General features: G+C 44.6%; 1 protein-coding gene across 1 annotated transcript; it reads right to left on the reverse strand.

The window, feature by feature from the left end:
- Positions 1-2,948: 2,948 nt before the first annotated feature.
- On the reverse strand, positions 2,949-40,201 carry LOC136653007 (vomeronasal type-2 receptor 26-like). Its single transcript, XM_066629933.1, has 9 exons — positions 40,122-40,201; positions 38,304-38,306; positions 22,415-22,703; positions 21,936-21,991; positions 9,232-9,520; positions 7,744-8,550; positions 6,192-6,404; positions 4,878-5,004; positions 2,949-3,859 (listed from the first exon to the last, which is right to left on the reverse strand). The coding sequence occupies exons 1-9, from the start codon at positions 40,199-40,201 to the stop codon at positions 2,949-2,951; spliced, it is 2,775 nt and encodes a 924-aa protein (XP_066486030.1).
- Between the last annotated feature and the right edge of the window lie 31,888 nt (positions 40,202-72,089).

Below are 72,089 nucleotides of genomic sequence, written 5' to 3' on the forward strand. Positions count from 1 at the left end.
TTCCTCTTTGAAAGTAAGGAGGAGGAGGAGATAAAAGGAAGAAATAGAAAATATCAGGGAAACTTCTGCCTTTGAAGGCTAACTAAAACAGATAACAATGAGCAGATGGGCGTTATTTGGCAGAAGAATACCCATCTTAGCAAAGACAGTCTACCTGTGTCCACTTACAGTTTTAAAATTGTTATTCTTTCATGCTTATTAGAGCAAAGGACAGTGTCATTGTCTTAGCTAGAAGCCTTACAATAAAACACTGGAGGAATTACTTTAGAAGCTGTTTGCTATTTTCACAGAAGTCTCACAAAAGTATCTGAAATGTAACTCAGATAAGCACAGTTTTGGGCAAGCAACCTTGGCAGACGCAGATGTCTTGGCAAAAGCATTCGCTAAGCCTGTATCTCTGTAGCTTGTATCTCAAAGATATACTGTATAAAACTCCTTCTTGGCAGAAGTATACAGCCAGCCAAGATATTACAAGCTGGGAATACACACATATATGCAACACTGTAGTAAGAAAAGTTTTAGTATTATCAGTTGGCAGGCTGAAATAGCGTTTAGCTAGCTGGACACAGACACCTGCAGAGACGAGTTTAGAAAAAGAATACATTTAATTAGATAAGCAAGAATATTCTTGAGAAAGCCTTTGTTTGAGTTGCAACTGAAATGAAGAAATGAATGTTAAAGGGGGCTGGTACAGGGAAAAAGCAGTTTGCCTGACATGTAATGTGTTTGAAGGTAAATGGGAGAAGGATTTCTTAAAAAGAAATCCTATATGCAGTGAAAGTTTTGGCTTTTTATGTTAAAATATATGAAAAATCACAAGAAGCTGGCTGAAGCCTTAGCTCAAGGTGCTAGGCAACCACTAAAGGAAAAAGGTCACTTCTGGCAAATATATTCACCACTATACCCCTTAATAGGTAACTGGTCATAATAGTCAACTAGAATTAAGGCAAAGAGTAAAACTGTTCAAAGGACCTTGCTTAACAGAGGTTGGCAGAGAGCCCCACAGTGTTTTGCTGAAAACAGGAGGAGAAATGCAGGAGAGATAAGACAGGTGGTTCAAGCAAGGACATCCTAATCAGGATGGGAGATGTATGTCAAGAAATAGGTCTGAAGTTCAGCCAAATGGTCAATGTCAGGTCAATTCTGAATAAAATAAGGTTATAGTGCACTCTACTGGTTCTTGAAAACTTTGTATTAAATATGTTTAATGGTTTAATTTTACCTTATTTGGAAACCTGTAACTTGAAGCTCACCTATCAAGTGTCTCTAAGGCGATCTACAGCCTATTAAGAGTTAGCCCCATCTATGATGTCAAACTACAGCCAATGGGAAGTTCAAATCTTCAAAGGACCCGAAATGTTATAAAGCATCTGGTTAAGACACAGAAACGAACACACAGGGCGCAATCCTTACCTCGCATTGGGCTGGCGCAACTCCCTTGCACCAGCTTAGGAGAGTCGCAAAGGTGCCTTAAAGCACCTTTGCGACTCCTTGGGAGGAATCAGCGCCAGCACACAGACATGCGCTGGAGTACGGAGGGTCATCCAGCCTCCGAGGCGGCTTGGGGAGCGAGCCTTGTGTTGAACAGGCTCACTGACGCAAGACTCTGGGGTGAGCAGGGAGGAGACGGGGAGGCGGCAGGAGGGAGGCATTCCGGAGTTGGGGGGCTGGAGAGGGGAGTACCAGGAGCAGGCAGGCAGGGAGCAGGAGGTGGTACTGGGATGCAGCTATTATACTACATCCCAACCCACATTCCCGGGCTGCTGGGATTTGTGCCATTTTGTCAGGTGACGCAGATCCAGGTAGCCCCATTGGGAATGCAATGGCTGACCCTGGGGTAAGGGAAAACACTTCCCCTCACCCCTCACTGAGCCTCTGACTGCCTGAAACTTGCACTGTATACAGTGCAGGCATGCCGGCCTGTCTGTTTCCAGCGCAAGTTAGAATTACTCTCTCTGAAGCACAGAATGGATGGGAGAAGGAATTTGGTGCTACGGCACCTCTATTTTTCTTCTCCCAGATGTGCTGAAGGGGGGAAGGATGCGGTTGCTACTACTCTCCATTTCTGGCTTGCTGTCTGAAACTTGGAAGGGGATCAGAGCACCGAGTGGAGTAGCAGGCTAGAGGAGGCAATGGGAAGTTGGACTGAAGTCTTGTCTTTTCACCACTCCTCCGAGGGTGCTACTTCATGCAACTATTCCATGTTACGCCATGCAAAGCCCTCTCTGTATGGAACAGCATCTTGTTTCTCATCTTTTTGGTCTGCTAGCAAACTCAGGACCCGTATCAGGTCACCATAACCAACCCTGATTTGCTGACACAGGTCAACGTGGACTTGCACCAGCGACTTAGCTGGTAGAAGTCCAAATAGACGCATTGTGCAAGCTGGGACTTTCCCCAAGACAAGGGGACAAATATCCCCTTCCCACAAGCAGATTTTCCACCTTCCAAATTCCCCAACAGGATACAGCAGAAGCCACGCTGGCTCCACTGTATTGGCACATGGAAACTTATTTAGGGCTGATTGTGTGTGTGTGTGTTTTGTTGTCGTTGCTGCTCTGAATGGTTTATGAAAAATATATACCACTTTTATGAATGTGTTAAAACAGTGTACTTAAAAAAGTTCTAAATAAACGTAACACGCGGCAATATCAAGCAATTGAGCAAATTTAAAATAAAACTAAACCAATAAGAATCCCATTCAGCATGAGAATTCCTGTCTCTGAGCCCAATCATGAACATTGCCAGCCCCGGCATGGAGCCCTCGCAGCAACCCTGGGTGCCATCAATGTGCCGTAAAGCACATTGATGGCAGCCAGCGAGCAAGGAGCCCTGGAGCCGGGCCCAGTACCAGCCAGAAGAGGACCCGCTGCTGCCAGAAGTAAGTGAGGCTACCGGGCAGTGGAGCAGCATCTGGGGGCAGGGGGGAACGAGGATGGGGAAGGGAATCAGCGTTCATAATTTCTTTTCTCTATGACAAGCTTCTTGGTGTTGAGATCAGGTCTTAGAACAATAATGTAACACTTGGGGAAAAAGTTGCAAGCCAACAGCCCAGTGTTGGAGGCCAAGATGGCAAACACTTCCACTGTGACAACTGTTTTCCCCTTCATGCCCAAATAAGCTGGGAGAAAGGAGATCCAAACACTGCAAAAGACCAGCATGCTGAAGGTGATGAGCTTGGTCTCATTGAAAGCATCTGGTAGTTTTCTGGCTAGGAAAGCCACAGTGAAGCTGATGGTGGCCAGAAAACCCATGTAGCCGAGGACACAGTAGAACATGAAGGAAGACCCTTCATTACATTCCAGTATAATTTTCCCAACCTCTGAGTGCTTGTCAGCATCTGGGAAGGGCGGAGAGGATGACAACCATGCAATACAGATGGCCACTTGAATGAAGGAGCAGGACAGAACAATGGAGTTGGCCACTTTCTGGCCTAGAAATGCCCTCATCTTGCTTCCTGGCTTGGAGGCCATGAAGACAAGGACCACCATGACTGTTTTTGCCAAGACAGAGGAAACTGCCACAGAGAACATGATGCCAAAAGCTGGTTGCTGCAGAAGGCAGGTCATCTTTCTGGGTTTCCCAATGAATAGCAGGGAAGAGAGATAACAAAACAGGATGGAGCAGAGAAGAACACAGGTGAGGTTCCGGTTGTTGGCTTTGACAATGGGCGTGTTCCAGTTCTTGAGAAATATTTTAATCACAATACTTGTTATCACTGAAAACAAAACAGCAGTTGAAACCAAAGTCATTGCCAAAGGTTCTTTGTAGGAAAGGAAAGTTATGACCTTAGGGATACATCGATCGTGATTCTTGTTTGGATACTGGTCTTTGGGGCATTTAAGACAGTGGTCTGCATCTGAGAGGGACAAAAACAGTTTCAGCATCTCATTAGTTTAATCCTGTTTGTATTCTGTAGAAATGATTAATTTTCATAAGCAATTGTTAATTTAGAAAGCATGACTCTCTCTCTTTCTCTCTCTCTCCCCCCCCTCTCTCTCAATGTGTGACTTGCAATGGTTGTTTTAAGTGATTGTTCACAATTTTTTAGCTTGTGAAGACTTATTGACTCAAAAGTATTCAAAAAAGCTTGTGCCTTTTGGGAGAGATCAAGGGGTCACAGAGGTGAAATGCCAAGCGCCCAAAGCTTGAGACTTCAAGGAGGCCTGTGTCTGTCTCTGTTTTGCTCACAAGCATCACTACAGTGATGTTGGCTCTTTTTAGCCTCTCCCCGATCAAATAGCCACTAGTACTGATGCTGTATAAGAACCAGTCACATGTACATTGACCTTCTTTACATATGGAGTATTAAGTGCACCCAGATACTGGTTGGAGTGCATCGTATTGATGGAGCAGAAGAACTACATATGCCCTATGTTTTCAGTAACATTGCAATACATTAAATGTAAAACTAGTAATGAAATGTAATAAAATAAATATACCAATAACGGAGCATTCAAACATAGACTTGAGTCAACACAGACCTCCTGTGCCAACAACAACAACAACTGTATTTATATACCACTTTTCAACAAAAAGTTCACAAAGCGGTTTACAGAGACAATCAAATATCTAATATCTAGGAGCTGTGCCAGCTCCTGAAGGCCGTGAATGTGCCGTAAAATATGTTTCCAGTAACTGGGAGGCTTGCACCACTCGCATAGTCTTGATCCAGCCCCAGACAGAGGGGAGGGTCATTTTAGAATGGGGGAGGCAGGAGGTGGACCCGACCAGGGATAGTGTGGTGTCATCCACAGCTACATCGGAGTTTGGGGGGGGGGGGGATAGGATGTAACTCCAAGTGAAATGGAGCTCTGTCCTGGCTGCAAACACGTATTTGAAACTATTCCTGTGCAAATCTGAGCATCGCAACTTGCCTGTCTGGTTAGCAGTCATGTCTTCTGGGCATGGAGTGCAGTCATAGCAGCAGACAGGCCTTCCCTCTTGAATGATCCTGCTGTGTCCAACACGGCAGCTTTTGACACATGTGGAACTGGGGACCACCTAATCATAAATAATGGAAAGGATGCAGCACAGATCTCTCCATAACTATTAGTGCTGGAAAAGTTGACATTGTTGGTTAACTAGTTCCCAATGAGCCCCAGCACAGTTGAGTCAGCGGGGGGGGGAGGAAGGAGGTGGGCAAAATGGGGCATGGAGGAGGAGCAGAAAGATGCAGGGAGAGGAATGGGGAGGTGACCGGGCAAAAAGGAGGGTGGTTCAGGACTGGGATGGGAGATTGTATTTGCTAGCAGTGCCACCCCCCCCCACCCAAAGTGTGCCCTCTGGCCTCATTACTGGGCTTCTTCTAGATGCTTGCCTAAAAGCCACCAAGCTGATTCCACAGCTGAAACAAATGAATATTTCAATTGTGCTTTAAAACAAATACAGGGAAGAAAATTTTGTAACAGTCGTCTTTTATTCTCCAAATGTGGACATTTCATCATCAGCCCCAGAGTTTGTTGTTGATGTAGGAGGATAATTGGGGGAGGCAGTGGAGATATAACAAAGGTGATACTTAGAACTGTTATTTAAAATTGATTGAATGAGGAGAGGTGACAGATTGGACCTCATACTTTTCCTATCCCCCTTCCTGGCCTCAATCAGCATTCCTGGGACCATTGTACCATTTGCATAGCTGGCACAGGTCCAAGTAGAGCCAGCAGAGCAGCTGGGTTACTCCCTAACCTCAAGGAGGTCATTGTGACTTGAAACTTTGATTAGGTTAGGAGCTGGGCTAGGAGCTAGATAGTGTTGGACTGACTGATAGCTACATAGGATAGGAGCTAGATAGTGTTGGACTGACTTGAAACTTTGATTAGGTTAGGAGCTGGGCTAGGAGCTAGATAGTGTTGGACTGACTGATAGCTACATAGGATAGGAGTTAGATAGTGTTGGACTGACTTGAAACTTTGATTAGGTTAGGAGCTGGACTAAGAGCTAGATAGTGTTGGACTGGCTAGGAGCTAGGTGAGGTTGGGCTGACCATCAATGCTATATTCTTATGGCTTCAAAAATAAATGTGTTATTTGAGGAAATTTTGGCAGGGGTCTAGAGCTACCCTACAGTGTGTGCACTGTAAAGTTCACAGAGATACAAGGAGATGGTATCCCTAGCAGCAGTGCAGCAAAACATGCACAACGGCTCCATTTTATTCAGTGGTGACTTTTAGTAAGGCAAGTCCTCCCTACCTGCTTAAATTTATGGTTCCATACAATGGCATCCTCCCTGATGATAAACTCCTCTTTTGGAGAAATCTTTCCAACTCGAACACTAAGGAAGGATTTATTAGGGAAAGTAACCCAGTTGATGATATCATAACCAGCTGACAATTCCCCATTGACAAATAAGATTTCATGACCTGCATTGTTGTTGAAGTGGATGTTCTTCACGAATGACTGGAACTAGGGAAGAAGAGAACATGACACAGGCCTATAAAATTGAGTGTCAGAATAGATTTTCCCAAACTGTTTCAGGCCAGCCCACAGCCTGCACAGTTCTTTTAGAGATTGGAGGAAAGGAGCACACCAAGTTAAGTGCAAGAATTGGTTTATTAAAGTGCAGAAAATAAAATGGACAGACCTACGTTTTAGTAGGATGGCGCAGGGGTATGGAGAAGGTCGAGGGTCGCGAGAGTATTGGGCTAGAATAGGGAGGTTATATTGGGGGTGCTGGGTGCTAATTAGCCAGACGTATCAATTATCTGCCAATGAGGGGTACTCCCAGTAATCAGCTGGGCAGAGAAATGCCTTTCCATGGCAGAGATAGCATGAGATGGGCCTGGCCTTTCCCTTTTGGCTTGGGCCCAAGTTCTCATTGTGAAGGGCAGATACTGGCCTCAGCCTTTACACAAACTTTATGATGGTTTGGTATGAAATTCGGATGCCAATTCCAAAAATGGCATCTGTTTTGCCCTAACGTCTAGTTTTGGAGATATACGTAGTATAGCCTCATTAGTGGATGGTTCAAGCAGCTTCCTCATGAGGAAACAGCTTGAACCATTCATTAAAGAGGCTATGCCATGTCTCCAAAACTAGACGTGATAGGGCAAAACGGATGCCTTTTTTGGAATTGGCACCCCAAATGTACCCGGGATTCGGTATAACGTTTAAGGAAGCAAAATGTGTGTTGGCCTGTATTATCAGCTTTCTAAAATGGAATATACTCAGCTGTGTCAAAAGAGAGTCCTGACCAAGTGCCACTGAAATAAACAGAGATAAATTGGCTGCATCTATTTTAATTCCCATTGATTTTAAGTGTGTTTAGATGGAAAAAAAAATCCTGGTATACAACCCAAAATGTATACAAGCTCAATCTACCATCCAGTCCTACCATGGCATCTTTTTACGGCTGTTTTCCCTGAACTCTCTGTCTACTAACCACTGTGACATGAGGTGACATCTGGATGAATTATCTGTTATTTGATGCAGCATTAGAGCGTATGCGGTGTACTCAGTTCTCTTGAAATGTTCACTCTACTGTTCACTCTATTCCACATATACTTGAATAACATATACTTCAATAATGTAGGAATAGGGCATAGAAAGATCTCTCTTCCTCCTGCCAACTTAATACCATACAGTTGTCCTCATACTGTCCTGATACTCATCAGTGTCCATTATTTTTTGATTCTCTGCTCAAGGTCTCCAATGACTATCCTTGTGACACCTTTGCCAACTTGTCATCCATTGGACATGATTTAACCCTACAAAGAAATTCACCACTTGACAGTGATGACTTTACCTGCCATGGTTGGATGGTCAAATGTTTGCATTTGCTTCTCTCCAACACCATTCTGTGTCTGGACAGGTAAATGCCATGCAGCGCATGAGCCACAGTATAGACAGCATTGTAGATACCATAGCTCTCACCAGATATATCCAGTTCAAACAAAGGTGTGGGTCGATTTACCCGTTTCTCCTTCCCTGTACAGGGTTCACACTGCACAAATGCAACTTGCCAGAACAAACAGAGAAAGTGCATCAATGTCTCCTCCGGCTTGAAGGTCTGAAGAAAGTCCCGGAATTCTGGCACTGCTCTTGTGTGGCTGGAGAAAGACAGAGCCCCATTGAAAATGTTTGTACCAATAAATTCTCCACTGTGTGCAGTAGAGAAGTACCATTTAGATGGCATAATCCATACCTTGCCTATATGGCCCCCGTCGTCAGAGTCAATATTTTCCAAAAATGGGGTTAAAATATAGATTAGGTGAGAGTTCATACCAAGAACAATCACATTGACTTCAGTTAATAAAAGTGTTAATTCAGTCATTGAGAAACCTATAATGGAATTTGGTTTGAAGTTTATTGTCGTACCCCTTAGCAAGAATGCAACACAGATGCTGTTCTGGGCAAGCAAAGGAGTGAGATTCTGCACAAAGCTTTCTCCATCATCATCATCAGAAGCCACAAGTCCAATCCATGTCCATCTGAAATGCAGGAGTAGCTGGACAATCCCAATGTGATGGAGAGATTCCCTTGGTGCAGTCCAGTACATGGAAGGGAAATCAATTCTAACACTGTCCGATCTGTCAGCTGTACCATATGCGAACTAGAGAATGGGAAGATGATCACATTTAGAGTCAGCCCAACAAGTGATATTGTGCACATTTCTTAGATTGTGACCTCCACTTTGGGATAGGTCATTCTCTTGTGAAGCTTTTTCCAAGAAGTTCTCTTCATATTCCTTCTGTGTTAAACCACTTGGAGACTGTCTTATTTTTGGTAAAGCTGTAAGAATTCACAACAATGATAGCAACCGTAACAATCCAGTTTCAAGCGCTCTACATGCAAATGGGATGTTACTACACATGGATAAAAGCCCCCCTCCACCCCACCAATAAAAGAAGTCAACCATTAGGGTATAGGAGCATTAAAAGTACACTGCAGCACCAATCCTATCTGCCATCATATCATAGCAGGTGATTGCATCTGGGAACACCCCCCCCCCCCAAAAAAAATCATTTATTCAACCTCAAAATCTAAACTGCTTTACTTTAGCCACTTTTCAAAAGCATACTGTGGAATTGAAAACACACACTTGATCATGACAATTCCTCTTACCAAACATCATATAGTAAAATATGCAATTATCTTAGGTTTAGCACTTCCATGTTTATAAAAGTCAAACCTTAATTATAATGACTCTAGTCCTGCTCTACAGTGAAGAATGTTTCCTTACAGAACAATGCAACAGAAAATCTACACATGCCCCATCACACCCAAGACATACCTGTGGAATCTTGTAGACATTGAAAATGTGGGCCATTTGGATGGAAGTTTTTTTAGTGAGCCCCCCGATGACAGACAACACATCTCTCCTCTCACACTTGTAATTGGGGTGATTCTTTTGCTGTGGAAACAGTAGGTCCAGGGTGCTCTCATAGGTGCTTCTTGAATTAAACAGGTTGTCATAGATGTGGAAGCCCAAGGTGAGATTAGGCAAGAGCCTGGGATTTTTATTAATTTCATGAATGGCAAATATTAAGGACAGGGCATGTTGGTAATATCTAATCTTTACGCTGCAATGAGATTGATGCCAAGACTTAGAAATTTCTAAGATCATATCTCATGGATTGTTACTAATGGCACAGCTGTAAAACCTGTTGATAGCCTGATGCCCACCAGTAAAGGAGAGCTATAAACAAGGAGTATAACAAGGTTTCACTAGGGGGTGCAGTGGTGTGGATTGCACTGGGTGACACATTCGAGGGGATGACACCAAAATGACTTGCAGTGGCTGCAGTTGTGTGCAGTAGATTATGTTTCCCAGCATGCCCCTCACTGCAGGGAAAAGGTGGTTGGCCTCAAATAGAGGGCTTCCTCAGGGGTTACTCTGTGCATTGAGTACAGCCCGGTGGGTTAGGCAAATGTGTTTTCTCCCTGCCCTGCAGCAATCCACCACAAGCACTGACACAACTGGCTGCACCCTTGGGCAGTCAGAGTTCAATTCACACTGGAGCTTTTGCAAGAGCCAGGTGGCCCTGGAAATGATCTGCATAGCCTGGAAGGAGCGGGGCCAGCCCATGAGGGTTGACATCAACGCTATTGACACCACTGATGTTAAGCTCTGCATGTGTTCAATTGAGCAGGAATATAAGGAAGCTCAAGGATGCGATTGGGTTGAAATAAAATTTTATCCATTTGATTAATTCTCTCTTATGCTCACTCTTTTGTGATATTTTGTTTTGACCATAAGAAAGGTATTCCTGTGATCTGAATTCTCCATAGTTATCCTGGCCTCTGGTATCCATGGGACTTAGTGCTTAGGAGTACTTACACTTTGTCATTTAAAAAATAGTCTACTAAATTGCATCTGTGGAAGAATGGGTGCTGATGACATTAACAATCAATGGGATAAAAACAGAAGAAAATGTAAAAATTAAAAGTAAGATTTATTCTGTAGGACAAAGTGGGGTGTTAACTAGTGTGAAAGAATGCGCTTGTTTCAGTTACAGAATATATTCGTTCTCTGTCAACTTGTAATTAAATCAGTGCTCACTATCCAATCCTATCCTCACTATCCCATGCACATGCTGTGTGCTTTGATGGGGGGGGGGGGGGAGATCAGAGAGGTAAGCCTGGTCCTCCAGCAGCCACTCACAAACCTTCTCCACTCCTCCCTGATCTGCCCCTTCAGGGGTCTAGGAGGCTCTGGTGAGGTGGAGACTGATCAGAGAGGTAAGTAAAAGTATTTTTTACTGACTTCTTGGTAGATTATCTGGTCACCAATATATCTCCTTGGACCTACCCCAGCTATCTCGCTGCCATAAGTCTGAGGAGCCTCAAGGTGATGGTTAAGACTGGGAAAGGGGGATGAAATCATTGCGATTGGGCTGTCTGTCTAATGCTGTGTGGACAGACAGAACATTTTCTTGGGTGCTCCTTGAATCAAATACCAAACCAAGGCCCTTGAATGTATATCAAAATTCAAGTACAGAATCTAAAGAATGACCTTCTCACCTTTCTCTGAATCCTGCCCCACTGATGGTAGGTGCTAGTTTTCTCTAAGAATCAAACTCCATGTCCTGCTTCCAAATTAAACACTTGTATCCTAATTTTCCACTCATTATCAGAAGGCAAAATATCATTAAAATGGCTCAGTTTCTCCCAACGTTCAATACTTCGCTATTTCTAATATTTTCATTTGCAGGAAATATTTCCATTTGAATGCAAATGTAATAATCGCCCCCTCCTCCATTCCCCATTATTAGCTAGTGTGCACAGACCTTGCAAATGCAACCCTTCAAACCCATCCTTACAAACTAGATTTTTTTATCCTTTTTACTGTTTTCCTGGTGATTTGTGCACAGTTACCTAACTAGTGGAAACAGAATGTGGCACAGAAACAAACTGGCTACTGAAGCTGGCTACTAAATTCCTGTTGAAGCTTTTAACTGGTGTCTTCCTGAGGACAGCTGATAGTCTTCTTAGGACAGTCTTTCTCAGGATAGCTGACATCAGGCTCATTTCTAGAGTTGTACAATTCTCAGTTAGTGGGACTTAGTGGTAGAAATTGGACCAATTCATCTGTCCCAGTAATTCAGAGTTGTCATCTCATGATAAACTGCACCTCGGGACCTTCCTCATGCAGCTGTTGTAACACCCTTTTCTCACCAGGCAAAAGGCAAGATGACTCAAAACAATCAAGAAGAACTTACAGGTCAGTCTCATAACTCTGGAATGGAATTTCTGTATAACTGAGAAAATGTGGATAAGGAAATATTAGAGAGAGGATCCCGCCAATGATGGCTTCTCCTGGCTGATAAATGTTGTCTTGTACATTCCTTAATAGGCTGCAAGTTCCTTTTAGGCTCTGACACACAAGAGGAGGGAGCATCAACTGAAAAAATAGCAGCAAGGGGAACCACCTGAGTGCAAACACAGGCCTATCCATAACACAGCTGCACACCTGCCTTCTTCAGCACACTCCTAACTACCATGTAGATCACAGCAGGTGCAAGGGATGAGAAACAGAGTCTTACACCTTTCCTGAATAACATCACCACACAGCTGGGTGACACATGGCAGCTGGCAGAGAAGTGACCTGAGAATTTAACTGCCTATGTTTTTCATGTGGGTTGTTTTTTGAAGCAGAGGGGAAAAAAATACATTCAATTTTTTTTCAAATAATAATTACAGAGTAGATTAATGCCTGCTTGAGACAGAACAGAGAAATATCTCCCTAAAGAAACACAGGTTCATGTTGTACCACTTGGAAAAATACCTTTATTTCGTCTTAGCCAGGCTAGCATGTGACTCTCAGTTAATTGTACCGGAAAAGTTTGTTCCGGTTGCAATACTTGGACTATTCATTGACCAAATGCAGCACTGCCCTTCATATTGTTGCTGGATTCAGCAGGTGCATCATCCCTAGCCAGTGACTGAGAAACATCACCTGCCTGTAACATTTCTCCCCAGCCCATAGTAGTATTGAATGATCCATGGTATAGCATGGGTGCATGGAGCCCTATTTATAAAGCTAGCATGTTTATATCATGTTTATATCAGGGGTGTCTGTGTCCTGCAGCCCCCAGAAGCAATTTCTCCAGCCCCCAACAGCATTGGGCTCTCCCAGCTAGATAATTGGGCCCTCTCTGATCTTGAAAATATGAACAAGATTTGCACATTTTCCCTTCAATTATTGGCAGCTGATGAGTTTCCATGTGAGAACAAATTGCTTCTTTCTGATCATCATCTGCTTAATGATGTCACTTTCTGCTTTCTGATGTCACTTCTGGCCCTCAGCAGGCACCATGACTGCTCAATTTAGCCCCCTGTATGAAATGAGTTTGACGCTCCTGGTTCACTTGGTGCCCCATTTCAGGTGACCACCTTACAATCCTGTTTTCACACAACAATGTTGAGGGCAAGTCACCACTGAAATAGCATGAAATGACACTTGAAGACAAAAGTTTTGTTGGTTAGTTTTGTTTAATGTTTGGGTAATATTGACAAACATCGCATTAGAATAGCAGCCTTAAGACCAGTATCGACAATGAGAGCTAAAATGTTTACTCAGTCGGAAAGCAGAAATCAACTTTTTGGTTGGTTTCTTTCTAATTATTGCAAATTTGGAAACTGTGTGTGTCATTTTGGGAAGACGGTTCCATAGCAGAGGGGCCATCTCTGAGAAGGCCCTGTCTCTATTTGCAACCACATTCAGACTTTTAAAGGATAAGGCAGGCAGAATTTTGTCTGAAAGTAAATTGCAAGCCAGCATAGATGGTGCAAAATAGGACTTATACCATCTCACTTCCTTGCCACTAAATTGGTTCTTGGGTTCCGACATAATTAAAGCATCTGAACAGATTTCAGTGGCAGTCACACATAGAATGCATATGGACAGTTTAACTTGGATAGGTTTACTCCATGGATGAGAGCAGTTAGGTCTGACTTTTCCAGGTGCAGGGCAGGTGAGGAACCAGCTGAAGCTTGTAAGAAATCTCCTGGTGGTGGATTTCACTTAGAAACTAAAGGAATAGAGCAGGATCCAGGAGGACAGTGAAGCTGGGGAGTTGCCCTTTCAAGCAAATCGCAACGCTGTCCTAAGGACAGCATATCCTACCTGACCAGGTTTTACTTGCATTTCAGTTCTGACCCCTTCGTATTCATGCGGGGTGCATGCCAGGAGAACATGACCTTAGGCAGTCCACTGGCATTTAGTTTGGGCTGATGAGAGAGGCATCAGGTCCCTCAACCCTCAAGAAAGCAGCAACTTTGGCCCATTAGAGCAGTCTCCAAAACCAAACCACTTGAATTTAGGACACACATATTGGGTCACAGACCCCTTGTGTCATTTGTTCGTGAATTGGTCCCTGTACTTTGATCTTTGTTTGTTCATTTTACCCACTGGTGCTACATCAAGCACCCCAATGCCATCCCCTCCGCTATGTATAGCTTCTCACTGTGCAAGCTGGCACCGAAGACTGGTATCACTCCGTCATCTTCCTTTCCAATCTTTGCTTCTTTTCCTTCGTTCTTCCAGTAATTCCCCTCTCCCCCCTCCATCCCAAAATGAAGCCCCAGCTCTTCACTCCCATTTATCCCTGGATAATTCTCCAGATTTCATTACACCCAGTTCCCTTTCCTTTCTCCCCTCCTTACTTGTGCAATTACCTTCCTCTTTCACTTGTAAGGATTTCTATTCTAACTTCCCTACTACCTTGAAATCACTTATGCATAAGGCCTTGCAGTGAGAATGATTGAATACAGATATTGAACTGAGTGATGGAATACACTTGTTTTACTATGTAAACTGCTCTCTGAACTACTCCTGTTGAAAAGTGATATATAAATATTCCCCGTCGTCATCAAGGTAAAATCGGCATTGACAAGAAAACAGTAGAAAAACTGCAACGAACTGCACTCCTAGGAACGTATCATAACATTTCCAGTGATATCTCACTAGTTCTTAAACTCTTGCAAAGAATTATAACTAGTGAGCCCTCAAATATTTGTCCAAAATTCTGGTGGGCTTTGACACCAGTGATGATGATGACGATGACGATGAAGACGTAATGCTTTTTCTTTTTTATTCCCTTTCCCCTTGCTACTCCAACAGTAAATATTCTCAATCATTATATTCTTAACCCTTGTCACACTCCTTTATTCATACCGTTCCATTGAGGTGTGTCATTGGTCAGTGCAATCAATCCACCTCTGCACACTTTCCCATGTGAACATTGAATGTGTCTTAAGAACACTTCTGATAAACCAGATAATTTAAACGAGTACAACTTTTGGTTTCTATGTCCTCATTTGGCCTGTCTCTCACATGCTCTTCTCTTAAGTTCTGGTTTTCCTGCTTCCAGCTTACTTACAACATGACAATGTACCGAATATGCCTTGAGCATTTATCATCTGATATATAGAGATACATCTGTCTCCAGAAAGTCTGTCTTGAAGAAGTACTGGGTGATGCTTTATTCAAAAGTTCTTTGTTAAATCGTTGTCTGATAATTTTATCCAGGAAGCACACACACACACACACACACACACACACACACACACACACATACAGAGAAACAAACACACACACAGGGCACAATCCTTACCTCGCATTGGGCTGGCGGAACTCCCTTGCCCCAGCTTAGGAGAGTCGCAAAGGTGCCTTAAAGCACCTTTGCGACTCCTCGGGAGGAATCAGTGCCAGCATACAGACAGGCGTTGGAATACGGAGGCTCATCCAGCCTCCGAGGCAGCTTGGGGAGCAAGCCTTTTGTGGAACAGGCTCAGGTGACGCAAGACTCTGGGGTGGGCAGGGAGGAGACGGGGAGGAGGCAGGAGGGAGGCATTCTGGAGTGGGGGGGTTGGGGGAGGGCAGTACCAGGAGCGGGCAGGTGGGGAGCAGGAGTTGGGGCTGGGATGTGGCTATTATGCTACATCCCAACCCCCTTTCTTGGGCTGCTGGGATTTGCGCCATCTTGTCAGGTGACGCAGATCCGGGTAGCCCCATTGGAATTGCAATGTCTGACCCTGGGGTAAGGAAAAACATTTCCCCTCACCCCTCACTGAGCCTCTGACTGCCTGAAACTTGCACTGTATACAGTGCAGGCACGCCAGCCTGTCTGTTTCCAGCGCAAGTTAGGATTACGCTCTCTGAAGCACAGGATGGATGGGAGAAGGAATTTGGTGCTAAGGCACCTCTGTTTTTCTCCTCCCAGATGTGCTGAAGGGGGGAAGGATGCGGTTGCTACTATTCTCCATTTCTGGCTTGCTGTCTGAAATTTGGAAGGGGATCAGAGCACCGAGTGGAGTAGCAGGCTAGAGGAGGCAATGGGAAGTTGGACTGAGGGCTTGTCTTTTCACCACTCCTCCGAGGGTGCTACTTCATGCAACTATTCCATGTTACGCCATGCAAAGCCCTCTCTGTATGGAACAGCATCCTGTTTCTCATCTTTTTGGTCTGCTAGCAAACTCAGGTCCTGTATCAGGTCACCATAACCAACCCTGATTTGCTGACACAGGTCAACATGGACTTGCACCAGCGACTTAGCTGGTAGAAGTCCAAATAGATGCATTGTGCAAGCTGGGGCTTTCCCCAAGAGAAGGGGACAAATATCCCCTTCCCACAAGAAGATTTTTCACCTTCCAAATTCCCCTATAGATACAGCAGAAGCCATGCTGGCTCCGCTGTATTGGCACATGGAAACTTATTTAGGGCTGATTGTGTGTGTGTTTTGTTGTCGTTGCTGCTCTGAATGGTTTATGAAAAATATATACCACTTTTATGAATGTGTTAAAACAGTGTACTTAAAAAACTTCCAAATAAATGTAACACGTGGCAATATCAAGCAATTGAGCAAATTTAAAATAAAGCTACAACCTAAACCGATAAGAATCCCATTCAGCATGAGAATTCCTGTCTCTGAGCCCAATCATGAACATTGCCAGCCCCGGCATGGAGCCCTCGCAGCAACCCTGGCTGCCATCAATGTGCCGTAAAGCATATTGATGGCAGCCAGCGAGCAAGGAGCCCTGGAGCCGGGTCCAGTACCAGCCAGAAGAGGACCTGCTGCTGCCAGAAGTAAGTGAGGCTACCGGGCAGTGGAGCAGCATCTGGGGGCAGGGGGGAACGAGGATGGGGAAGGGAATCAGCGTTCATAATTTCTTTTCTCTATGACAAGCTTCTTGGTGTTGAGATCAGGTCTTAGAACAATAATGTAACACTTGGGGAAAAAGATGCAAGCCAACAGCCCAGTGTTGGAGGCCAAGATGGCAAACACTTCCACTGTGACAACTGTTTTCCCCTTCATGCCCAAATAAGCTGGGAGAAAGGAGATCCAAACACTGCAAAAGACCAGCATGCTGAAGGTGATGAACTTGGTCTCATTGAAAGCATCTGGTAGTTTTCTGGCTAGGAAAGCCACAGTGAAGCTGATGGTGGCCAGAAAACCCATGTAGCCGAGGACACAGTAGAACATGAAGGAAGACCCTTCATTACATTCCAGTATAATTTTCCCAATCTCTGAGTGCATGTCCGCATCTGGGAAGGGCAGAGAGGATGACAACCATGCAATACAGATGGCCACTTGAATGAAGGAGCAGGACAGAACAATGGAGTTGGCCACTTTCTGGTCTAGAAATGCCCTCATCTTGCTTCCTGGCTTGGAGGCCATGAAGACAAGGACCACCATGACTGTTTTTGCCAAGACAGAGGAAACTGCCACAGAGAACATGATGCCAAAAGCTGGTTGCTGCAGAAGGCAGGTCATCTTTCTGGGTTTCCCAATGAATAGCAGGGAAGAGAGATAACAAAACAGGATGGAGCAGAGAAGAACACAGGTGAGGTTCCGGTTGTTGGCTTTGACAATGGGCGTGTTCCAGTTCTTGAGAAATATTTTAATCACAATACTTGTTATCACTGAAAACAAAACAGCAGTTGAAACCAAAGTCATTGCCAAAGGTTCTTTGTAGGAAAGGAAAGTTATGACCTTAGGGATACATCGATCGTGATTCTTGTTTGGATACTGGTCTTTGGGGCATTTAAGACAGTGGTCTGCATCTGAGAGGGACAAAAACAGTTTCAGCATCTCATTAGTTTAATCCTGTTTGTATTCTGTAGAAATGATTAATTTTCATAAGCAATTGTTAATTTAGAAAGCATGACTCTCTCTCTTTCTCTCTCTCTCTCTCTCCCTCCCCTCTCTCTCTCGCTCAATGTGTGACTTGCAATGGTTGTTTTAAGTGATTGTTCACAATTTTTTAGCTTGTGAAGACTTACTGACTCAAAAGTATTCAAAAAAGCTTGTGCCTTTTGGGAGAGATCAAGGGGTCACAGAGATGAAATGCCAAGCGCCCAAAGCTTGCGACTTCAAGGAGGCCTGTGTCTGTCTCTGTTTCGCTCACAAGCATCACAACAGTGATGTTGGCTCTTTTTAGCCTCTCCCCGATCAAATAGCCACTAGTACTGATGCTGTATAAGAACCAGTCACATGTACATTGAGCTTCTTTACATATGGAGTATTAAGTGCACCCAGATACTGGTTGGAGTGCATCGTATTGATGGAGCAGAAGAACTACATATGCCCTATGTTTTCAGTAACATTGCAATACATTAAATGTAAAACTAGTAATGAAATGTAATAAAATAAACATACCAATAACGGAGCAATCCAAACATAGACTTCAGTCAACGCAGACCTCCTGTGCCAACAACAACAACAGTTTTTATATACCGCTTTTCAACAAAAAGTTCACAAAGCGGTTTACAGAGACAATCAAATATCTAATATCTAGGAGCTGTGCCAGCTCCTGAGCGACGTGAATGTGCCGTAAAATATGTTTGCAGCAACTGGGAGGCTTGCACCACTCGCATAGTCTTGATCCAGCCCCGGACAGAGGGGAGGGTCGTTCTAGAATGGGGGAGGGCAGGAGGTGGACCTGACCAGGGAGAGTGTGGTGTCATCCACAGCTGCATCAGAGTTGGGGGGGGGGATAGGATGTAACTCCAAGTGAAATGGAGCTCTGTCCTGGCTGCAAACACGTATTTGAAACTATTCCTGTGCAAATCTGAGCATCGCAACTTGCCTGTCTGGTTAGCAGTCATGTCTTCTGGGCATGGAGTGCAGTCATAGCAGCAGACAGGCCTTCCCTGTTGAATAATCCTGCTTTGTCCAACTCGGCAGCATTTGACACATGTGGAACTGGGGACCACCTAAATATAAATAAGGGAAAGATACAGCACAGATCTCTCCATAACTATTAGTGCCGGAAAAGTTGACATTGTTGGTTAACTAGTTCCCAATGAGCCCCAGCACAGTTAAGTCAGCGGGGGGGGGGGGAGGAAGGAGGTGGGCAAAATGGGGCATGGAGGGGGAGCAGAAAGATGCAGGGAGAGGAATGGGGAGGTGACCGGGCAGAGAGGAGGGTGGTTCAGGACTGGGATGGGAGATTGTATTTGCTAGCAGTGCCACCCCCCCAAAGTGTGCCCTCTGGCCTCATTACTGGGCTTCTTCTTGATGCTTGCCTAAAAGCTACCAAGCTGATTCCACAGCTGAAACAAATGAATATTTCAATTGTGCTTTAAAACAAATTCCAGGGAAGAAAATGTTGTAAGAGTCGTCTTTTATTCTCCAAATGTGGACATTTCATCATCAGCCCCAGTGTTTGTTGTTGATGTAGGAGGATAATTGGGGGAGGGAGTGGAGATATAACAAAGGTGATACTTAGAACTGTTATTTAAAATTGATTGAATGAGGAGAGGTGACAGATTGGACCTCATACTTTTCCTATCCCCCTTCCTGGCCTCAATCAGCATTCCTGGGACAATTGTACCATCTGCATAGCTGGCACAGGTCCAAGTAGACCCAGCAGAGCAGCTGGGTTACTCCCTAACCTCAAGGAGGTCATTGTGACTTGAAACTTTGATCCGGCTAGGAGCTAGGTGAAGTTGGACTGACCATCAATGCTATATTCTTATGGCTTCAAAAATAAATGTGTTATTTGAGTAAATTTTGGCAGAGGTCTAAAGCTACCCTACAGTGTGGGCACTGTAAAGTTCACAGAGATACAAGGAGAGGGTTTCCCTAGCAGCAGTGCAGCAACACATGCACAACGGCTCCATTTTATTCAGTGGTGACTTTCAGTAAGGCAAGTCCTCCCTACCTGCTTAAATTTATGGTTCCACACAATTGCATCCTCCCTGATGGTAAACTCCTCTTTTGGAGAAATCTTTCCAACTCAACCTCTAAGGAAAGACTTATTAGGGAAAGTGACCCAGTTGATGATATCATAACCAGCTGACAATTCCCCATTGACAAATAAGATTTGATGACCTGCATTGTTGTTGAAGTGGATGTTCTTCACGAACGACTGGAACTAGGGAAGAAGAGAACATGACACAGGCCTATAAAATTGAGTGTAAGAAAATTTTTTCCCAAACTGTTTCAGGCCAGCCCACAGCCTGCACAGTTCTTTTAGAGATTGGAGGAAAGGAGCACACCAAGTTAAGTGCAAGAATTGGTTTATTAAAGTGCAGAAAATAAAATGGACAGACCTATGTTTTAGTAGGATGGCACAGGGGTATGGAGAAGGTCGAGGGTCGTGAGAGTATTGGGCTAGAATAGGGAGGTTATATTGGGGGTGCTGGGTGCTAATTATCCTGGACGTATCAATTATCTGCCAATGAGGGGTACTCCCAGTAATCAGCTGGGCAGAGAGATGCCTTTCCATGGCAGAGATAGCATGAGATGGGCCTGGCCTTTCCCTTTTGGCTTGGGCCCAAGTTCTCATTGTGAAGGGCAGATACTGGCCTCAGCCTTTACACAAACTTTATGATGGTTTGGTATGAATTTGGGATGCCAATTCCAAAAATGGCATCTGTTTTGTCCTAACGTCTAGCTTTGGAGATATAGTATAGCCTCATTAGTGGATGGTTCAAGCAGCTTCCTCATGAGGAAACCATGGTATAGGTTTCCTCATTAGGAAGCTGCTTGAACCATTCGCTAAAGAGGCTATGCCGTGTCTCCAAAATTAGATATGATAGGGCAAAAAGGATGCCATTTTTGGAATTGGCACCCGAAATATACCCAGGATTCAGTGTAACGTTTAAGGAAGCAAAATGTGTGTTGGCCTGTATTATCAACTTTCTAAAATGGAATATACTCAGTTGTGTCAAAAGAGAGTACTGACCAAATTGCCACTGAAATAAACAGAGATAAATAGGCTGCATCTATTTTAATTCCCATTGATTTTAAGTGTGTTTAGACAGAAAAAAAATCCTGGCATACAACCCAAAATGTATACAAGCTCAATCTACCATCCAGTCCTACCATGGCATCTTTTTACAGCTGTTTTCCCTGAACTCTCTATCCACTAACCACTGTGATATGAGGTGTCATCTGGATGAATTATCTGTTATTTGATGCAGCATTAGAGCGTATGCGGTGTACTCAGTTCTCTTGAAATGTTCACTCTACTGTTCACTCTATTCCACATATACTTGAATAACATATACTTCAATAATGTAGGAATAGGGCATAGAAAGATCTCTCTTCCTCCTGCCAACTTAATACCATACAGTTGTCCTCATACTGTCCTGATACTCATCAGTGTCCATTATTTTTTGATTCTCTGCTCAAGGTCTCCAATGACTATCCTTGTGACACCTTTGCCAACTTGTCATCCATTGGACATGATTTAACCCTACAAAGAAATTCACCACTTGACAGTGATGACTTTACCTGCCATGGTTGGACGGTCAAATGTTTGCATTTGCTTCTCTCCAACACCATTCTGTGTCTGGACAGGTAAATGCCATGCAGCGCATGAGCCACAGTATAGACAGCATTGTAGATACCATAGCTCTCACCAGATATATCCAGTTCAAACAAAGGTGTGGGTCGATTTACCCATTTCTCCTTCCCTGTACAGGGTTCACACTGCACAAATGCAACTTGCCAGAACAAACAGAGAAAGTGCATCAATGTCTCCTCCGGCTTGAAGGTCTGAAGAAAGTCCCGGAATTCTGGCACTGCTCTTGTGTGGCTGGAGAAAGACAGAGCCCCATTGAAAATGTTTGTACCAATAAATTCTCCACTGTATGCATTAGAGAAGTACCATTTAGATGGCATAATCCATACCTTGCCTATACGGGCCATGGCGGTAGAGTCAATCATTTCAAAAAATGCGGTTAAAATAGTGATTAGGTGAGAGATCATACCAAGAACAATCACATTGACTTCAGTTAAAAAAAGTGTTAATTCAGTTATTGAGAATCCTATAATGGAATTTGGTTTGAAGTTTGTTGTTGTACCCCTTAGCAAGAATGCAACACAGATGCTGTTCTGGGCAAGCAAAGGAGTGAGATTCTGCAGAAAGCTTTCTCCATCATCATCTTCAGAAACTACAAGTCCAATCCATGTCCATCTGAAATGCAGGAGTAGCTAGACAATCCCAATGTGATGGAGAGATTCCCTTGGTGCAGTCCAGTACATGGAAGGGAAATCAATTCTACCACTGTCCGATCTGTCAGCTGTACCATATGCGAACTAGAGAATGGGAAGATGATCACATTTAGAGTTAGCCCAACAAGAGATACTATGCACATTTCTTAGATTGTGACCTCCACTTTGGGATAGGTCATTCTCTTGTAAAGCTTTTTCCAAGAAGTTCTCTTCATATTCCTTCTGTGTTAAACCACTTGGAGACTGTCTTATTTTTGGTAAAGCTGTAAGTATTCACAACAATGATAGCAACCGTAACAATCCAGTTACCCAGTTTCAAGCGCTCTACATGCAAATGGGATGTTACTACACATGGATAAAAGCCCCCCCCCCACACACACACATCACCAATAAAAGAAGTCAACCATTAGGATATAGGAGCATTAAAAGTACACTGCAGCACCAATCCTATCTTACAGAACAACTCAACAGAAACTCTACACATGCCCCATCACACCCAAGACATACCTGTGGAATCTTGTAGACATTGAAAATGTGGGCCATTTGGATGGAAGTTTTTAGAGTGAGCCCCCCGATGACAGACAACACATCTCTCCTCTCACACTTGTAATTGGGGTGATTCTTTTGCTGTGGAAACAGTAGGTCCAGGGTGCTCTCATAGGTGCTTCTTGAATTAAACAGGTTGTCATAGATGTGGAAGCCCAAGGTGAGATTAGGCAAGAGCCTGGGATTTTTATTAATTTCATGAATGGCAAATATTAAGGACAGGGCATGTTGGTAATATCTAATCTTTACGCTGCAATGAGATTGACGCCAAGACTTAGAAATTTCTAAGATCATATCTCATGGATTGTTACTAATGGCACAGCTGTAAAACCTATTGATAGCCTGATGCCCACCAGTAAAGGAGAGCTATAAACAAGGAGTATAACAAGGTTTCACTAGGGGGTGCAGTGGTGTGGATTGCACTGGGTGACACATTCGAGGGGGTGACACCAAAATGACTTGCAGTGGCTGCAGTTGTGTGCAGTAGATTATGTTTCCCAGTATGCCCCTCACTGCAGGGAAAAGGTGGTTGGCCTCAAATAGAGGGCTTCCTCAGGGGTTACTCTGTGCATTGAGTACAGCCCGGTGGGTCAGGCAAATGTGTTTTCTCCCTGCCCTGCAGCAATCCACCACAAGCACTGACACAACTGGCTGCACCCTTGGGCAGTCAGAGTTCAATTCACACTGGAGCTTTTGCAAGAGCCAGGTGGCCCTGGAAATGATCTGCATAGCCTGGAAGAAGTGGGGCCAGCCCATGAGGGTTGACATCAACGCTATTGACACCACTGATGTTAAGCTCTGCATGTGTTCAATTGAGCAGGAATATAAGGAAGCTCAAGGATGCGATTGGGTTGAAATAAAATTTTATCCATTTGATTAATTCTCTCTTATGCTCACTCTTTTGTGATATTTTGTTTTGACCATAAGAAAGGTATTCCTGTGATCTGAATTCTCCATAGTTATCCTTGCCTCTGGTATCCATGGGACTTAGTGCTTAGGAGTACTTACACTTTGTCATTTAAAAAATAGTCTACTAAATTGCATCTGTGGAAGAATGGGTGCTGATGACATTAACAACCAATGGGATAAAAACAGAAGAAAAATAAAAGTAAGATTTATTCTGTAGGACAGAGTGGGGTGTTAACTAGTGTGAAGGAATGCGCTTGTTTCAGTTACAGAATATATTCGTTCTCTGTCAACTTGTAATTAAATCAGTGCTCACTATCCAATCCTATCCTCACTATCCCATGCACATGCTGTGTGCTTTGATGGGGGGGGGGAGATCAGAGAGGTAAGCCTGGTCCTCCAGCAGCCACTCACAAACCTTCTCCACTCCCCCCTGATCTGCCCCTTCAGGGGTCTAGGAGGCCCTGGTGAGGTGGAGAATGATCAGAGAGGTAAGTAAAAGTATTTTTTACTGACTTCTTGGTAGATTATCTGGTCACCAATATACCTCCTTGGACCTACCCCAGCTATCTCGCTGCCATAAGTCTGAGGAGCCTCAAGGTGATGGTTAAGACTGGGAAAGGGGGATGAAATCATTGCGTTTGGGCTGTCTGTCTAATGCTGTGTGGACAGACAGAACATTTTCTTGGGTGCTCCTTGAATCAAATACCAAACCAAGGCCCTTGAATGTTTATCAAAATTCAAGTACTGATCTAAAGAATGACCTTCTCACCTTTCTCTGAATCCTGCCCCTCTGATGGTAGGTGTGTGAGTTGCTAGTTTTCTCTAAGAATAAATCTCCATGTCCTGCTTCCAAATCAAACACTTTTATCCTAATTTTCCAGTCACTATCAGAAGGCAAAATATCATTAAAATGCCTCAGTTTCTCTCAACATTCAAAACTTAGCCATTTCCAATATTTTCATTTGCAGGAAATATTTCTATTTGAATGCAAATGTAATAATCGCCCCCTCCTCCATTCCCCATTATTAGCTAGTGTGCACAGACCTCGCAAATGCAACCCTTCAAACCCATCCTTACAAACTAGATTTTTTTATCCTTTTTACTGTTTTCCTGGTGATTTGTGCACAGTTACCTAACTAGTGGAAACAGAATGTGGCACAGAAACAAACTGGCTACTGAAGCTGGCTACTAAATTCCTGTTGAAGCTTTTAACTGGTGTCTTCCTGAGGACAGCTGATAGTCTTCTTAGGACAGTCTTTCTCAGGATAGCTGACATCAGGCTCATTTCTAGAGTTGTACAATTCTCAGTTAGTGGGACTTAGTGGTAGAAATTGGACCAATTCATCTGTCCCAGTAATTCAGAGTTGTCATCTCATGATAAACTGCACCTCGGGACCTTCCTCATGCAGCTACTGTAACACCCTGATCTCACCAGGCAAAAGGCAAGATGACTCAAAACAATCAAGAACTTACAGGTCAGTCTTATGACTCTTGTATGGAATTCCTGTATAATTGAGAAAATGTGGAACAGGAAATATTAGGGAGAGGATCCCGCCAATGATGGCTTCTCCTGGCTGATAAAGGTTGTCCTGCACATTCCTAGAAAGGCTGCAAGTTCCTTTTAGGCTCTGACACACAAGAGGAAGGAGCATCAACTGAAAAAATAGCAGCAAGAGGAGCCACCTGAGTGCAAACACAGGCCTATCCATAACACAGCTGCACACCTGCCTTCTTCAGCACACTCCTAACTACCATGTAGATCATAGCAGGTGCAAGGGATGAGAAACAGAGTCTTACACCTTTCCTGAATAGTATCACCACACAGCTGGGTGACACATGGCAGCTGGCAGAGAAGTGACCTGAGAATTTAGCTGCCTATGTTTTTCATGTGGGTTGTTTTTTGAAGCAGAGGGAAAAAAATACATTCAATTTTTTTTCCCCCAAATAATAATTACAGAGTAGATTAATGCCTGCTTGAGACAGAATAGAGAAATATCTCCCTAAAGAAACACAGGTTCATGTTGTACCACTTGGAAAAATACCTTTATTCTGTCTTAGCCAGGTTAGCACTTGACTCTCAGTTAATTGTACCGGAAAAGTTTGTTCCTGTTGCAATACTTGGACTATACATTGACCAAATGCAGCACTGCCCTTCATATTGTTCTGGATTCATCAGGTGCATCATCCCTAGCAAGTGACTGAGAAACTTCATCTGTCACATTTCTGCCTGTAACATTTCTCCTCAGCCCAGTGGTATAGTGTGATGGCATGGAGCCTTCTTTGTAAAACTAGCATAATATAGGAGGTCATGCAAAGTCCTTCCCTGTTTATATAATGCATGATTTCATGGGACCACATTACAATCCTGTTTTCACACAACCATGTTGAGGGCGGGGGCGGAGCTAACTTTCAGCGAAGTTGCAGTGAACTTTGGGGGTTCCCGAAGAGACTGCAAAATAGATATGTTTTCATGTGCCTAAACAACTAAGGCACATGAAACTAAGGCACATGGCTTCCTTCGGTGCCAGGAAGACGGTACAAAGAGCTGAGAGCTTGAACGGGGGGGACCTTAGAAACAGGCAATTTCAAGGATTTCTCTCTGTTTTGCTCTGTGCTGAAGCATATCTATCCCGGGCGACATCTTTGAGAAGCTCGGAGAGCTGAAAACCCGTCCTCCCATGGCCTAGATACAACAACATTGCAGCAAAAAAAGCTATTAAGAGTGAGTGAACTTGGCTCGTTAAAAAGTTTTACTGAGAACTGTAAGTAAGAAATCTGGAGGATGAGGAGATAATTCAAGATTATTCACGCTGGCCGTTAGCCACCCAGGGGGGGAATAGGTGAATTGGTATTTCCCCTGCTGGAGTAAGTACAAGATTATATTTTTTTTTAATGGTATATACCGAAGAGAAATAAATAAGTAATCTTCAACGAAGGAAATAAAGTCTACCTTCATTTTCCCAGCAAAAGCCTTTATTTAAGCCTGGATACTGCTGGTTTCGGTTTCGGTTTCTCAACAAGAGGCTTGAATTTTTTTTTTCTTTTGGTCATTTAAAGGCATACTAACCTAATTTGACTGTGGATTTGATTGACTTTTTTTGGATATAAAAATTTGGAAAGTAGCCCTGGATACAAAATTAGAAAGTAGCCCTGCAGGAAGTGGCTCGAGTTGGTGTTGATAAAAATGGCTTTTGAAAATCTAAAAGATGATCATGAAAGCCAGGCCTTGTTGGTGGACTTTCTGATGGATTATAGAAGAGAAAAGGAGCAACAAGTCTGAGAACTCTCTGAACAAATTGGGCAAATAAGCTCCTCCCTTGTAAACTCGCGGGAACAGATTATAAACAATAGAGAAGAAAAAAGAATGGATCAGATGTCAGGTGAAGTTAAAGAAGTGGAGTATTTTGAAATGGGACACGAGATGGAAGAAGCAATTGTTATAATAACTGGGAATCTTAAGGAAGAAAAAAGACGAAATGTTCAGAGAGCAAGCTGTCTCAAGAAGAGGAAGAATTTATGGATTGAATTCAAGAATAACAGAATGAAAAAGAAGAAAGAAAAACAGAGGGGGGGACCTAAGAAGAAAAAGAAGAAAAAGAAGAAGTGGAAGAACCAATAGGAGGACTAAGAGGGAACACCAATAAGATAGAGTACAAAGTAAACAATAAGAAGAAGGGCGAAATGGTTGAATAAGAAATAGAATTTTTTTTTAAACATATGAAATTAAAATAGATGTAAATGAAAATTTGAAATATAAATATTGTGGAAATTAAGTGGTATTAAGATAAATATTTTATTAATTAGATTAAACTAAAGTGGATGAAAAGGGAATTTGGAATATAAGTATTGTGAAAATTAAAGTGGTAAATATATGAAATAAATTAGATGGAACTGCAATTTTGGAATATAAGTATTGTGTAAAATATAGTGGTATTAAGACAAATAAAAGGGTTATTTTATAAAAAAAGAAGGTAAATAAAATAAATTATAGATGTCAATTTATTTTGGAGAAAATATTAAACCTGTATTTTGGGTTAATAAATATGTGGTGGATAAGCAAAGTATAATATTATTGTAATTGGAGATATTTGTTTTTAGATGTGAAATTAGAAATTAAGAATCAGATAAGAGATTGTATTTTAGAGGTTAGTTTAGTGGTAAGAAGAGTCTATAAGTAAAAATTTGAAGCCTTTTTTGATTGGATAGTTATGGAAAATGATGTATAATATGTTATAAGAGATATTGAAGGAGGTAATACCATGGTAATCGGAGACTTCTTTTTTAGATGTCATATTAGAAATTAAGAATCAGATTAAGAAAGATTTTATTTTAGAGACTAGTTTAGTGGTAAGAAGAGTGTATAAGTAAAAGTTTGAAGTGTTTTTTTAAATGATGGGATAGATATATAACAATGATGGGATATATTTAAATGATGGGATAGATATATAACAATGTTGAGGGCAAGTCAACCCTGAAATAACATGAAATGACACCACTGTAATAACATGGAATGACACAAAAAGACAAAAGTTTTGTTGGCTTTGTTCAGTGTTTGGGTAATATTGACAAACATCACATTAGAATAGTACCATTAAAAACAATATCGACAAGGAGAGCTAGAATGTTTACATAGTTGGGATGTCCTTCAGAAATAACCTTTTTAGTTTCTTTCTAATTATAGCACGTCTGGGAACTGTGTACGTCACTCTGGGAACAAAGTTTCACAGCAGTGGGGCCAACCCTAAGAAGGCCCTGTCTCTATCTGCAGCCACATTGTTAAGAGGTTTAAAGGATAGCAAACTGCCAGTCGACATAGATGGTGCAAAGTAGAACTTATATGCTCTCACTGCTTGGCACAGCCACTAATCTGCTCATGGCTCAATTAAAGCTTCTGAACAGATTTCAGTGGCAGTCACACATAAAATGCATATGGACAGTTTAACTTGGCTAGGTTTACTCCATGGATGAGAGTGGTTAGGTCTGACTTTTCCAGGCGCAGGGCAGGTGAGGAACCAGCTGAAGCTTGTAAGAAATCTCCTGGTGGTGGATTCCACTTAGAAAATAAAGGAATAGAGCAGGATCCCTGAATGACAGTGAAGCTGGGGAGTTGCTCTTTCAAGCAAAGCGCAATGCTGTCCTAAGGACAGCATATCCTACAAACAGCACTGCTTTTTACCTGACCAGGTTTTACTTGCATTTCAGTTCTGACCCCTTCCTATTCATGTGGAGTGCATGCCAGGAGAACATGACCTTAGGCAGTCCACTGGCATTTAGTTTGGGCTGATGAGAGAGGCATCAGGTCCCTCAACCCTCAAGAAAGCAGCAACTTTGGCCCATTAGAGCAGTCTCCAAAACCAAACCACGTGAATTTAGGACACACATATTGGGTCACAGACCCCTTGTGTCATTTGTTCGTGAATTGGTCCCTGTACTTTGATCTTTGTTTGTTCATTTTACCCACTGGTGCTACATCAAGCACCCCAATGCCACCCCCCCCCCCCGCTATGAATAGCTTCTCAATGTGCAAGCTGGCACCGAAGACTGGTATCACTCTGTCATCTTACATAAGAACATAAGAACAGCCCCACTGGATCAGGCCATAGGCCCATCTAGTCCAGCTTCCTGTATCTCACAGCGGCCCACCAAATGCCCCAGGGAGCACACCAGATAACAAGAGACCTCATCCTGGTGCCCTCCCTTGCATCTGGCATTCTGACATAACCCATTTCTAAAATCAGGAGGTTGCGCATACACATCATGGCTTGTACCCCATAATGGATTTTTCCTCCAGAAACTTGTCTAATCCCCTTTTAAAGGCGTCCAGGCTAGACGCCATCACCACATCCTGTGGCAAGGAGTTCCATAGACCAACCACAAACTGAGTAAAGAAATATTTTCTTTTGTCTGTCCTAACCCGCCCAACATTCAATATTACCGTTTTGTTCTCAATACCCTTCCTAATGATCCCAATCATAGAACTGGCCTTCTTCACTGCTGCCGCACATTGGGTCGACACTTTCATCGACCTGTCCACCACCACCCCAAGATCTCTCTCCTGATCTGTCACAGACAGCTCAGAACCCATCAGCCTATATCTAAAGTTTTGATTTTTTGCCCCAATGTGCATGACTTTACACTTACTGACATTGAAGCGCATCTGCCATTTTGCTGCCCATTCTGCCAGTCTGGAGAGATCCTTCTGGAGCTCCTCATAATCACTTCTGGTCTTCACCACTCAGAAAAGTTTGGTGTCGTCCGCAAACTTTGCAACCTCACTGCTCAACCCTGTCTCCAGGTAATTTATGAAGAGGTTGAAAAGCACCGGTCCCAGGACAGATCCTTGGGGCACACCGCTTTTCACCTCTCTCCATTGTGAAAATTGCCCATTGACACCCACTCTCTGTTTCCTGGCCTCCAACCAGTTCTCAGTCCACGAGAGGACCTGTCCTTTAATTTCCTGACTGTGGAGTTTTTTCAGTAGCCTTTGGTGAGGGACCATGTCGAACGCCTTCTGAAAGTCCAGATATACAATGTCTACGGGTTCTCCCGCATCCACATGCCTGTTGACCTGTTCAAAGAATTCTATAAGGTTTGTGAGGCAAGACTTACCCTTACAGAAGCCATGCTGACTCTCCCTCAGCAAGGCCTGTATGTTAACGTGTTTTGAGATCCTATCTTTGATGAGGCATTCCACCATCTTTCCCGGTATGGATGTTAGGCTGACCGGCCTATAGTTTCCCGGGTCCCCCCTCTTTCCCTTTTTAAAGATAGGTGTGACATTTGCTATCCTCCAATCTTCTGGCAGCGTGGCCGTTTTGAGGGACAAGTTGCATACCTTAGTCAAGAGATCTGCAACTTCATTCTTCAATTCCTTAATAACTCTTGGGTGGATGCCATCAGGGCCTGGTGACTTATTGATCTTGAGGTCTTATCAATGAGGTCTGAAACATATTCTCTTTTAACCTCTATCTGACTTAACTCCTCGGTCAGGAGGGGCCGTTCGGGCAGCGGTATCTGCCCGAGGTCTTCTGCCGTGAAGACAGATGCAAAGAACTCATTTAATTTCTCTGCCATCTCTAAGTCTCCTTTTATCTCCCCTTTCCCTCCCTCACCATCCAGAGAGCCAACCGCTTCTCTGGCGGGTTTCCTGCTTCTAACATATTTGAAGAAGCTTTTATTATTCCCCTTAATGTTGCTGGCCATGCGTTCCTCATAGTCTCGCTTGGCCTCCCATATCACCTTCTTACATTTCTTTTGCCACAGTTTATGTTCCTTTTTATTCTTCTCATTAGGGCAAGACTTCCATTTACGGAAGGAAGCTTCCTTGCCCTTCACAGCCTCTCTAACTTGGTTGGTTAGCCATGCGGGCACCCTCCTGGATTTAGTGGAACCCTTCTTTCTTTGCGGTATACACCTCTGCTGGGCCTCTATTACTGTTGTTTTAAGCAGCCTCCATGCACTCTGGAGAGATTGGACTCTTTTTACCCTCCCTTTCAACCTCCTTCTAACCAGCCTCCTCATTTGAGGGAAGTCTGCCCGTCGGAAGTCAAGGGTTTTTGTTAGAGATTTGCCTGGTATTCTTCCCCCAAAGTGCATGTCAAAACGGATCGCAGCATGATCACTGTTCCCCAATGGCTCAGTAACATTTACATCTCTAACCAGGTCCTGTGTACCACACAATATTAAATCCAGAGTCACCTGCCCTCTGGAGGGCTCCGTGACTAGCTGCTCTAAGCCACAGTCATTTAGCACGTCAAGAAATCCGGTCTCCTTATCATGACCAGAACACAAATTGACCCAGTCAGTAGCTATACCTCAGTTCAGTAGACCTTTATTGGCATAAAATACAGAGAAAGAACAAAACAAAACAAAAATATACAAAGACACCACAACATAGACATCAGTCTTTTCCTCACATACTGCCCAGAGTTCCAGAGCTCTGCCTGGCAATTACCCCAGATAAAAAGGCAGCGACCCTATCAAGGGTCTCAGAGTCAGATGTGGAAAGGAGAGACTGAAGCATGATTGAGTCCTCCCAGCCCTGCATCCTAGTTAGCAAAGGGCCTAGATATTTCTTGCGTGAGACGTCATGAAGTGGGCAGTAGAAAAGGGTATGTGTTATGGTCTCAATACAATCCCTACCACACTTGCATTTCCTCTCCGAGTAGGGAATACCACTGAACCTGCCCGATAACACGGCTGATGGAAGAGCATTACATCTTGCAAGTGTGAATGCTCTCCGAGCCTGTGGGCACTCCAGGTGATAAAAGAAGGAGGCCAGTTTCCCAGAACTGATTGGAACATGGAGATAGAGTGGAGAGCATGTGGTTCTGGCGGCACTAAACAGCTCTTGTTGTTCGATGTCAAGAATTCTTTCTTTGACGATTCTGTAAGCAGCATCACACCCAATCATGCCTAGCTCTGCAGTGTCCAGCCCTATTGACTTGAGCTTGGTTAGAAGATCAGTGATCTCTAATGGCAGGACTGAATCCGACAATAATTGGAGCATTAGACCAGAGGAGGTAGGGTTAAATAAAGTCCTAAACCAAAATTTCAGTAATCTAAGCCAAGCAGTCGTCTTTAGCCGAATTAACCCCACCTCAAGACACAGAACCGAGTAGGGAACGCACCTGGGTAAACCCAAAATCTTCCGCAGAAAGGAGGCTTGAATGCGTTCTAATGGTTGGGTAATAGCCTTATACCAGACGGGAGAGCCATAAAGGACCAGGGAAAGAATCTTTCCCTTAAATGCCTCCAGAGCAGCTGGAACATAACCATTGCCGCAGGTAAAAAAGAAACGGGAAATAGCTGAGGACGCCAGTTTGGATGCGTTCTGCACTGCCTTACGATGAAAAGCCCAAGTGAGCCTGTAATGGAAGTTGATTCCCAGGTACTTGAAATGCTTAACCTGCCCCATTTTATTGCCATTACAAGACCACTTAAAAGCCTTCCATCTATTGGCAAATATAATTATCTTAGATTTAGCATAGTTGATTTGCAATTTGTTGGACAGAAGATACTCTTCAGTGCGATTCAGCAGACGTTTTAGGCCAATCCTAGTACGGGATATCAGTACTGCATCATCCGCATACAGAAGTAGCGGCACTTGGCTTGCGCCAAGCTTCGGGCAATGGCTATCTACTTCCTTCAGGGATGGGGCAAGGTCGTTTAGAAACAGATTGAAAAGCATGGGGGCCAAGACACAGCCCTGTTTGACCCCTTTGTTGACCCCTTTGTTCCCTTTGATGGAATGAGTTAGATTCCCACTCCAGGAGCGTCTAACCCTGCATGAAGTATTTAGATGGAGGGACCTAATCAGCAGCAACAATCTTTTATCAATCCCCATGTTTTCCAACTTGGACCAAAGAAGCTCCCTATCCACAGAATCGAAGGCACCTTTCAGATCAAGGAAGGCTACATAAAGGCGAGCCTTGCATATCCTAACCTGCTTATGGGCCAAATGAGATAGGATCAAACAATTGTCCAAAGTTGATTTGCCCCGACAGAAGCCAGATTGCTCGGGGCCTAAGATGCCTTGCGAAGTAACCCAGAGAGTAAGTTTATTGCATAGATATTTAGCATAAATCTTACCTATTACAGAAAGCAAACTAACGGGCCGAAAATTTCCTGGTGTGGTAGGGTCACCCTTTTTATTGATAGGAATAACTGTCGCTGTAAGCCAGACATTGGGCAATAGGCCAGAACTGTCAATCACTGTAAAGACGTGGGCAAGTAACTGGGCCCACCATTCCGGATCGCCTTTTAAAAGCTCAGGTGGTATTTCATCTGGACCTGCAGCCTTCCCTGGCTTCAATTGCATAATTAGTTCTTTAATTTCCTCAGGGGTCACAGGAGGCCAGATAGGCAGATCCACAGAGGTTAAGTCAGGGTAGGCGTCTGGGGATTTGCTCTTATCGTAAAAAATGTCTGTGAAGTGTTGAACCCATGTAGATGATGGAATAATAGCAGGGTCGTATGTTTCTGATCTACACGAACCTGCTACAACTGCCCAAAATTGTTTATTATTTTTTTGTTGAATTGCTTGATGCAGCTTGTTCCACTGAGTTAAAACAAACCTTTTCTTTTTCTCTGTCAATAAAACACTTAGTTGTTTTTTAAGGATAGAGTATTTAACCAAACACTTGGAGTCATTGTACTTTCTAAAATCTAAATAAGAAGCCCTAATACACACCTTAAGATTCCTACATTCACTGTCAAACCAATCCTTTTTGTCAAATGCACCACAGGATTCAACCAACTTAGGCTTCGTACTCAAAACCTTAAAAACGTGACCAATAAAACCTTCAAAGGATTTGATTTGAACAAGGGGATCCGGATCCTGTAGAATGGCTGATAAAAAATCTCTGCTTGCTGGTTCCGTACTTAGACGATGGAAATTAGGGGAAAGGGCACTGTTAGCCACAATTTTATACCTACCCTCTGGATTTGTATCCATCTCAGCTTGTGATGGAACACTCCCAGAATGGAGGTCAAGGACCAAGATTAAAGGTAGATGGTCACTAAGGGTTAGGTCCCCAATGGCAAAATCTTTCACATGATGTTTCATTTTAGTGGAAACTAAAATGTAATCCACAACGCTGGCACCACGAGAGGATACAAAAGTAAATTCATCAGCGTTGGGGAACTCTCTTAGACCATTGAGCCAGATCATGTTAGAGCTGATGGAAAACTTAGCAAGGGCCATACCATTAGCATTATAGTATGCATCTTTGGACCGCCTGCTTAATGCGCAAATGGGGGGGAGGGAGCTGTCATCAACCACATCCCAGGCTCTGCGAAAGATATCTGCTGAATTTCCCACCCTGGCATTTAAATCGCCCAGCAAAAGAATTTCAGCATGGGGGTGGGCCCTCTTAAGGTCATTCATACATGATGATAGATCATTCCAGAGCTGGGTCCTTTGTAAACTATTAAGCAAAGGAGGGATATAAGTGTTGACGCAAAAGATATAAGTGTTGACGCAATGTCTGCAAAAGACACCCTCAGTGCTTGTATCTTGCAACAGCCTGGAATGATGTCTAGAGGGCATCATGTTGTGGCTATCCAACAATTGCCTAGAGACTCAGCCCAGGTCTTGTCATCTTCCCCAAGCTCATCACAGCCTAATATGAACTCCTTATCTAAAGCCCTGGATGGGGTACCATCAGGGGCAACATCTGCTGCTCCCTGCGATGAGGAATTGGAATCAGCTCTTGTGTCCTGTAAAGCTTTGCCAAAGATTCCTGGCTCCCACCTACCCTCCAGGTTCCTTGGGGACATAGAAGTGAATGACCAAAATTCAGGTTCAGCTAACGCAATTACTACTGCCCTCCCAATGCATTTACCTACTGACGACCATTCACTCATTGCAAGGGCGCTCCCAGCCCCCAAAGGCCCCTTGTCAACGGAACAAGGCCCTAGGGCAGATCCTCCTGCATTGGTGGCTAAAGATCTGATAATAGAATTATAGCTGGAGGGGGATGACATTGTGGAGGGTGCCATCAGCGCCTTTAAGGAACTCACAAGACCAGAACAAATAAATATTATCAGATCCCTGGACAGGGTTAAAGCAGAACTTCTCAATTATAATACGGAAACTTCGACCTATGAAATCCATTCTCTGACCCTTCCAGTGCCAGCATCTGCTCATCAATCTGCTTTAGAAGTAGCCACTGAGGCAATTCCCGTCCCTTATTCCAGGGATTTTACACCATCTCCGGTGACCAACTTAGCCCTGAGTAGCTGCATGTCTCATCATCCTTCTGGTGCTGAGTGTCCATCAGGAAGCAAAGATTGACTAATTAATGCTTCTCCAGCCCCTGCTACTTCTTCCCAACTAAAAATTCTTTCCTGGAACATTGCAGGGTGGAAGAATAAGAAAAATGACAGTGGCTTCTTAAGCTATCTTAGAACCTTTGACATTATTCTGTTGCAGGAGACATGGGCTTTGGACCATCTGTATATCCCTGGCTACAAGGCTTTTGTAGTACCTACAACTAAATCCACCTCTAATGGTCGTCCTTTGGTGGGTTTAGCCAGCTTTGTACTGAAGCAGTTTAAGTCATTGACCCAGTCAATATGAGGATAATTGAAGTCCCCCATGATTACAACCCTGTCCCTCCTTGCCACCTCCCTGATCTGTTTCCTCATTTCAAGGTCCCCATCCGATTTCTGGTCTGGAGGACGATAGCACGCCCCCAGTATTACATCGCTGCACAAGCCTGGTAATTTAACCCACAGAGATTCTATGGTGGAGTCTGACCCACCTTCAATCTCTACTTTGCTGGATTCTATCCCTTCCTTAACATAAATGGCCACCCCACCTCCAACACGCCCCTGCCTGTCCCTCCTGTAGAGTTTATAGCCAGGGATTGCGGTATCTCACTGATTCTCCACATTCCACCAGGTTTCCGTTATGCCCACTACGTCAATGTTTTCCCTTGTCACCAGACATTCCAATCTTCCTTTCCAATCTTTGCTTCTTTTCCTTCGTTCTTCCAGTAATTCCCCTCTCCCCCCTCCATCCCAAAATGAAGCCCCAGCTCTTCACTCCCATTTATCCCTGGATAATTCTCCAGATTTCATTATACCCAGTTCCCTTTCCTTTCTCCCCTCCTTACTTGTGCAATTACCTTCCTCTTTCACTTGTAAGGATTTCTGTTCTAACTTCCCTACTACCTTGAAATCACTTATGCATAAGGCCTTGCAGTGAGAATGATTGAATACAGATATTGAACTGAGTGATGGAATACACTTCTTTTACTATGTAAACTACTCTCTGAACGACTCCTGTTGAAAAGTGATATATAAATATTCCCCGTCATCATCAAGGTAAAATCGGCATTGACAAGAAAACAGTAGAAAAACTGCAACGAACTGCACTCCTAGGAACGTATCATAACATTTCCAGTGATATCTCACCAGTTCTTAAACTCTTGCAAAGAATTATAACTAGTGAGCACTCAAAAAATTTGTCCAAAATTCTGGTGGGCTTTGACACCAGTGATGATGATGATGACGATGACAATGATGATGAAGACGTAATGCTTTTTCTTTTTTATTCCCTTTCCCCATTTTTCTATTGCTACTCCAACAATAAATATTCTCAATCATTATATTCTTAACCCTTGTCACACTCCTTTATTCATACCGTTCCATTGAGGTGTGTCATTGGTCAGTGCAATCAATCCACCTCTGCACACTTTCCCATGTGAACATTGAATGTGTCTTAAGAACACTTCTGATAAACCAGATAATTTAAACGAGTACAACTTTTGGTTTCTATGTCCTCATTTGGCCTGTCTCTCACATGCTCTTCTCTTAAGTTCTAGTTTTCCTGCTTCCAGCTTACATACAGCATGACAATGTACTGAATACGCACTGAGCATTTATCATCTGATATATAGAGATACATCTGCCTCCAGTAAGTCTGCCTTGAAGTAGTACTGGGTGATGCTTTAGTCAAAAGTTCTTTGTTAAATCATTGTCTGATAATTTTATCCAGGAAGTACACACACACACACACACACACACACACACACACAGGGTGCAATCCTGACATCGCACTGGGCTGGCGCAACTCCCTTGCCCTAGCTTAGGAGAGTCGCAAAGGTGCCTTAAAGCACCTTTGCGACTCCTCAGGAGGAATCAGTGCCAGCACACAGACATGCGCTGGAGTACTGAGGCTCATCCAGCCTCCGAGGCGGCTTGGGGAGCAAGCCTTGTGTCGAACAGGCTCAGGTGACTCAAGACTCCGGGGTGGGCAGGGAGGAGGCGGGGAGGAGGCAGGAGGGAGGCACTGTGGAGTGGGGGAGGGCTGGGGGAGCACAGTACCAGGAACGGGCGGGCGGAGTGCAGGAGGTGGGGCTGGGATGCGGCTATTATGGTATATCCCAACCCCCATTCCTGGGCTGCTGGGATTTGTGCCATCTCGTCAGGTGACGCAGATCCAGGTAGCCCCATTGTAATTGCAATGTCTGACCCTGGGGTAAGGGAAAACATTTCCCCTCACCCCTCACTGAGCCTCTGACTGCCTGAAACTTGCACTGTATACAGTGCAGGCACGCCGGCCTGTCTGTTTCCAGCGCAAGTTAGGATTACGCTCTCTGAAGCACAGGATGGATGGGGGAAGGAATTTGGTGCTAAGGCACCTCTGTTTTTCTCCTCCCAGATGTGCTGAAGGGGGGAAGGATGCAGTTGCTACTATTCTCCATTTCTGGCTTGCTGTCTGAAACTTGGAAGGGGATCAGAGCGCCGAGTGGAGTAGCAGGCTAGAGGAGGCAATGGGAAGTTGGACTGAGGGCTTGTCTTTTCACCACTCCTCCGAGGGTGCTACTTCATGCAACTATTCCATGTTACGCCATGCAAAGCCCTCTCTGTATGGAACAGCATCTTGTTTCTCATCTTTTTGGTCTGCTAGCAAACTCAGGTCCCGTATCAGGTCACCATAACCAACCCTGATTTGCTGACACAGGTCAACGTGGACTTGCACCAGCGACTTAGCTGGCAGAAGTCCGAATAGTCGCATTGTGCAAGCTGGGGCTTTCCCCAAGAGAAGGGGACAAATATCCCCTTCCCACAAGAAGATTTTTCACCTTCCAAATTCCCCTATAGATACAGCAGAAGCCATGCTGGCTCCACTGTATTGGCACATGGAAACTTATTTAGGGCTGATTGTGTGTGTGTTTTGTTGTCGTTGCTGCTCTGAATGGTTTATGAAAATTATATACCACTTTTATAAATGTGAAGAAATTTTATTATATAACCAATTGGTCACTACAATATAAGAACACCTAAGCACATATGAAACAGGCAATAGCGGTTCAACCCTCCAAGCACATCAAATAAAACTGAGCACATTAAAACCCAATGTAGGATAAAAGCATAAAATGTTAAAATGGTTCCGAAATGCAACAAGCTTCAGTAATTTTCAAGATCTTACCAGCTAATAAGGAGAACAGAAAAATTTAAGATTTAGACAACAGGAAATTAGCATGGATTTTCTTTGCCACAAGGGCAAAGCTAGCCACTTTATAGGTGACATCAGAGTTTGAGTCAGCAAGGAACCAGCAAATCAGGGCTGAGATGGATCTTTCTTGGAACAAGGAAATAATATTGGATAGGTATTTAGATCTGGGAAGGTCGTATAAAGGACATTTTAATAAATAATGAGAAACATCCTCTATATCACCAGAATTACAAATACAAGTCCTGAGATGATAGGGAGTATTTTTATATCTGCCTTCAAGGACTGCAGACTGCACACACTGGAAGCGCGGAGCAGTAAAGTCTTTGCGCAGTGCTGGCACTATTAAATAGGATAAATAATTTTCTGAAACAAAAGATAGCTTGTACAATGGAAGCCAGAATGAAAAAGATGAAGTAGAGATGTCGCACAGGTCACATCTCATATGGTAAAGTCGGATCTTATCTTTTACCAAAGCCTTAGCGTTTTTAGACAAATAGGAAGGCAAAGAGTCTGTGACAATGTCATATTTCTCCAAGATCTGTTTTACCAAAATAGCCCAGGACAGCCAAGCAGAGTTAGAAAGCTGTTCTCTAAAACACATCTTGGGAAGACAGGAATCATCCATTGCTGCTAATTTGTACCAATACAGGGCCAACGTAGTATGACAGTGGGCTTCTATGGAAATTAAACCCACCTCCGCTCTAAGAAGAGGGGATAAAATTTACCTGGGGACATTTAACAGTAAACATATAAAAGCATTTTGGGCAGATTCTAGTGTAGAGGTTTTAGAATAACCCCAGATTTCTGCACCAAAGACCATTTGGGGGATTATTTTCTTAGCAAAAACCTCTACTGCAGGAGTCACCAGATTACCTCCTTTAGTTCTCATAAAGTGTAGTAGGGATTGAGATGTATGAGCAGCTTTAAGCTTGGCCATATTTAAATGGGGGGACCAAGCATTAAAAGTAACCCCTAGATATTTAAATGCTCTAAGTTGTTCAATATAATTATCATCAATTCTCCATATGTGCTTCTTTTTTTGTTTTCCAAAAAGAACCACTTTGGTCTTGTTATGTTTATGGACAATTTTTCCCGAACACAAAAGGAGCTCAATCCGGACATCAGCCTACGTAGCCCAATAGAAGTAATAGAAAAAAGTGCAATGTCATCGGCGTACAAAAGAATCGAAAGTTTGGTATCCCCTATCAGTGGAGGAAAAAACTCCAGTCCTTGAAGAGCATATACAATGTCATTTATATAAAAATTAAAAAGAAAAGGAGCCAATAGGCAACCTTGACGAACTCCCTTATCAGTGGAAATTTTATCAGAAAGCATACCTGATGTCCCAAGTCTAACTCTTAAGTTAGTATCCATGTGAATCCTCTGTACTAAAAAGAAAAGTCTCTTATCAATATTAGTTGCAGACAACTTCTGCCATAGACGCGTTCTATTGATGGAATCAAATGCCGCAGTAAGATCAACAAAAACAACATATAATCGTTTGTGGCCAATCTGAGTATATTTGTGGATCAGGTGATGAATTATAAAGCTATGATCCAACATAGACTTTCCCTTTTGGAAACCGGCCTGCTCTCTAGCAATGATCGAATTATCATTTGCCCACGCCTCCAATTTGCGTAGAAGATACTTGGAATAAAGTTTAGACACTACGCTGAGAAGGCTAATGGGTACTTTTATAAATGTGTTAAAACAGTGTACTTAAAAAAAACTTTCAAATAAACGTAACACGTGGCAATATCAAGCAATTAAGCAAATTTAAAATAAAATTACAACCTAAACCGATAAGAATCCCATTCAGCATGAGAATTCCGGTCTCTGAGCCCAATCATGAACATTGCCAGCCCCGGCATGGAGCCCTCGCAGCAACCCTGGGTGCCATCAATGTGCCGTAAAACACATTGATGGCAGCCAGCGAGCAAGGAGCCCTGGAGCCGGGCCCAGTTCCAGCCAGAAGAGGACCCGCTGCTGCCAGAAGTAAGTGAGGCTAACGGGCAGCGAAGCAGCATCTGGGGACAGGGGGGAACGAGGATGAGGAAGGGAATCAGCGTTCATAATTTCTTTTCTCTATGACAAGCTTCTTGGTGTTGAGATCAGGTCTTAGAACAATAATGTAACGCTTGGGGAAAAAGACGCAAGCCAACAGCCCAGTGTTGGAGGCCAAGATGGCAAATACTTCCACTGTGACAACTGTTTTCCCCTTCATGCCCAAATAAGCTGGGAGAAAGGAGATCCAAACACTGCAAAAGACCAGCATGCTGAAGGTGATGAACTTGGTCTCATTGAAAGCATCTGGTAGTTTTCTGGCTAGGAAAGCCACAGTGAAGCTGATGGTGGCCAGAAAACCCATGTACCCCAAGACACAGTAGAACATGAAGGAAGACCCTTCATTACATTCCAGTATGATTTTCCCAATCTCTGAGTTCATGTCGGCATCTGGGAAGGGCGGAGAGGATGACAACCATGCAATACAGATGGCCACTTGAATGAAGGAGCAGGACAGAACAATGGAGTTGGCCACTTTCTGGCCTAGAAATGCCCTCATCTTGCTTCCTGGCTTGGAGGCCATGAAGACAAGGACCACCATGACTGTTTTTGCCAAGACAGAGGAAACTGCCACAGAGAACATGATGCCAAAAGCTGGTTGCTGCAGAAGGCAGGTCATCTTTCCGGGTTTCCCAATGAATAGCAGGGAAAAGAGATAACAAAACAGGATGGAGTAGAGAAGAACACAGGTGAGGTTCCGGTTGTTGGCTTTGACAATGGGAGTATCCCAGTTCTTGAGAAAGGTTTGCATCACTAGGCCTGTGATCACAGCACAGGAAATGGCAAAGGAAGCTGTCACAACCCCCAAGCGCTCTTGGTAGGAAAGGAAAGATGGCATTTTCAGAATGCACTGATCATGCTTCTCATTTGGATAGTGATCTTCTGCACATGGAACACAACGATCTGCATCTGAAAAGGACACATGCGGTCTGGAGCTGGTTTCATACAGCCTGCTGAAAATTTATCTCTCACTCACTGGAGAAGCCTCACTGAGCAGGCTGGGGCTTTTGTCATGATAAGGTCCTAATGTCTCCTTTCCCCAAGGAGATCTGCAATCTCCTTAGATCTAGCACAGGATCTGGCAGTGGCCATTTGGAGCCACCGCTCTTGTGCTGGATAGGATTGGGCTGTGAAAGAGTAATTGGACAAATCCAGTTTGAATTCTGGATGCCTGTTTTGGTTACAGTTTGGTGCATCGACTTTTCCTTCTGAGTTCTTTTGTTTGAGCATTTGACTGTTCAGCTGTTGTTTTTGCCTTTTCAGAAATAAACTCTGAGGTCAAGAAAAGAAATAGCCAATCTTCTCCAACCACCATGTCCATTTGCCATATGCATTTTAGTTACCAATTGAATATCTTCCTTTCACTTTTGAAGGCTGAAATGGAATGACCCATCGAATATTTTCCCCTTGCCTCTGCAGTAACTTGAAGCTTACTACCAACAATTGACTGAGGTGTTCTGAGAACAGAAACCCACAAGAAGGAGTCTTCCAAAAAGTCAACATCCACCAATTGTACCATTGCAATTACCTGTCTGATTAGAAATGGTGTTTTCTGAGCATGGTGCGCAATCATAGCAACAAATGGGCTTTCCCTCTCGAACTCTCCTGCTGTATCCAAGAAGACAGCTTTCAACACATGTGGAACAGGGCAGCACCTAATCATTAAAACAATTGGATGGTTCTGTTGTTGGCAGAACTGTGCAAAGAAGCTCATTCATGACCAAGCTGAGTTTACACCAAGAGTATTTATATACATTGTCAAACAAAATCAAAAGAAGAAACTGGCCATGGCCATTTAGGCAAGGAGACCTTAAACAAGACTGGAAAATAAACTCATGAGAAGTCTCATCAAAATAGGAGAGAGCAACTCATAAGCCTTTAACTCATGATCACAAATAGGACAATCCATAAACCAGGAACTTAACTTGTAACTGTTCTTCCTACAGGTGAGAATGAACACACACACATATATAGAATTGTGTGGGGACAAATTGGATAGATAAAATGGGAAATCATAATGACTTATAGGAAAAATTCAGATTTGCAATATATTTATACCTGCTTCAATCTGTTGTTCCACACAATGGCACCATTACTGATGGTGAATTCTAGGCTTGGTGAAATCATTCCAATGGGGACTTTAACAAAGGTATGATTGGGGAAAGTGATCCAGTTGATGATGTCATAGCCAGACATGAATTCCCCATTTCTGACCAAGACTTCATGCCCAGCACCATTGTTGAAGTGGTTGTTTTGTAGGAAAGGGTGCAGCTAGAGTGGGACAGAATACCATTAACAGACCAATTCTACCAAAATCTCCACCACCACCCTTCCTCCCGCTGATGTATCTGAACCACCAGAGCCAAGCACCATAATATTGAGGTGGCAATGATGGAGGTCTCCACCAGGTAAGGCAAAGTTCCCTTTACGGGGTAAGCTGCCCAGTGGTTCTAATCTGATCTGCACCAGCGATTTTGCAGGTGGAAGTTCAGGTGAACCCAGGTAGGTGGACAGAGACTGCAAAAGGGGATAGGATATTGGTGGAGCTGCTGCCACTGATAACTGCCTGCTTCCATAGGATCTATCATCCTAATGTCATACCATCTTTTTATCATTGTACCTGAAGTGCATAAGGTTCCGTAAAGAGTGCAGTCAGCTCTCCATCATGCCGTCATTTCTTGGCAGTGTATATTTACTGGACTGTACTTTACTACCATTAGTGAATCTAACAAAGCTGGTAGGAACCTGCAGTGACTACTGACTCTGCTATTCAATATTCAGGTGTGGCTTGGACTGGAAAAAGAGAGTTGTCTCTCTTACCTATCATCTGGGCAACATTCAACATAAATTCATCCATGTCAGCTATTTTTATGTGACTCTGTTCCCAAACTCTTGCAGTAAATTTTCTAGTGAGCAGTTAGCTGTGTGATTTTACAGAGCAGGAAAGATCACACATTATCTCCATATCATAGCTGGGAAGCTGATGCTGAGAGAGGGGGGGCTTGTCTAAGGCCCCCCAGTGAAAATTCCCAGGAGAGGTGTGATCCATTCTGTCCTGAACCACTGCTCACTGTTATATCCACCACGTTGCACCAACTCATGTTTGTTCTGTTGGTGTATTTACCTGCCATGGATGAACACTGAAAGACTCAGACTTGCTTCTATATTGCAGGGGTCTTCCTTTGGTCAAGTGTATGAAGGCATGTAGGGCATGTGCCACAGTATAGACAGCATTGTAGATCCCGTAGCTCTCACCAGACATTCTCATCTCAAAGAAAGACAGAGGTGCTTTCCTCAGTTTTTCTCCTTCACATTTTTGACAGTATATGAATTCAAAGTCCCATAACATACAGAGAAAGTTCCTCAGGGTTTCATCAGGATTTAAGGTTAGAAGAAAGTCTTCAAATGCTGGCACAGCATTTGTGTGGAAAATGAAAGATAATGCCCCATGGAAAATGTTTATACCAAACAATTTCCCATTTTGTGAGGATAAGAAATACCATTTTGGAGGCATGATCCAAACCTTCCCTATATAGGTCCCTAAATAAGATTCCATCATTTCTAGGGAAATGTTTACGAAATAGAGGAAATTTGAGTCTCCACCAACAGTAATAACTTTTACTTCAGATAGTAACATGATTGATTTTATCTCTTTCATTTCAGGAATGTAATTGCTGTCAAGATAATATTTTGCTCCATTCCTTTGCAACCATGCAATGCAAATGCTGTTCTGGGCAAGGAGAGGTGTGAGGCTCTGAACAAAGTGTTCTCCCTCATCATCATCAGAAACCGCAAGGCCAATCCATGTCCATCGGAAATGCAGGAGTAGCCGGACAATCCCAATGTGATAGAGCTTTTCCCTTGGTGCAGCCCAGTACAAAGAAGGGAATTCAATTCTACCACTGATGGGCCTCTCAGCTGTACCATAAGTGAACTAGAGAAAGGGTAGAATATTACTTATATCTTGAAGAAATGACAAGTTTCTTCTAATATGATATCTCAAATAATCCAGCCATATCTCTTTCTCATCTTCCCATTTGTGATTATATCCCACAGGTGTTTATTATTGATGAGAATATTTCCATCTCACTTTAATCAGGTCATACTCAATGTGATTGAGGTCCAAATCCTGTTCAACTTTCCAGCACCGATGCAGCTGCAATGGAGTCTGGAGATAAGGGAACAAATGTTCTCATACCTTGAGGAGGACTCTGTGACTGCCTCTCCATCAAAGGATGAGCATATGCCCCATTGGTACAGCTGCACCAGCCCTGGAAAATTGGATGGGACTGGGCCCTAAATTAATTAATTAATATTTGTATACCACTTTTCAGCAAAAAGCAATTCAGAATGCGGTTTGCGTAGCAAAACAAATTAATAAATGGCTCCCTGTCCCCAACAGGGCTCACAGTGTAAAAGGAAATGGAAAAGAGACACCAGCAATAGCCACTGAAAAAGATGCCATGCTGGGGTGGAGGGGGCAGTTGCTCTCCCGCTGCTAGACACAACTTTAAAAGGTGCTCTTTGCCCAACTAACAAAGGCAAAAAATGACTTCATGGTCAACTGAGTAGAGAATGGTTTTGATCCATCAGTCACTGGGTTATGGGCCCAGCATGCATTTGCTGCACCATTATGACATACGTCAATCCTAATCAAATGATTAAAAAAATTATTACACAAAGGGCGCAGCCCTCACCCACTTTCCAGCACTGACATAAGGGCAATGCAGCTCCGAGGTAAGGGAACAAGCATTCCCTTACTTTGAGGAGGCCTCCGTGAGTGCCCCTCAACTGCAGGATGCAGCACACGTCCCACTGGCACCACTATGCCAGTGCTGGAGAGTTGATTAGGATTTCGGCCAAAGTCAGCTACAGAACAGAACCAAGTCAGGGAAAAGAGAGAATTAACATCCGAACAGGGAAAAATCTGCCTGGCCTTGAACTGAACTGGTGATATTTGGGACCTTGCTCACCATGGGTTTGCCATGGGCTGCTACTTACATGGCTGGACTTCCACTCATTGTTCCTTACCTGTACTCCTTTCCTGTACTTGTTGCCTTTGGTACCAGCATGGGCCACTGGTGCTCCTCCAATAACCAGAACTTTGCTGCTGAGAACATCTAAATGAACAAGCCATGGTGAATGGGAAGTGGCAGGTGAAAGGCCTTTTAAGTGGGAATGGCCTAAGGCACAGCTAGGATGGAATGAAAAGGAGGAATAGGAAGGGTGGGAGGGGCAATTAGAAGAGCTTGCTAACACCCAGAGAGCAGGGCCTCTGAGAGGAATTTTATCAGGGGGTACAAACTTTCTCTTAGGCCTCTCCCAAGGAGGAGGAGAGGGGTGAAACAGAGAGGGCGACGGGGATTGGCAGAACAGGGTCAGGGAGGGGCAAAACAGGATAGGAGAAGGGTAATAACAGCCAATCATCTTTGGAGACTGGTCTACCAGGCTTCCTGATGCAGAACCCAGGTCTACCCTTTCATGCAGCATCGACAGCTAGATACAGTAATATGGAAAATCAAACACGCTCTTAAGTTTCTCTAAAATCTTTTGCGTATAGAAAATCATTGCAGAAAATTAGCATCATCATATTTAGACTCACATGAGAATGGAAAGTGCCCTGTGTACACCAAAACTAACTTCTGCAGGTGCTGTAGTCCGGCCACTGTGTGGCTGAGCTCCTATACACTCCTTCATGATAGGCAGATCCACAAGCCAAATCTACTGTAGCAGGTCCGTTTCCTTCCTGATGTGACACTCTGTTAATGACTGTCATGTATGCATTCCTGGGCATGGTGCATATGGCTTGCTGCAGTAGCCACCAGTGTGCTGCCTGCAGTAGTGCCCCCAGCATCCCACATGGGCAGCAAGTCTAGGTGAGATAGGAAAATGTAATATCCCAGGAAATTTCTGGGCCCCCTCCTTTGGCCCTGGGCCCCCTTTTGAACCCTAGGCCTGGGTACAAATTACCCCCTTTAGCCTCCTTTCCTGGGTCTTGATGGGAAGCTAACTCTGAGTATGGCTCTTGGTCAAGTAGAGATTGAGGGTTGGACTGGCCCACTGAAGCAGTTCTCTCTCCCTGACAGCAGCGGACATTGGTCATTGGAACTCCCTCCCCATGGGACTCTGAGGCCTCCCTGTGGAAAGAGAAATCCAGAGGGCTGGATCTCGACAGCAGCGGGATATGCCGAATTGTACGCTTTCTGCCCCAGCCTGGAGCCATCCCTGAGGCTCCTCAGACAATTGCCAATAAAAGAATTGGCATAGGTCTGAAAAGACCTATGGAGGCCAGGCAACCTAAAGGGTGTTAAGTAAAACATGTCTTGACTTACCTTTCCTGGGCTACCTAGCAGGGCCTCTGAGAGGAATTTCATCGGGGGTACAAAGTGTCTTTTGGGCCCCTTTGAAAAGGGCACTTGACACTGTGTTAAGGAGTGTCATGTATGCATTTCCTCAGCCCAGCATATATGGCTTGCCAGTAGCTGCAGTAGTTGCAGCCACACACTCGTGGTAGTGTCAGCACTACCCGGGCTACCCGTGCAGGCAATAAGTCTGAGTACATAGGAAAATGTAAGATCCCAGGAAACGTCTGGGCCCCCTCCTTTGGCTCCTGGGCCCCCTTTTTGACCCTGGGCCGGGGTACAAATTACCCTCTTTACCCCACTCTCCTAGGCCCTGCTGCCTAGTCACCTGCTGGCTCACAGCATGCAGCTCACAGCATGCTGTGGACAGCCCCGATTTGAATTGGACTGTAAGTTTCACTGAACTCAGTGTGACTTCCTTTTGAGAAGACCTGCATAAGATTGGGCGTTACATTTCCTTGATTTAAAACTACTCTTTTTGTTTGTTTGTCTGTATGTTTTCATCCAACCAGTGAAAGGTATACTGCAGCCCCCCCCATGTTACAGTATGTAGCCATGTCAATGGAGCATGCTGCATGCAATGGTGGGTGGGGGGAGATCAGACAGTCTACAGGAGGTGAGTATATTTTTACTTGCCTCCTGATAGGCTGTCCGATTATCTATGGGTCTCCTCTGTCCTGCGTGAGCCATTTGGCTGGTGGAAGTCCAAGGAGAGCCAGGGGATATGTCAGGTTGCAAAATGAAGGATAGGAACCTGTGAAAGTTACTGACATTGGATCTGCCTCCTCCTTCCTTCCACACGCCCTGGTTTCTCCCTCTCCCTGCCCATGAACCACCCTCCACACCAGTCTGCCTGCCCTGAAGCGGTCTGGGTGTCCACAGCAGAAGGGATCCACATGCTACAGCTGCCTTGCATTCAAAAAGAAATGTGTGAGGAACAAAATGTCCATGCTTATAAATAACAGTCAAACCTTAAGAGAGCCTCTTCCATTGCTGTACAATTGAACGGCATTCCGAGTGCCCCATTACACTAAAGACATGTACACATACCTGTGGAATCTTGTAGACATTGAACATATTGGCCATTTGGAGGGAGTTTTCTTGAGTGAATCCCCCAATGATAGACAACACATTTTTCCGATCACACTTGTAATTGAGATCACGTTGCGGCCGAGTGAAGAGGAGGTCCAGGATGCTCTGATAGGTGGCACTTGAATCAAATAAGTTGTCATAGATATGGAATCCCAAAGTGGTGTTGGGCAAGAGTTCAGAATTTTGATTGATCTCATGAATGGCAAATATCAAGGACAGGGCATGCTGGTAATTCGTAATCCCGATTCTGAAATGAGATTAACACTGAGGCTCAGAAAATTGTATCAATGGTAATAGATCATGAATTGTCACTAGCACCACAGCCAGAAAGGCTGCTGTTTAACTTATCTGTACCACAACAAGAAAGGTATAAATGAAGTATATTGGCTCCTGCATTCCCTCCGCAACCAAGACGGAGAATAAGGAGGGCCACGGAGATGCTTGGGTTGAAATAATGTCCCTTTGATACTCTGTTGCTCACTATTTGATGATATATTGGTTGATCTTAACAATGGTATTACCTTACTTACACTTTTCCATATTTCCTCCTGTGTTTAGTATCCATGGGAAATTAATATGCTTCTGGCAGAAGGTCCTTTATTGTGGTGCGAAAGTTGGGTGAGTGTCCCTTGTTTCCAGGATATTGCCACATGTGGGTGTGCTCAGCAGAGGCTCCAGAAGCTTATGGTAAGTTGGCAGTGGGGTTGTTATGGGTGGGGACGTTTTGGGGAAGATCAGGGGGAGGGCAAGGGCAGTTAATTTTACATAAATGCCTTTATAGCCTTTTCTAGATCATCTCCTTCAGCTGGTTGAAGCAGAATTTGTGGGCTCCTTCAGGGATGAAATTCATGGGCCCATCCTATCTCCTGCTAGTCTGCAAGGTGCAGACAAGCCAATGGAGCATACATTGCATGGTATGGGGAGGGAGAGGGCAACTGGATGTCCAGAAAGTCATAAGCAAAAATATTTTTTACTTACTCCCCCGTAGGCCACCCTATTGCCTATGAGTCTCCTTAGCCTATGTCAGCTATATTGGCAAGGAGAGGAAGTGGGTGTCAGAGATTGAAAGAGGGAATGGAATCCCAGTGCAAGTCATTGTCATCAGGATCTACATCCTTCATCCCCTGAACTACCTTTGCCCTCCCCCTCCTGAGCCTCTTCATCCCTGCCCATGAAACACAAGATAATAATAATAATAATAATAATAATAATAATAATAATAATAAACTTTATTTATATCCCGCCCTTCTCCCTAAAGGGACCCAGGGCGGCTAACAACATGTAAAAAACACATTTAAAAACATAAAAAGATTCACCCTTGCAACCACCTTACCCACTTAAATGCAGCCTTGGTGGGCATGAATCACCTCTGGCCATTCAGGCTGGCAACTCCAGAGCATCTGTTGCCAGTGAGCCTTTTGCACCATTGTAACTCTATAACAATCAGATTAGTTTTAATCGATTTAAAAAAAACCAAAACATTTTCTGACAATTTTGCAAACTGTCACCAAACTCGTAGAAATCTTGTGCTGACAATAGAAAGAAGTGACTCTTTCAGACACTGAAACACCTCTGTTGCTCTGCAGTTCCACAGGGATATGTCATTGCCTTTGGCTTATTGTAATATTTTATTTTAATATTTCTAATGATGAATGAAGTCAGTGAGAGAAACACTTTAGTTTTTTTGAAATACAATTCACCTTCCTGGTAAATACATGCACAGTTATAAACAAAGTTCAGTTTTCTGATAAGTACATGCCTAGCACAACAAAGAATGAAATAGACTGCAATAGAAAAAATTACACAAATATATCATTTATAAACTAACAACCAAGGTGTTATTATATATATATATATATATATATATATATATATATATATATATATATATATATATAGAGAGAGAGAGAGAGAGAGAGAGAGAGAGAGAGAGAGAATGATATATTATTATTTATTTAAAACATCTGACTGTTCCTTAGGATCGCTTTGATCAGGCTCATTTCTAATGCAGCTAACTAATTACTGGAAAATCCTGTTCCTTTAATACAGGGGTGCCCAAACCCTGGCCTGGGAGCCATTCATGGCCCTCAGGGACCCCTAATCCGGCCTGCGGGAAGCCCCCAGGTATCCAATGAAAATCTGGCCCTCTGGGGACTTGGTGGAACCCATACTGGCCCGACACAACTGCTCTCAGCGTAAGGGCGACTGTTTGACCTCTCACGTGACCTGCAGGCTGAGGGCTCCCTGCACTGCTTGCTGTTACATGTCTGTGATGCAGGAGTGGCAGTGAAGGAAAGGCCAGCCTTGCTTTGTGCTTTGTGTAAAGTTTAGTATAATCATTACACAGGCCAACACACATTTTGCTTCCTTAAACGTTACACCAATTCCTGGGTATATTTGGGGTGCTGATTCAAAAGACACGGCATAGCCTCTTTAGTGAATGGTTCAAGTGAATGGTTCACTAAAGGTTCACCTTTAGTGAATGGTTCAACTCTACACCATGTCTTCCTCATGAGGAAGCTGCTTGAACCATTCACTAATGAGGCTATACTATAACTCCAAAACTAGACGTGATAGGGCAAAATGGATGCCATTTTTGGAATTGGCACCCCAAATTCATATCACACCAACATAAAGTTTGGGAAAAACTTTTCAGACCCTCAATTTTGTAGGCCTGTGTTATCAATAGGAATTGAATTGATCTATTTGTCCCAGTCACATCTGATTCGTTCTATAATAAAATGTGTCAGAGTTCCAGATAAACTATGGAACTTCCTCTTGGAGCTATTAGATACCCTGAGCAACTAGATAGATAGATTATCAATTAGATAGATTATCAATTAGATAGATACTAGATAGATAGTTAACTGATAGATAATCTATCTATTAGTAGTTGCTATCTACTAGCAACTAGATAGATAATCAATTAGATAATGAGCAACTCAGCTTCAATTGTCTGCTGCAAAGGAAGTTGAAAGACTACAGCTGCACTCCTATACTGTACAGTACACACTTTCCTGGGAGTAAGTCCCATTGAACATAATGGGACTTACTTCTGAGTAGACAGTCATAGGATTGCACTGTAAGTTTAACCAAGTTACTGTAACCCAATGTCTAAATCCAAATTGCAAGGCTGCAATTCTGTCCTCTATAGTTATACTTACAGGCCTCTGGCCACTAGTTTCCAAGGAGGATAAACATGCGGCTGACATGCACACTTCAAATGGACATTTTTTCTTGAATTCTCAAGGCAGTTGTATAATGAAATCAGGAAGGCACCAAGAAGAGGAGGTGGGAACTGCCAGGGCTCCAGGTTACCAACCTCTGGAGACACCACAGCAGCATAGCACCTTCACATCTGCACAAACCAACTTGCTGCACTGGGCTTTGAGCTGGGCCACCTTCCTTCTCAGTGGGAACTTGGTGATTTTTACCAGAGCAGTCAATCCTCTCAAGGATCTGGTTCACTTTTAGTGGTGAACATCTGGTCAGCAAAAGTGCACTGAGCACATAGTCTGACACCTCATCATCAACCAAAAGCAACAACAGCATAGTAACATCTTTATATCTCCCCTTCTTTTTTGTTCTATTACAGCATTCCTCAGCATCTGCCTCTCGCCCGCTGTACCATTTTGCATGGCCCACCTCTGGGAAGTACAACTGGAAGTAACTGGAATGACTTTATCACCAGTTATTTCCATACTAAGAGGCCAGACATGATGCAACAAACCACGGTAAGAGAGAGGCTCAGGCTACAATCCTATCCACTTTTTCCTGGTAGTAAGTCCCATTGACTATAATGGAACTTACTTCTGAGTAGACATGCATAGGATTGGGCTCCCAGGGTAGATGGGAAGGCTTTTTTGAGTGCAAGAAAAGCAGAACTGAGCCTCCTACCACTGTTTGTTGCATCGTATTGCTGGTCTCACTGCCAGGCAGTGGAGGTCTGGGGGGGGGGGGTCCTGCCATGAGTACCACTGGGCACCACCTCAAGTACCACTGGTGGTATGAGTACTACTGGTTGAGAAATGCTGCTCTATTGCTTTTACCACCCAGCCCCAAAAAGAATTCCAGTGAACTCTAAAGCTTCCCCCTCCAACTTCCAACTCTGCAATCCAATGCACGTCTACTCAGAAGCCCAACAAGTTCAAGGGGAGTTGTTGACTTCCAGGGTTTGAGAGAGAATGGCAGCCTTGAAGGACAGTTTCACTAATGAGCAAAAAGGTATTATGAGGGGACTATTTTTCTAGGTTGCTTTCTGACAGGCAACAGCAGATACCCATCACTTTGGTCTACTCTAGTGGCGAGTCTCCCACAAGTTTGAGGGCTGCTACTGACCAGGGAGTGCAAAGCAGGGGCCTGCAGTGGGAGGGGAGGCAGGTGAGGCAGAACCTCCCCACCACAGTCCTTAGAAAGTGTTGCAGCTGTGTAGGTGCCCAGCACCCACAACCCAGCCCAAAAATGAAAATTAACTGCACATGTAACAAGCCTTGCAGGTTTTGAGGTTCACCCTGATCACAAGTTCTTCCCAGTGCTTCTCCAGTTCTTTTTCATTAGGTGATAAGACCTAAACCCAATTTGCAAACTTGTTCAAAAAATCTTCAATTTCTAGTCAGCCTGGCATTTCACTTGCATGGGGGGAGGGAGAATAACCTAAAGGAACTTTTCTTCAAGAGAAGGAGCAATGCTAACTGTACCATCCTCAGCACACTGGGAATAGCAGCCCAATCCTATGCAAGCCTACACAGGAGCAAATCACATTCTATAGTCAATTGGGCTTGCTTCCCAGGTGTGAGTAGGATTGCATCCTAAGGGATATCCAACTTTCCAGAGCCAATGCAGCCCTGAGGTAAGGGAACAAACATTTTGTTGTCACAAGGAAACCTCCAGGTCTTGGTGCTGGAAAGTTACAGTTAAGAGGACTTAGGACCTAATCCTATCCAATTTTCCAGTGCCAGTGCAGCTGTACCAATAGGGCATGCACTGCATCCTGTGGGGGGGGGGCAGGGAACATTTGTTCCCTGAAATTATAGAATAAAGAGTAGGCAATAATTACTGTTAAAATAGGGGAGGGGATCAGGGCTGCATAAGAACATAAGAACAGCCCCACTGGATCAGGCCATAGGCCCATCTAGTCCAGCTTCCTGTATCTCACAGCAGCCCACCAAATGCCCCAGGGAGCACACCAGATAACAAGAAACCTCATCCAGGTGTCCTCCCTTGCATCTGGCATTCTGACGTAGCCCATTTTTAAAATCAGGAGATTGCACCATACATGTCATGGCTTGTAACCTGTGATGGACTTTGGAAATTTGTCCAATCCCCTTTTAAAAGCATCTAGGCCATCAACACATCCTGTGGCAAGGAGTTCCACAGACCAACCACATGCTGAGTAAAGACATATTTCCTTTTGTCTGTCCTAACCCTCCCAACACTCAATTTTAGTGGATGTCCCCTGGTTCTGGTGTTTTGTGCGAGTGTAAAGAGCATCTCTCTATCCACTCTGTCTCTGTCCATCCCCTGTATAATTTTGTATGTCTCAATCACGTCCCCCCTCAGGCGCCTCTTTTCTAGGCTGAAGAGGCCCAAATAGCCTTTCCTCATAAGGAAGGTGCCCCAGCCCAGTAATTAGCTTAGTCCAGGGGTTGGCAACCCATCTGCTCTGGGCAGCAGCAGCAGGAGGCATGGAGCTGCACCTGCACTTCACAGGGGAAGGCAAGTCTTCCCTTGGCTCCTCTCACTGGGGACCTTGAGCCCATCCAAGCTGGAGAAGTGTGCCAGGGAGACATAAGCGATCTTCAGTCCCTTCCTGTGTGAGAGATGGGGGGGGTTTGATGTTTCTTAGGGGCAAAAAGTCTTCTGGGGAGAGCCACTGGTGGGGTGAGACACTGGGAGACTGACCCTCTTGCCTGGATCAAAGGTGGAGGGGGAGCTCCAAAAACTTCTGCAGTCTGGAGCTGGAAGGAGGAGGTGCCCCTTGGAGTCCCGGGGCTGCGTTTCATTCTCCTCCAGACTGACAATGCAATGCTAGGCATGTCTACTCAGAAGTAAGCCCCATTGTGTTCAATGGGGCTTACTCCCAGGAAAGTGTGGATAGGATCGCAGCCTCAGTGACGAAGATGAGATGCTTCCTTCTTTGCCTTCTGACTGACAGTGTCTACTCAGAGGTAAGTCCCACTGTATTCAATGGGGCTTACTCCCAGGAAAGTATGGCAGAGTTTGCCACACTTTCCTGGGAGTAAGCCCCATTGAACACAATGGAACTTACCTCTACATAGGCACTGAGCACAATCCTAACCAGGTCTACTCAGAAGTAACTCCTATTTTGTTCAATGGGGCTTACTCTCAGGAAAGTGTGGTTAGGATTGCAGCCACTGTCAATCGGAATGTGAAAAAGGAAGCATCTCATCTTTGTCAATGAGGCTGCAATCCTATCCACACTTTCCTGGGAGTAAGCCTCATTGAACAAAATAGGAGTTACTTCTGAGTAGACCTGGTTAGGATTGTGCTCAGTGCCTACATAGAGGTAAGTTCCATTGTGTTCAATGGGGCTTACTCCCAGGAAAGTGTGGCAAACTCTGCTGGGGCTGCAATCCTCAGGGCGATGGACGGGCAGCTGAACTGCTCCTAGTCAGCGAGGCTGCACGCTGACTGCTCCTGTTGCCCTCGTTAGCGGGAGGGGACACATGGCGGCAGGGGGGGCTCGCCCTCCGGGGCAGAGGGGGCTCTTTGAGTGGGAGCGGCTCCAGCATCCCCCTCTTCCTCCCGCACCCCCGACCCACCGGGAAAGCTGAGCCAGCTAGCTCAGCCGGGGAGGACAGGCGCAGGGCGGGCAACTGCTCCTGTTTCCCTCGTTAGCGGGTGGGGACACATGGTGGCGGGGGGGCTCGCCCTTGGGGGCAGCGGGGGCTCTTTGGGCTCCAGCGCCCTCCTCTTCCTCCCAGGCCCCCGACTCACCGGGAGTGCTGAGCCTAGCCGGGGAGGAGAGGCGCGTGGCGAGCAGCTGAACTGCTCCTCATCAACGAGGCTGCAGGCTGGCCGTTCGCGCCCTCTCCTGCATTCTCCGCGCAGTCGCAGGAGGGTCATAGCTGCGTGTGCGCTCCTCAGCCAACAACTGGTTCTCCGAACCAAGAGGTGAACTAGGAAGCAGTACTATAGAACCGGGGCGAACCGGCTCAATCCCACCACTGCCCTGACCTCATGAGGCAAATAGCAAGTTTACTGAAGAATATTCAAGGAGAACTTACTTATTAACTGGATAATGGTTCCCTGGCATCTCTCTAAAATTAAGTAAATGCAAAAAAGGAATTATTAGGGGAAGGCTCCCTCCAATGATGGCTTCTCCTGGCTTATACACATTGTCTTGGACATTTCTAAAATCGCAGGTCTCTTTTCGGTCCTGGCACATGACAGGGAGGAACAGCAACTGGAAAAACAGACCCACAAACAGTGGCCTGCCTAGAAATACGTGCCTAGCCATGCCACAACTGCACATTTATCTGTATCACACTCCCAAGTGCAACAGTCACCAAGTACAAAAACTGACAGATTTCATCCTACAGCTTTCCTAACAACCACCCCCCCTCAGCTGAGCAACCCATTGCAGTCAGCACAGATGTGAGCTGAGGATTTAACTGCATATGTTTTTCTCACCTGAACTGTGTTTTCAAGGAGGAGTTGAAAATAATTGTCATTTTAATAATTATGGAGCAGATAAATACTTCCCTGAGAAAGAATACAAATATATTTCTCCCTAAGTCACACAGGTTCAGATGATGCAACTAGGAATGTGTTTGTTCCATCCATCTCAGCCAAACTTTCTCTGTGAAATAATATGAGAAAAATGTTTATGTGTATGCACACACGTGTGTGCTTGCATGCGTGGGCACGCATATGCAGTGCTGGCCTTCATATCCTTGTGGTCGTTGTCATGGGGAAAGTCCTCTACTAGAGGGACAGCAGGGCCAGTGTACCATAGTGCACCTATAAGGTGAGAAATTTCTGCCAATAGATCAAGTTTAGATCATCTCCTTGCCTTATATGCGAGGTCACTCAGGGGTTAGGGTTGTTTGAGGCCAGTTCCTGGGAGAAGCAAGAGGCCAATGCAGAGATAATTAGAGGGCTATTAATCTCCAGGGCAACAAAGCTGCAAGCTGCAGCCAAAGTTAAACTTTCATTCTCCTCCTGAGAAAAAAATTGAGCCAAGGATCAAGGCTACCATTAAAATCAAACAAGCTTCATCCTCTTTACTGGATCCTTCTGTACCCTCATTCCATTTTGCAAATGTTTGGCAGAGGTCTGGTTTTTAAAACACCAGGATGTAATCCTTGATTCCATCTGAAGCAATTTTGGGCAGTCCAATCCTGAGCTGCCTGAGGCGCCCAGGTCCAGCGGCTCCATGGCGGGCTCCCACCGGATTCTGTGCCTCCCGCACTACCGCGGGAGGCTCCTTAGGAGAAGGGGATGTTCGCCCCCTTCCCCCGGGTAAGGGAAGCAGCCCTACAATGGGGCTACTCACTTTAGCGGTGATGCTTTGGTCGCCGCTAAAGTAAAGGCACTCGTGTAGGGCGAGCAGCCCTGCCCGAGTGCCTAGGATCCTGTGGAGCTTGGTTCCGTGGATCCACCTCTCCCCCACCCCGACATGCTGCCCCCATGCCCCAGCCATGCCTCCCCCCTCCCCGGAAGCCTCCCCCATCTCCCTGACCATGCCCCCACCTCCTGTTCCACAGCCTGGCAGTCCATGAGACTGCCGAGCTGCAGAGCCTGGGCGCCCACCGCACACCAGCCCAGCTCTGGCCAGCGCTGGGCTAGCTCTGGCGGGAGCAACTGTGGTCCGCGGCACACAGCTGCACCTCTGACCACAGAATTGGACTCTAAGTCTACAATTCAGTGCACCATTACTTAAGAATAACACCCATTGAAAGCAATGGGACTACTTCTGAGTAAATCAGGTTGCAACTATGTATACCTGAACTTGCTCATGTTCATTCCGTGTTGCTTGTCTCTCTGCTGTGAATTGAATTGCACGCTCCCAGTTATGTGTTTTAAGTTGTATGTTATATGGTGAGCCTCTGGCTTAGCACACCAGATCCCTTAAAGAAGGATATGATTAATGGTTCTACTGCTTTGTTGTTTATAGTCCACTTATTCTGATAGTGTTTACAAAAAGACCAGAACTTAAAAAGTTAATGGATAAAAATGTATCTTATGATTTTTTAATATATTTTGAATAAGAAACTGCACAGTTCTTTGGTAACAATTATTGGTAGGCTATTTTTCAGGATCTGACTTCAGGTAACATCAGACAAAACTATCGTTAGACACCCCCACCCCTAAACTTAAACTCCAGACTTATCAAAGGATCATAGATAATTCCATGATTTTGGGCTCAAAATCTGCCTTTGACTTATCTGTTAGATCAACTTATACTCAAGTATCTATGGTAATTAAGAACTTATCCAGCCCTGCTGATGCTCTTGGATTTCATTGTCTTTGCTTCACAGGTGAAAATAAGAGCTGCTAGCGTGCCTCTGTGGCGCACTGACAATAATTGCCAGGCTTTCCCCACCTGTCAGCCAGCAGCAGGGCTTTGCTGCCAGCTGATTGGCTGGCTAGCCAAAGGGGGAGGGACGGATGAGCTTTTCCAGTGCGCCTTGAACCTTTCTAGTGCAATGAACTTTTCCAGTGCAATGAACCTTTTTGCATAAAAACTCTGCCTGTTCTGGATCAGTGGATTTGTCCACCTCCCTGCTCTGCAGGTATCTCTGGCAGAGTGAGAGCATTTTGTAATCCTTGCATAGGGTTCTTGGGGAGGGGAGGGGTTTTGCCCAGGAAACCCCTCTGGGAACCACATCTCTTGGACTGGTGGCAGTGGACTAGATCTACCAAGCTGCAGGTTAAACCAACAGGAAGAGTGGGGGGAGGGGAAGGTAGTGAGTGATTGGCACGAGGCATCACTGCCCTGGATTAGCAGGTGATCACTAGAAGTCCCTCTCTTCTTTCATGACAGATAGTTTTGAGCAACCACACACCACAGGGCACTGACCATGTCACTCCCCCCAACTTTTGGTATGTGGGTTGTTGGTGAAAGTGGCCCACCAAATGCCTCAGGGAGCACCTTTTTTATCTCAAAAAGGATAAAGTGGAAATGGAAAAGGTTCAAAAGAGAGTGACCAAAATGATTACTGGGCTGGGGCACCTCTCTGATGAGGAAAGCTTACAGCGTTTGAATGAATAGAGTGGATAGAGAAATGATCTTTTGCCTTTCGCACAATACCAGAACCAGGGGATGTCCACTAAAATTGAGTGTTGGGAGAGTTAGGACAGATTAAAAAATAAATAAATTATTTACTCAGCATGTAGCTGGTCTGTGGAACTCCTTGCCAATATTTTTTAATGTTTATTATATTTAATATTTATATATTTGTTATATATATATATATATATATATATATATATATATATATATATATATATATAAAAGTGGCTGAAAAGGCCAATTCGGGAGTGACAATCCCTTCCACAACGGGAGCAAGTGCAGTCTGTCCCTGGTCTGTCTCCCTGGCTATGTGCCTTCCTTCTTTGCCTCTTAGCCTCAGACTGTTGGCAAAGTGTCTCTTCAAACTGGGAAAGGCCATGCTGCACAGCCTGCCTCCAAGCAGGCTGCTCAGAGGCCAGGGTTTCCCACTTGTTGAGGTCCACTCCTAAGGCCTTCAGATCCCTCTTGCAGATGTCCTTGTATCGCAGCTGTGGTCTACCTGTAGGGCGCTTTCCTTGCACGAGTTCTCCATATAGGAGATCCTTTGGGATCCGGCCATCATCCATTCTCACGACATGACTGAGCCAATATATATAATCCAAAAACAGGAAGAGAAAGGAAACGAAGAGGAAGAGTTAAGGATGCATAAGGGAGTAGTTTGGGGAGTCTTGTGGATTACATCTGGATACTATTATATTGGGACAATTAGCATTCTGGGACAGACCAAATTTGATTAAAGTAGTGGGGGAGACATATTATCTGGTTTAGGGCTCAATCCTGACTACGAGGCACAGGCCCCCTGCACCGGCTGTGGTCAACTTCACTGAGCCAGGTTGTGTCACAGCCATAAAACTTGTTTGCACTTACTTGGAAGTTAGCTGGGCCGGTGCAGAGACCTGAGAGCATAAGAACGCAAGAAGAGCTCCGCTGGATCAGGCCAAGGGCCCATCTAGTCCAGCTTCCTGTATCTCACAGTGGCTACCAAATGCCTGAGGGAGCTCACAAGACAACAGACACAACCTGCGTCCTGGTGCCCTCCCCTGCATCTGGCAATCAGAGGCAGCCTGCCTCTAAAACCAAGAGCTTGCACATACCTACTATGACTTGTAACCCGTAATTAACTTCTCCTCCAGAAATTTGTCCAATCCCCTCTTAAAGGCACGCAGGCAAGATGCCATCACTATATTGTGTGGCAAGGAGTTCCACAGACTAATTACATGCTGGGTAAAGAAATATTTTCTTCTGTCTGTCCTAACTCTCCCAACACTCAACTTTTGTGGATGTCCCCTGGTTCTGTTGTTATGTGAGAGCGAAAAGAGCATCTCTTAATCCACTCTGTCCATCCCCTGCATGGTTTTGTATGTCTCAATCATGTCCCCCCTCAGGTGCCTCTTTTCTAGACTGAATAGGTCCAAACGCTGTAGCCTTTCCTCATAGGGAAGGTGCCCCAGCCCAGTAATCATTTTGGTTGCTCTCTTTTGCACTGTTTCCATCCCCACTGTATCCTTTTTGAGATGCGGCAACCAGAACTGGACGCAATACTCCAGGTGTGGCCTTACCATCGATTTGTACAATGGCATTACAATATTAGCTATCTTATTCTCAATGCCTTTCCTAATGATCCCAAGCATAGAATTGGCCTTCTTCACTGCCACCGCACATGAGGTTGACACTTTCATCGAGCTGTCCACAAGGACCCCAAGATCTCTCTCTGGATCTGTCTCAAGCTCAGAACTCATTAGCCTATATGTAAAGTTTTGATTATTTGCCCCAATGTGCATGACTTTACACTTACTTACATTGATTCTAGCATTTTACATTAATAAAACCCTTAAGCTAGAAGAAAAGCTATTGGCGCCAGCTTGGCGCCAGCAGCCGATTGCCCCCCTCCCCGCCTCGTGCTCCCAGGCTGAGGCTCTGCCGTGATTGGCTCGCGGCCAGGGGAAAGGCAGCGCCAGAGAGTCCGGCTGGAGCGCACGCTCTGACGGAGCTCAGTTTGCCCCCAGCCAGCAACCCCGCCCGCCCTCCCGTTAACCAGTCTGGGATTAGCTGGTCGCTTTATAGGGCCGGGTAGGAATTTTTTGCAGTCATCCTGATTGGCCGTGTGATGCCTGTTTTTTCGCCTACCTCAGACTGGCAAAGGGTGGTGCGGTTTTAGGCCCAGGGAGGGTTGGTCACTTATTTGAGGCAGGATACGTGTGGGGCTGGGTAGGTAGGTATCTGGTTTGGTGTCCATCTAAGGCAGCGAGGTGAAGGGCGAGCCTGAACAGCTCCCATGATGCCTGACCGGCTCCAGGAGGCAGGTAGGCAAACCCTTTGCCTGGACTGTCAGGCCGGTGACGCTCTGGCGAGTGGTCTGAAGTCTGGCTGCCTTGCCCCCTTTGGGGGTGGCGTTGAAAGACCTGAGCTGGCAATTGGCAGCTGGGGCCTCGAGCCAGGCGGTACGCCCAATGAGTTTGCAGGGGGAGGTAGACGGCTAGGGCCGTTTCCCCCATAAGGCCTCACATGTTTGTTGTGATTGTTATTGCCCTGCTGCAGTTGAGAGTTTAATAAAGTGGCCCATTTTACATCCAAGCCGAAGTCTGGTCTCGTTATTGGCGGGTATGGGGGTAAGCACTAATTCTTTGCAATATCTGCTAGCTCTGTGTGTGTGAAAACTGTTGTGTTTTTTTTAAGAATCTTGTCATAATCACCCACTGATTAACCATTCAACCATTCAGAGACTTATTAGTCACGATAGCACAGTTCAGCCAGCGCCCTGCAAATTCAAAGAGGGCAAACTGAGAGGGAAAAAGTCTAAACACATGACATTTTTACTGTTTACTTGCTATACTCAAAGAAAAACACAGCACTGTGGAACAACAAATCTGTAATTTTATTGAAGTTCACTTTGCATGCTGGGCGTGTTTCTGCCGTCTGGCAATGCCATGATAGTTCCATGCTGAGCGAAGCTAGGATGCTGAGGTGCTATGATTATTCCATGCGTGGCTATGCCAAGATTATGGTTAGGATGAAACGGACATGTAATTTAAGGCCCCTTTCAGCACAATCCTATCTTGCACTGGAACAGGCAGGCCAGGAAGCCTGTGTGGTATCCAGTGCAAGATTGGGGCCAGAATAATCTCAGCCAGAGGCAAGAGGAAACTCTTCCCCTTATCCCCGGATAAGCCACCCAATGGGTCTCCTCAGACCTGCACCACCTCAGGAGGTGGCACAGGTCTGAGGAGAACGGAGTGGCTTTGGGCTGCTGTGTGCTGCTCAGGGAACGGGTCCCAGCCCCACCTCCTGCTTCACATAACTGCCGGGTCCCAGCCCCACCTCCTGCTTCCCACCTGCCCACCCCCTGGAATGCCCACCCCCCGCCCTGGAAACCCTCTGCATCAGCACGGAGGCTGGATGCAGCCTCCGTGGGCTGACGTGAATCCCTGTGCCAGCCCAAACGAGGTGGCGTAAACATGCATCATGGCACATTTGCGACCCTGCTGGGCTGGTACAAGGGACATGCATAGGCCCAGGGTGTACTTAGGATTACACCCTTTGTTAATTAACAATAAGAAGTCCAAAAGGTGTGCAAATGCACCACTGGTGCCCACCCCTTATGGTAGCACTCAAATATTTCTGGGGGCATAGCTGTCACAGGTTGTGTCCCCTAATAAGACCTTAACAGAAGACAGAAAACATTTCACATGAAGTCTTCCCCTGGGGAGCAATGTTACTTTCTCCTTCTGAGCTGATCCTTGCTGTTCAGCTCAGGCCTCAGGATAATTATGTAGCATTTGGGGAAGAAGATACAGCCCAGCAACCCAGTACTAGAGGCCAGGATGCAGAAGATCTCCACAGCCACCATGTACTTTCCCTTCGTGTTCAAGTAAGATGGGATAAAGGACAACCACACACTGGAAAACACCAGCATGCTGAAGGTGATGAACTTGGCTTCATTGAAACTGCCTGGCAACTTCCTGGATTGAAAAGCCACATTGAAGCTGACCATCGCAAGAAATCCCAGGTAGCCCAGAACACAATAAAACATGGTGATGGAGCCTTCATTGCACTCCACTATAATTTCTTCAGTCAGAGAGTCCATGTCCAAATCTGGGAATGGAGGAGCAGTGCAGAGCCACACAGCACAAATGGTGGCTTGAATTAGGGAGCAACCAAGCATAATGGAGTTTGCCAGCCTCTTCCCCACCCATTTCCTCATCCTGGATCCTGGCTTGGTGGCCATGAAAGCCAGAACCACAGTGACGGTTTTGGCCAAGATGCAAGAAACAGCCACTGAGAAGACCAGACCAAAAGATGTTTGTCGTAAATAGCAGGTCACTGCCTGAGGCTGGCCAATGAATAGCAAGGAGCAGAGGAAGCAGAGCAATAGGGAGACAAGCAGAGAGTAGGTGAGGTCTCTGTTGTTGGCTTTGACAATGGGAGTGTTCTGGTTCTTGATGAAAATTTCAAACACCAAAACTGTGATCAGAGAAAAAGAAAATGCCAAGGCACTTAATGTCATTCCCAAAGGGTCTGTGATAGACAGGAAACTGAGATCTTTGGGAAGGCATTGATCATGCTTCTTGTTCGGAAATTTACCTTCTGGACATTTATGACAATCATCCATGTCTGTTAAAAAATAGAACAAATGCAGCTGTAATGTATCAGTCAAGCCATCATTTTTTTATACTGCCTTATGACCCACAAAATGGTTAGTTTCATCTCTAACCCATCTTTGAACCCTTGCTTTACTGAAACGACTCATACCTTTGGTCAGCCTGTGCAGGTAATAGGGAGCTCTTGTCTGATCTATGCGACTGGATGTCTTGCTTCCCAGCGGGATAAATTTGAACAGAATTGTCAGGGGCAGTATAGCAAAGAGGAAGGAATTTAATGATAAACACACAAGCAATATTCATGTAATACCAATCCCATGTTACATGTGGTGTTTTAGGGCACAATCCAGCCCTTGACTTGGGCAGGCGCAAGTCCCTGGCTCCGGTCCAGGAGGGTTGCAAACGTGCCATATGGCACATTTGCACCTCCTTGGGAGGAAGCTGGGCTGGCGCTCAGAGAAGTGTCGGCCTGCGGAGGCTGACGCAAGCTTAGGGGCCAGCTTCCTGCATGCATCTTGTGTCAGCCCGGCAGGGCCAACGCAAAACTCTGGTAGGTGGGAGGCAGGGAGGAGGCAAGACGGAAGTGTTTCTGGGCAGTTTTGTGGACGTTGAGTGCGATCACTCCACTTCAAAGCGATTGGGGAGCCCTGCAGGCCCTCGCGCAAGGCTCCCCGCACACTGGGAAGGCTGCTGCAGGAACAGGTGAGTACATTCCAGTCCCTGCAGCCCCCCCAAGCTGTGCAATCCTGGGGATCACGTTGCTGCCTTACTCCCACCCCTGCTGCCTCCCTCCCTCCCCCACAAAGACTTAGTGGCTCTCTGTTTTAAAGCACAAAAACTGGAGAAATATGAAAACCAATGAAAAATAAAACTGTATAGTGTTCATGTGATAGCTCTACACAGTATCTCTCTTACCTTTCTGGAGTGAAATCTTCCCTTCTGGGCATTGATCACAATCATAGCAACAAAATGGCTTCCCTTCCATCATTTTTCTGCTGTGACCTGCAATGATCATTACACACAGCAATGGGCAGCACCTATGTATGAAAAGCAGAGAACACGTGTTGTGCCTCAGACTATAACACAATCCTATGCATGTCCTCTCAGAAGTATGACCCATTCCATGCAATTTAATTTCCCCATAAGTGTGTACATAACACTGCAGGCTTAGGGCCCAATCCTATCCAATTTTCCAGTGCTGGTACTACTGTGCCAAGGGGGTATGCACTGCTTCATGTGATGGGGAGGCAGTCGCGGAGGCCTCCTCAAAGTATGGGAACATTTGTTCCCTTACCTTGGGGTGGCATTGAGGCTGCACCGGTGTAAGAAAGTTGGATAGAATTGTGTCCTTAGTAAACTAACTGCCTTAGGTAGCAATCCTAACCAGCACTTATGCAGGTATAGGAGTCCCTGAGGAGATGCAAACGTGCTGTAAAGCATGTTTGCGCCTCCTTAGGCGGGAGACACGTTGGCGCATCCAGATGCGCCAATGCGCAGATGGAGGCAGAAGCCTCCGCCGCAGCTCCCGCACTGCCGCTTGTGAAAGCACACCAGCACAAGTGGCAAAGGTAGTTGTGGGGGGCGTGGGGATGGGGCGGGAGGGGGCATTACTGGGCAGGAGGAGGGCGGGCCTGTGGGCAGGTGTGTGGGGAGCCGGGGGCAGGGCTGGGACCCAGCAGTTATCCAAGATCCCAATTCCCGTCCATGGGGCGAGCAGAGTGACTTCGAGCTGCTCCACTCTCCTCAGACTTGCGCCACTTCCAGAGGTGGCACGGGTCAAAGGAGACACATAGGGGTGCGCAGCCCTTACCCACGGGTAAGGGGGAGAGCTTCCCCTTGCCCATGGCTGAGACGTGGCCCACTGCAATCCTGTGTTGGATGCAGCGCAAGCCTTTAGGCTTGCCTGCTCCAGCGCGAGTTAGGATTGCGCCCTTAGTAAACTAATAGCATTATATACTGCTGGGCTCTGAACCTGCAGTCAGATACCACCTGCTTAAACGTGCTGTGCCATGTGATGGTCTCCTCATTTATGGTGAGGCCTTTGTCCGGAAGAGCCTTTGGATCCATCATTCCCACTTTCACTCTTAAGATGGACTGGTTTGCGAAAGTCAGCCAGTTGATGAGATCAAATCCAGCCACTAATTCACCCTCCTCATCAAAAGACACCTTGTCTCCAGCACTGTTGTTAAATGAGATGCTTCTCAGGAAAGGGTGGAGCTGGGTTGAAAAAGGAAGACAAGAGTGTGAGTTTTGCAAGGGGAGACTTTTGTTTATCTTTCATTAGAATGTATAACCCTTTAAAGCATTTGAATGCTTTATTAAAGAGAAAACATAATAATTTGAAACAATTAAAACCACTCATGGTGGGTTTCCAGCGCTGAGGTAGAATAAATAGCAAGCACTTACACATAGAAGCTTCTGAACATAATCTAGACTAGTGTCTTTCAACCAGTGGTGCAGGTGCCACCAGTGGTACCTGAGGTGGTGTCTGGTGGTACTCATAGGGCTCCTGGGTACCTGCCACCCAGCAGCAAGCTCAGGAATGCAACACAACAAACAGCGGTCGGGGGCTTGACTTGCAGAACTCCAAAACATGCTTTTCCATGCTCAGAAAAGCTCACCCGTCCACCCTGAATCTCTTACTGGTGTTTGTTGCATCACATCTGGCCTCCCAACCCAGAAGTAACTGGTGATGATGTCATTGCCAGTCACTTCTAGTGGTACTTTGAATAGGTGGACCGTGTGAAGTGGTACAGCAGAGAGCAAACCTTGAGAAACGCTGATCTAGACAAACATGAGCTTGCTTACAAACCGATCTGAATAACTGCAGTGACTGCTCACAAAGGCTGAAGTGTAAAGCACTCTTCAGCTCTGCCAACCATGTATCCTTGTTCGTCTTCCCCCACAGCATTGTGCTTATCTTTGGGAGATGCAGAAACCAATGACAGTGAGCACTTCCAGGTTCCTAAGGCACCTTTCCTGATGGGCACTGTGACTAGTACTGCCAGTGCTAGAAGTCAAGCAGGAAACTGATTTTACTTGCATAATATCCACCCAGAAGAGGGGCCGCAAAGCCCCTTTTCCTGGACTTAAAAAATAGATATAGCATATGTCTCCCACCAGACATTCTTTGACAAGGGCGATCAGTTCTAGTCCGTGCTGGAAAGGATATTTTTGGGACATGAGCTTCCAAATCCTAACCAAACAGAGCAGCGGGGCAATTGGCTCATGCTATTTCCAGCGCTGGGAATGAGCAGGCTGAAGGTCTCCTTGGAGTAAGGGAACATTTTCCCTTACCCCAGGTAAAGCACCAGCCTGTGCATTGGAACTACTCTGATCTGCGCCTGCCAGATGGCAGATGACACATCTGAGAAGCCCCATGTTAGGCTTTCAAGGCCGGAAAGGGGAATAGAATTCAACATGTTCCTGCCCCCTCCCAGGATCCAATCCGCCCCATCTTAGCCCACCCCATTATACCACCTCCCTGCTCTTGCCCTGTCCTCCCCCAGTCCCTGCACTGCCTGGCAGGTTCTTACCTGTTCTGACAGGCACTCCTTTTGGATTCAATGCTCCAGCAGGACAGCGCAAGCCTTCCCACCAGTGCTGCTTATGCACTTTATTGCATGTTTGGACAATGTGTTCCCAAAAGTAAGCACAGAGCTTCATGGAAACAACTGAGAGGTGGAGCTGCCCAGTTTGACTGCGAAGACAAAGTTCAAACTTTTGCAAACTTTTGAATCCTATTGCAGTACGAACACTGGGTGTTTTGGGAGTCCCTAGCTATATCCTAAGTTTTGTTAGCCATGACAAAGGATGTTATTCATGATTGAAATGCAACTCACTCCAATGGAGTATGGAAACAATTAGTTTTCATCATCATGATTAACCAAACTTAAAAAAAAAAAAATGCAATATAAATTAGGCTCTTCCAAAGTTTGGATAATGGAAATTTCTCCACAAAATATTGCTGCAGACGACCACATTATAAGTGTGACATTTTTACATCTCAAAGTCAAACCAAAAGACTTTGGTTCTCCACTCTCTAATGTCACAATGGGGCTGATTTACAAGTGAAACAATACCAGAGAACATTGTAGATGTGGAATAGATGGTCCACATTGGTCCACTCTTGCTCTGTGGTTGGACCTGGATGTAGTCATCTTTTGCAGTGCATGTGCTACAGCATGAACCGCATTGTAGATGCTGTAACTCTGACCAGTCATGCTCAATTCAAAAAGAGTCCCTGGGAGAGTCTCCAACCTCTCTTGGCCAGTGCAAACCTTCTCCTGGTCCCCATCAGAATCAGAAAACAAGCAGTCAAATGCCTGTCCCCAAAAGATCTTGATGAAATCATCTCCTTTCTGTGTCATAGGATGTAGGGACTGAAGGAATTCTGAAAAGCCCCGCACTTCATTGGTGTGAATGGCAAAAGACAAGGCACCATGGAAGAAGTGTATATCTAAATCCCTGTGTACTCTTAGAGCTGAAAAATCCCACTCAGCTGTCATAATCCACACTTTTCCAGTATAAGACCATTCAAACATTGTATAAAGACCTATCATCCATTTCAAATATGTGGTGGCCTCTACGTCTGCATTTAAAACATATACTTTGACATCTGAACTGAATAATGATATCATCAGGGCTACAAGAGGGTCTGTTACTTCATTAGTCTCTTGCAAGTGTGCCAGTGCTATATTTACTACATCAAGAGAAAATGGAAATATTCTTCCATGGAAGGCTATACAGATTCCATGCTCGGAGAGCATTTTTGTCATGCTCTGCAAGAACATTTCTCCCTGTTCACTATGCATTGCAATGATCCCAATCCACGTCCATTGGAAATGTTGAAGGAGACGGACAATCCCTCTGTACTGATGTGCTTCATTGGGGACCATCCGGTAAAAGGAAGGGAACTGTCTTTTTGTATCCATCGCTGGAGCGAAAGCACAATAGGCAATCTAAGAGAAAACAGAATCAGAGTTGTAGACATAGAAAAAAAAAAGTTGTCTTGAAAATGGGGGTGGGGCAGAACTGTGGCTCAACAGTAATAAAACAGGCCAAACGTGCTGAGAACAGGTGGAATGTGAAATGTAATGGCAACTAAGAAGCTGTGGTGAACATTTGATTTATTTGTTTTAGAATTGTGCAACCTTACCTAACCTAATGTTACAAGCCATGTTACAAAGGCCCAATGATATTGAGGCCTTGCGCTACCAGAAGTAGTATTCCAGCAGCGCATGGTCCTTTATGGCAGCCTGAAGCCAGGCTGCTGTTATGCACTGTTGGGCCTCTTCCGCAAATGGCAAGGGATGCAGAGTGCATGGCCGTGGCTCTGGAAGGGTCTGTAGGCACCTGTAGGTTAACAGTGCATTTAGGCCATCAGTGGGGATTGGCAGTAATGGGGAATGAACCATGGGATATGTCGGGTCTAGGATGGGGTGGATCTGGTAGTCATCTCATCCCCCATTTTTCTGCCTACCCTGTCCCATTGCTGCCCTCAGACATACACCAGCAAAAATACTGGAATACATCTGAGGCCCACATAGTAGCCTACCAGGGGGCGAATTAAAAATAGTTTTACTTACCTCCTGTATGCTGTCCTATCGCCCCCACCACTCACAGGGCCTAGGAGAGGGGGGTAAAGGGGGGGTAATTTGTACCCAGGGTCAGAAAGGGGGCCCAGGAGTCAAAGGACGGGACCCAGACAGTTCCTGGGATCTGACATTTTCCTATCTCACAGGGGCTCCAAAGACTATTCTGGCTGTCACCACCCTCCCCCTGCCCAATTTTGCACCCCATTCTGCCTGCCCCCATTGCCCGCTCCACTTTTTTGGGGGAAAGCCCCCCCCCAAAAAATCTTTATACCCCCTGATAAAAATTCCAACCAAAATATTCCTAGAGCATAAAACAAAACTATATAAATGGAAGGCTTGAAGAAAGAAAATAGCTTATACATCCTTTCAGAACACAAAAACGGGGGTTGAGTCCTGATCACACCTGGAAAAGAATTTCACAGACTCCTGTTACATGTTGCCACCAACTGTATTTACAGTGGAGATGGCACATTAATTTATAGCACGCAGCCTTCCGTCCTTTTCTTCCGGGATGCCAACATGGATGCTGGTTTTTAATCACAGTGTATTCTCAGTGAATTCATCTTTGTCCTTCTTGCTAAGATACAGCATCATTTGTGTTAACTGCACACCGATTGTCAGATATTATGAAATATTTCTTTTGTTCTATCTTGGAGGGTATGTGTGTTTTGCGCTCATAACAAATCTAACCCCCATTCCCCATTAATAGGGGAAAACAAAGTTTCTGGAGCAGTGGTCCCCAAACCTTTTCACAACAGGACACACCTTTTAAAATGACACTCTAACAGGTTTAACAGATTTTTTTTATATAAAAAAGATCTAGAAAGAAATGTTTTATTTATTTATTTACAAGTAATAATAACAAGACAAAAGACCCTCAGACATTTATCTCCCTATAATTATGCAAGCTTGCAAACTACAGGAGCTTAGCAGCAGAGCCCTTAGCAGCTATCTGGTTTTTGAATAGCATCGGGTTCTAAGGCCCTCAGTTATCTGATCTTTCTATCATCCTTTTGCAGCCCACCAAAAATCAGGTTGCAACTCACCAGTGGGACCCGACACACAGTTTGGGAACCACTTTTCTAGAGTTTTTCTTTTGTTCTACTTTTGTGTTCTTGCATGCTTTGTGTGCATGACAAGTCTATAAGACTTTTTGTACTTAATTTCTTTTCCTGTGGTTTCTCCCCCTGGGGTCACTGGGCTTGTAGCTTCTGGATGAACAACATTCTATGGCATTTTGAAAGAATGTTTGTATAATGCCAAGCAAGGAACAGGAACAGCCATCACGGAGCCAAAAAAACATAAAAATTGACCAAACACATTATAGCTAGTTAATAATCTAGGGAGGAAGATGCCAGAAATACTCTCTAAACATGAAGTGGTTGTGCATACAATTTTTCATTTCTGCCTTGGCTAAATACTGGGTAATAAAGGTAGTCAAAGTAAACTAAACTAAAAAAACCCTTTGGAACAGGATAGAAAGAAACCAACATCACACTACATCATGAATCCCTTAAAATTCATTCATGTCTCTGACTCTATGTTAAAATGATAAATAACCACAGAAATGAAGAAGCACTGTGGCCCACATGCTGATTGTACCTGTGGAATCTTGTAGATGCTTAATTGAGTAGCCATGTGACGGGAGATCTCCGAATCAAGTGCCCCAATGACAGCTATCGGATGCTGTTGCAAGTCACATTTGAAGTTGGGGACCATTCTTTCACCAGTGAAAAGAAGTTTCAGGGTGCTCTGATAAGTCATCCCTGCATTCAAGTAACTGTCGTAGATGTGGAAACCCAGGCTGACATTTGGTAGGATCATCGGGTTCTCATTAATCTCCTTCACTGCAAAGACCAAGGCCAGGATATGTTGATAGTTCTTTGGAGTTGAACTAAAGGAAGTGTTACATTTGATATGAAATAGGAATTGAACCCCTTCATAAAGAATCTGTCTGAAAGCATTTTGTTAGGCACATAGTCACACTTTCAAATGGTTTTTAGAACTGAACACTATACATCTTCAAATCCATGTAAGATTAGAAAGGCAAAATATAGATAGATCATGTTACCAGTGCAATCTTTCCTAACTTGTGTTATATAGTTATTTAATTTTTTTTTTATTTTTTTTTTTTTTGGGGGGGGGGAGACTGAACAAAATAAATATGCAAGCTAAATGAGGCTATACTTAATCATACACCCATGTTTTACTTTTGTCTATGCTCTGGTTCCTAAGCAGATGAAAGTACAAGGTACTGCTGCCTTAGGGAAGATGAGGAATTTAAAAAATGCATAAGAGGAAAAAGAATTCAATTCATATAAAAGAAAATATATTTCTACCATAGTTAAAGAACTCCAGTTAATAGAGGTAAATGTGTCATCCAAAGAAATCTAAAGGCATCCTGTGCTATGAACATGCTTGGAACTTCTATAGAATTTTTGCCATGGATATGATTTGGACTGCTGGACATTATAGCTGGATAAACAGATCTCCTTACATAGGTTCATCCATCAACTTTGTTATGGGGTGTTCTCTGAAGGATGTTCGCTCAAAGAGGCAGTTAAACTGTGAAGCAATTGCACCAATGATGAGGTCTCCACTCTGATAGTACTTGAATGGGAACTGGGGGGGATCAGCGATGGTGCACATTACGGTCCGTGCCTTACATTCCGTGGGAGTTAATTGCAGACCCAGAATAAGCAGCCGCACCAACAGAAAGACTCTTGCCATCTTGGTCAAATCTTGACTGAGAATGTCCAGTGTCTTTCTCTCACCCACTGGCAGCTGGGGTACAGCACCCTCCTTCAGATGTTGAAGAATCTTTGGGTGAATTAAGCTATTGAAGGCGAGACTGGTGCTGTCCTCGTTGTTCACAGATTCACAACCCCACTCTGAAAAGCACAGGAATGATGTCTAAAATGTGCTTGGTTATTGATCGTGCTTGTGGCTTTAGAAAATCCACATGGGGTTTGCCTGGATGGTAATTCAATGAGAATTGAAGTTGATTGTAGGTTTTCAAATAATTGTTCTAGACTATTGTACTACTCAGTGATATTTTTTTTCCCTGCCAGGCAAGGAAGAAAAACAAAACAAAACAATTATTGGCTCTCATAGTAATATTGAATGTCAAGAGGTCTACTGTGAGATCAGTGGAACATGGAGCGAATTCATCCTGACTGTGGGGTAACCATTCAGACATAGCCAGCTCAGCCCATAATCCAGTCATAAAGAGGTTGTATTGGTTTTGAGAGAAAGACTTGCAGTTTCAAATGGCTAAGCTGAGTGTAAATTATCAGCAAGCACAGTGCTTGGTTTTACAATGACCCTCAAATCCCTTGTCTTCTGAAATACCAAGAAGTCTGGACTTTCCTGCTCTTGCTACCCAGGAGATATTGCAAGAAATCAAAGTTTGGTTCAGGGGGTCCAGCACCTCTGTTGGTACAATTCCTTTGCACCTCATATTTAGTCTGTTACTTAATTATTTATTATTTACTGTTATTTCTCCCATCACAATAATCTGGCCCTTTACAATTTACAATAATCTGACAAGGCTCCGGCTCTTTCTCTCTGGTCTGTTGGGAACAAACCTACAGTTTATGGCCTGGTAATCTCTTACCTTGACAGTAGAAATCTATTGCTGGTCTTCCATTGGCTCATCTTAGCCCCTCACCTCTTCCAACACTGCTCTGTTCAAGTCATTAACCCTGCTCATCACACACATCAAATCCCATCACTCCTTAAGTCCCTTCATTGGCTTCCTATCTGCTCCCAGATCTGGTACAAACTCC

This window comes from Tiliqua scincoides, chromosome 5 (genome assembly GCF_035046505.1).
Source record: "Tiliqua scincoides isolate rTilSci1 chromosome 5, rTilSci1.hap2, whole genome shotgun sequence".
Classification (NCBI taxonomy): domain Eukaryota; kingdom Metazoa; phylum Chordata; class Lepidosauria; order Squamata; family Scincidae; genus Tiliqua; species Tiliqua scincoides.

Excerpts from the sequence above, each read along its gene's own strand:
- LOC136653007 (XM_066629933.1), bottom strand. The coding sequence starts at position 40,201 with ATGCCGGGGCTGGCAATGTTCATGATTGGGCTCAGAGACCGGAATTCT. Across the intron at positions 6,405-7,743 it reads TGACCATCCAACCATGGCAG|TTCCAGTCATTCGTGAAGAA; the intron begins GTAAAGTCATCA and ends CTTCTTCCCTAG. Across the intron at positions 3,860-4,877 it reads CATGACTGCTAACCAGACAG|ATGCAGACCACTGTCTTAAA; the intron begins GCAAGTTGCGAT and ends TGTCCCTCTCAG.